Source organism: Engystomops pustulosus, chromosome 3 (genome assembly GCF_040894005.1).
Source record: "Engystomops pustulosus chromosome 3, aEngPut4.maternal, whole genome shotgun sequence".
NCBI lineage: Eukaryota > Metazoa > Chordata > Amphibia > Anura > Leptodactylidae > Engystomops > Engystomops pustulosus.
The window spans coordinates 198,951,614-199,023,702 of NC_092413.1; the positions used below are offsets into that span (position 1 = coordinate 198,951,614).

Here is a 72,089-nt window from a genome sequence, read left to right on the forward strand (position 1 = left end):
AGACAGGTTGGAATTATATCTGAAATGCTGCATTTTTTGTTAATAACAGTGAATTCGAGAATGTGTTATTTTGAGGTGCTGAATACATATAAGAAAACTTGTAGCAAGGTAGCAGCTACCAAATCAATGAAACCATCAGCTCATCCCATAAAAATGACCAGTCTATTTAGACCCAGATTTGCCCAGAACTTTAAATGATGTAACATGTACTTGGGCAGAACCTCTATTGGCTCTATTATCCTGCGCTATACCAATATATACCTGGATATTACATGGCACTATGCAAGGGGGCAGTGTATATATTTTTATTCCCTTGTCATATAGCCCATTCGCAGCAATGTACGATTCCTCTAGCACTCCACGCTGGTGCTTTGCATCAACACCGTCTGTGGTTTTGTAACTTATTGTGCACTAATCCAGTTTTTACTACTGTCTAATCCAGACTTGTTCAGTTTGCCTAGCTGGCCCACAACTAATATGCATCTGTATTGTTTTCATAATTGTGTGCAGTCAACAAGTCCCCCCCCCCATATTTGCATTACTTTTTTCCAAAACAAAGTTAATACTAGAGAGGCCTGGATAGGGTTTATAAGACATCACAATTTGATGTAAAACCAAAATAGAGGTACAGACTACCGGCACCACCCTATTCACACATAACCTCAAAGGGGTCTCCAGGTCCGGGAGCCGGGGTTGTAGACTGGATTACAAGTGAGGCATCCCAACCGCGGTGCTCGCCAGATATGGCAATCAACAAATGTTCAACAGGCAAAGAAGAAGAAAAGGATGCGGCACTCACCGGTATCGGGGACAATGTTCACTTTATCGTGGGGAAATATTCATGGCAGGGGAGATGCACGCCACGCCAAGGTGCGCTCAGGCCAGGCTTTGAGAAAGCGCACAGTGCGCGAAACGGACAATTTGATGTAAATATACACTCACCGGCCACTTTATTAGGTACACCATGCTAGTAACGGGTTGGACCCCCTTTTGCCTTCAGAACTGCCTCAATTCTTCGTGGCATAGATTCAACAAGGTGCTGGAAGCATTCCTCAGAGATTTTGGTCCATATTGACATGATGGCATCACACAGTTGCCGCAGATTTGTCGGCTGCACATCCATGATGCGAATCTCCCGTTCCACCACATCCCAAAGATGCTCTATTGGATTGAGATCTGGTGACTGTGGAGGCCATTTGTGTCCAGTGACCTCATTGTCATGTTCAAGAAACCAGTCTGAGATGATTCCAGCTTTATGACATGGCGCATTATCCTGCTGAAAGTAGCCATCAGATGTTACAGGGTACATTGTGCTCATAAAGGGATGGACATGGTCAGCAACAATCCACCACCAGCCTGAACCGTTGATACAAGGCAGGATGGATCCATGCTTTCATGTTGTTGACGACAAATTCTGACCCTACCATCCAAATGTTGCAGCAGAAATCGAGACTCATCAGACCAGGCAACGTTTTTCCAATCTTCTACTGTCCAATTTCGATGAGCTCGTGCAAATTGTAGCCTCAGTTTCCTGTTCTTAGCTGAAAGGAGTGGCACCCGGTGTGGTCTTCTGCTGCTGTAGCCCATCTGCCTCAAAGTTTGACGTACTGTGCGTTCAGAGATGCTCTTCTGCCTACCTTGGTTGTAACGGGTGGCGATTTGAGTCACTGTTGCCTTTCTATCAGCTCAAACCAGTCTGCCCATTCTCCTCTGACCTCTGGCATCAACAAGGCATTTCCGCCCACAGAACTGCCACTCACTGGATGTTTTTTCTTTTTTGGACCATTCTCTGTAAACCCTAGAGATGGTTGTGCGTGAAAATCCCAGTAGATCAGCAGTTTCTGAAATACTCAGACCATCCCTTCTGGCACCAACAACCATGCCACGTTCAAAGGCCTCAAATCACCTTTCTTCCCCATACTGATGCTCGGTTTGAACTGCAGGAGATTGTCTTGACCATGTCTACATGCCTAAATGCACTGAGTTGCCGCCATGTGATTAGAAATTAAGTGTTAACGAGCAGTTGGACAGGTGTACCTAATAAAGTGGCCGTTGAGTGTATATTTTGACATCAGTGGGTAGTCCAGGTACTAAGCCATGCGTGATGGCTGCATATCCCATCCCAATATTTGTCTGGCTGCACTGAAATCATTGCTTTAGAAAGATTTGTGTCCTGTAAGCTTCAGCCAGATTGCATGTCAATAGTATCCACTGTATGCAAAGGAGCTTGAGGGGCTCCAGGCTCCATAGGTGTTAATGGAGCCTGGAGCCCCTCAGTCTCATTTGCACAAGTCCATCATCCTGGAGTTGTGGATAGGGGATAATATGCACACTTGTTATAACCCCTTTAGGTACGAGACAGTAGACCTATGATCACAGGATCATATAGATCACCATCCTGGGCCATGGATAGCACAGGAAAAAAAACAAAAAACTGTACAATGCAGCCATATAGATCTCCGTACATGCCAAGAGAACACCAAGACAACAATAGGAGTGTAATGAAGGTTTATTGGAGTAGGCAGGTTTGTCAACTTAACAGCAGCAAAAGTAAAACAAAAATATATATGACTAATTTGGACGCAAGTTCCACAATCTTTGCCTACAGCCTCTGATGCTTTAGGCCTTGATCACACAGTGAAGTTTTTTCAATGCATTTTAATTTACAGTCAAAACAAAGATTTTTATTATCGAAAAATGCACTTCCATGAAACCTTACAGTGTGGACAAGGCCTTAGTCAGATGTTTTCTGGGAAGAAACGAAAGATATACCCAACCAGCGGCAACTCAAATGGGCTTAAGAAAAGGGGAAGGTGTAATCTATAAACTATTTATGGACCAAAATACCACCCAAAAATGTGAAAGCTTTTCAGAACACTTGGCTGCAGCAGTAAACTTTGTTTCTCTCTTTGTACATCATAATACACAAGAGTCAGTCGCAGAAAACGGGTGGTTCCAATTTTTGTCTTTTTTTTATTATTTAAATATTAGAAAGGTTTCGAGTCCTTACCATAAGTGTCTGGTAGTTACGTGCATTTCCACATTTTTTTTCAATATTTTTTTATTTCATTTCTTTTTTTTTACATGAAGTGAAACCGTTAATACTTCTCTACAGCAGTAACCGCACACCAAAAAAAACGAAAAAAAAAAACTTGTTAAAAAAAAAAAAAAAAGGAATGGAGTTCTTCAGAAGCTGCAGTGTGAAGAGACTATAAACTTTATTTCCGTTACACATGGATGGACTTTCTTTGCTATAAGGAAATCCACGTGGAGGGATTAGGAATGGAGACGTGTAAAAAGGGTTTGGATTGGGGACAGTTAGTTGTTTTCTCCTGCTGGTTCTACAGCCTCGTTGTCCTCTCCAGCAGCATCAGACGTCCATAACTAGGAGGAAGAGATATTATATGTCACATTTGTATCCAAAAGTAATCACTTGTCAGATTGTGCAGTTATAAGGTTGCGTTCACACATGGAGTTTGTTGCATTTAATTGTTTTATTATTATTTAGATGCATTTTCACACGTTGCAAATGCATGCGGTTTGATTTAAAACGCACCCCATTTCATAATATGCTAAAATGCATGCATGCGTTTCAAAACTGCAATAAAAATGCCATGTGCGAATAAGACCTAAAGTGACGGAACACAAACTTTACCTGGCCTATGGGGGAACACATGTTTTTGGAACAAATCCACTCAGAATGGACCTGAATGCCCATGTTCTGTGAACAACTGACACCACATCAGAGGCCTCTGAAGTGAAAGCTGCTCTCAGGAGCGCCGCCAATGCTTCCAGCATGTGATCAGTGCCAGAGATTTCGAAAAATCCCAAAAATGTACACAAAACATTTTAAAAATTGTCAATATTGGCCACTAACCAGATCTAGCAGTAGTTTTGCCAATACAAAGCTGCAGGCAGTGTTGGGCAAGATCTGTGTAACCTTTGTGTGCGTTAGTAGCAGCAGGAATGTTAAAAAATAAATTTATATTCCAGGATTGTAGCTGGACTAGAGTGGGCATCTTTACACTACTTTGTTTTGTTTTATATTAAAATTGTTCCAGTCCTTTCCATCTACTGTAATAAGAAGCCCACTGTAGCTCTCAGAGCATAGGTGGAAGTGCACCCAAGTAAAAACTGACTAAAGGTTATGCAGGCAAAACACACGTCTGGCATAAACATTTACCCTACCCTAAGCACAATGGGTTTTTATGAGCTCCATTTAGTTGTAGGAGCTGAACAGATAAATAATGGTCATAATAGACCACTAAACAAGATCACTGAAGCCCCCGCACTCTTGCCTCACTGGAGATGAGGCAGAACAATGACACTTCGAGGTCGCACTAGCTTTTACCTTCTGTCCATATTTTAAACACTGACACTTACTGTTAGGTTATCTCTAAGCAACTGCATGATAAGTGTGCTGTCTTTGTAAGAGTCTTCATTAAGGGTGTCGAGTTCTGCGATTGCTTCATCGAATGCCTGAAAGGGAAAAGAAACAAATAAATGAATGGAAAAATCTAAAAAGTATAAGTGATCAATCTGCTGTCGTTTTAAGAGCAGGGAGTTAGGCTGGAGGGATACAACCCATCTTGTACGTAACAAGGACTGCCTGCAAATTGCTTGTGATAAGTATATCTGCCATAATGTGAGGCCTTTGAGGGGAACCCTGCGCCAGCATAAAACCACCAATACTCACTGTCTTGGCCAGCTGGCAGGCCTTCTCTGGACTATTAAGAATTTCATAGAAGAATACGGAGAAGTTCAGGGCCAAGCCCAAGCGGATGGGGTGTGTTGGTTGCATTTTCTCTTTGCTGATGTCAAATGCTTGTTGATAAGCTTCTTCTGAGTCTTGTATTGTACCTGCAAAACAGACAGAGCAACCATTACATTACAAGACATCTCCCGCTGCATTGTAATGAAGAAGATATGGCAAAGGTCTGCTCAAAATGGTCTAAAATGTCCTTCTGGGCATCCAAATTTTCTACAGTGGGACTATCTGTGGATGCAAGTTAAGCAATGAAGATATATTCCTGCAATTTTAGGTTTTCCTGCGGTCTGTGCTGCTTAAGGCTACATTCAGACGGCCGTTGCCCACTGTACCGTAGCACGGCGGCACACAGGGAGAGGAGGAGGAGGTGAGGGCCGCTCACCCCTGCCCCTCTCCATAGGAATATATAGCGCTGTATTCCGAAAGATAAGACATGTCCCATCTTTCTATGAGGTACGGTGCCGCACCGTACCGCTCCTGTCGGGCGCTGTGCGCACATTGCCGTCTATGGGGGACATATATCGGCTGTATAAACGTCCCCCAAACATTTGTCTGAATGTAGCCTAATACTGTAGTATTCTATCATTACAAGAACAGGCTGGCAAAAGATGTATCCAACAAGGACACTTACTGTTTCGTTCGTCTCCGGTGGCCACCTCTGCCAGGTATCGGTAGTAGTCTCCCTTCATCTTCAGGTAGAAGACCTTGCTCTCTGCCTGGGTGGATTTACTGATTAAGTATTTATCAAGCAGAGTCTAAAAGAAAAAAGTTAGACACATCAGGTAATATACCTTACTATACAAGTACATTTTAAAGGCATTGTACACCTCTAAATTTATATTATTTGTATAACGAAAAGTTAAACAGCTTTTCAATATACTTTCTGTATCGATTCCTAATGGTTTTCTAGATCTTTCCTTGCTGAACTTTGATAGAAGGTACAACATCCCCCACCGGGGCCTAGCCTTTTCTTGGGGCCTAGAGACAGCCGGGGCCCGGAATACCGGTATGGCTGGTGGTTGCGGCCTAGACACGCTGTGGTCACGGTGCTTGGTATGGGGACTGGAGGGCTGTCCCACAGCCTGGCAGGTCTCCAGCAGGTGGTGTACGCAAGAAATGATGCAGAGGGAGAGGCTGTGGTGCGGGTTCTCCCTGGGGCAGCCCTTGAAGTCTTTAGTATGTGTCCCTGGTAGATGGTGCGCCCTTGGTGGTGATACAGTAGGGACCAGACAGAGGCAATGTTGTGCATAAAAGTAACTTACAGTTCTTTATTCAACCAACGGTAACAACACGCCAAACCATTCGGTACAAGTGCAGTACTGGAGTGATCTTGGAGAGGGAACCTCAGGAGTTGTGTCACCAGCCTGGATGCAGGGGCAGGCTGGGATGTAGCTGTGTCCAATCCTGGAAGCTGCAGCTTTGTCCTGTGTCACTATCTGTACTAGCTGAGGCCTAGGAGCTCCTCATGTGGTGAGAGCTGGGCCTGAGAGATCTGCTCTCTAGCAAAGCTGTGTCTCAAGAGCGCTAACTCCTCCCATGACTAAGGGTTTAGTTACTCCCTAGTCAGGTGGTCTCCTCCTCCAATCACACTCCAGTTACAATAGTGGAACATCATTGGATGACAACATTAACATGCTTAACCATTGCCTATGCAGGCAGAGTCCACCGCTGCTCAACTACCTCTATATGTACTGAGTAGTAAAAGGGCTTATTCGCAACTACTCCTCTGCCATACGCACTGGCAGGGATGTTGCAAAAGCATCTATTTACTTCCAGTGGAAAGTATCTGTTCATGCTGATGTGATTGACATGAGCTGTATTTCAGAAGTGTCCGATGGGGTCCAAAGTACCAAGGCACCTTGGACCCCCCATCTGACTCCCCCGTTCTCACAATCTGTGGGAGTCTCATCACTGAGGACCCCTCCAAAATCAGCAAGTTAGGCCGTATGCTGTGGCTAAAGACTAAAGAATATGGTTTATATGTAGTGTCCTTAAAGGGATTTTTCCACAAAACAAGTATACCTGTCACAGGGAACATAATTTATTGCTGGTGACAGGTTCCAATAGCCTAGGACATGCAGATTTTAAAAATACCTGCCCATCTCCTGTACAGATCTTCACAGAAACTGAAGTAGTACATCTAAGCATTAGTACATGCACAATAAAGCCGGGGGTGCACTTCCCTGGCTGTAGTGAAACAATTAAATTATGAGCTTTTAGTCAGTACTATTAAAGGGGTATTGCCACGGAGACAAGTTTCTTATATGTACTCTGGAATTCGTTATGTCTGTGAAATGCTGCATTTTTGTTAATCAGTCCAACCGGTCTCTATCAGTCCTGCTGTACAATTTCAGTTGCTCCTAGACATGACCCTGGAACTTCTCTTAGGGTCGGAGTTTGTCTCTGCTATGTGGCTGTAGCCACGTGCCCTGCATGGAGCCCAGACTGAGCAGAGAGGCTGCTAACTACAAGGAGATAAGTGATCTGGGGGAAGGGGAATGTAGGCACATGTCTGTGAGATGCAGCAGAGCTCAGTGTAAATGTGTAATGGTCTATCAGCCTCTGCGTCATCTCATCCATCTCTGATCGGTCTCATCTCTTTCTATGTGTCAGTACAAGATGAAAGTAGTAGATGAACAATGAAGTAGTATGTGTCAGTAGCCAGATGAAAGTGCATATACACTCTGTACCCTGATAACGTAACCACATTGCCACCCCACAGAACTAGATGGACAGTAATGTGTCTGCTTAGAGGGCGCCTCCCACACCCTGGGATTTTGCACTGAGCAGCCAGAAGAGTCATAGGAGCCAAAACCGCAATAAATCTAAGTAAAATAAGGGATTGAAATGTGAGAATTTTCTTTTATGGGAAAACCCCTTTATTTTTTACAGCATTGATATATTTATAAATATGTTTCCAATATATGGTTCTAATATATTTAATGAAACATGTTGGAGCAGACTTCTGAAAAAAAAAAATTAGATTAGACAGTGCAGAGTTGCATAAAACAGTCTGATGCTGGATGATAAATCTGTCGTAGTTAAAGGGAACCCGTCATTGGGGTGATCATTTTCACATGAGGACAGGTTCTAATAGCCTCTGGCATGTTAGTTTTAAATGCCTTTTTGGTGCATCTTAATTCTGGTGATTAATAATTTCCTTTAAATAGGCTACAGCGTGTGGCGAGTCCAATAGGGAGGGGGGTTGGAGCTTCTTAATATCTGCTCCTCACTCATTGTCCTCCCCTGCTTTATCCTACACTAAAGTTAGCACCACAAGCAATTTTTATTTGAAAATTCAAGGATCCGAGAGCTCAAAAAAAAAAAAAAAAAAAAAAAAAAAAAATTATTAGAGATAGATAGAGATATATATATATATATATATATATATATATATATAGCGCGCAGGTCCTATTCCTGCCCTGTGCAAGTGCAAATCTCACACAGATAACACATGGTCCATAAACAAGTGATGTCTGGCCTGGTTGGTGGCACACGCATTTCATATGCCTCTTGCACACAATCGCCATTTTCAGGCTGCATTTTGACAAGGTAGAAACTACACTAGTTATAGTGTTATCTGCAGATGCTAAAATTAATTGACGGTCCCATCCCGCAAGGCATGGAGTACTGCTGCGAGTGACCCGCTTATAACCAGCTTGTCAGATTCCCAACCTCAAGTGTTCTGACCCATTTCGCTCCTCGACTGCATTCTGCGCCGCCTCCCATTGGCACAGAGGAGAGCAGGAACTAAAGGAGAAACTTCAGAACTTCTACATTTTAGACTTCTGAGGTAAAACTGTTGTAGTTGCCCATGGCAACCAATCAGAGGTCAGCTTTCATTTTATAAACAGCTGTGGGAAAAATGAAAGCTGAGCTCCGATTGGTTCTCATGGGCAACTAGAACAGTTCTGCTCTCATTTCTGATAATTCTCCCCCTATGCATTAAAAAAATTACTGGGGAAAGGCCATCCGGTACATTGGTTACCAATTCTGTGTGTAATTCGTATACTCTATTTTAGCAACTTTTTTGCTAAAGAAGCCGATTTCCATACACTACTCATAAAATTACACAATGTTAAGTCTTTTAATAGCTGTCAACATGTGTAACTTAATAGGGAGAGGGAAGAAAGCTACAAATACTATACTGACCTGTGCCGTGTACAGCCATTCCTAAGAATTCTGTATTATTGCCATCCCTCTATTATTCCTCTCTGAAATGTGTAACCCAGCTGCGCTTTTAGGTTAATATGTACAAGGGATAACCGTAGTTTACACCTTGTCTGTTCTGGAGATAGTTTAGTAATGTATTATCCAAAAGAGCTCAGCTACTTGTACAGTACACACGAGAAAATTTGACATTTTATAGAGTATTACAATGCAATTGTATCAGTATGGACGGTAGGGAGTGCACTTCCTGCATGGCTTCACCCTAGTCCTACTGATATATCTAGGGGGAGAAGAAAGACCTGCTCTAGGATCCATTTCTGACGAGTGTATACATGATCACAGACTTTCTTATAATGTAGAAGATTCGCCTCCCCCCAATGTGCCATTACCTGTAGATTTATACAAAATAGGGAGTTAAAGGTGAGACTTAACCACTTCATATCCAGATGTCCGCATTGCATACTTGGAGCCATTGCGTTCATACTGATGAAACAGCTTGCTCAAGGCCCGAGCAGAAGTTTTTCATGGACAATCAGCCATTTCTTGTACATAACCTTCACCATCAATTCAACATTTAATGTCAATCAATGGTGAACAGCGCCGTACTACACACATCACTTGTGTTACTCGTTCCCAATTTCAGCTTGGAGCTGTATTCACAATACGGCTGGCTTCAGAGCTTCAATCCTCCTGTGCATTTGTTTCTAGTTACTGCAGACATTGCACTGCAATGTTAAGAATCACCCCATGTAATGTACACCTAAGGCTGATCATAAGAGGCATTTACCAGCAATTTGAGATCAATGAGGTAAAATGATTGACACCACTGCCAGTCAGTCACATGACCACTACATGCAATGTCCGCAGGGTTTTACATATTTGTCCCATTTACTTTAATGGGAAACCAATGCAGCATTTAGTACATTGGATACTATGCATTGGTACCGTCTATACGAGGCCACATAACTAGAATTACTTATAGAACTGGTCTCCTCATACAGGGAAGACATCCCTTATGCACTGGGTGCACCCTTCTAAGTAATTGTGGCTTAATTTGACGTTAAGGGGTTAACATCCATCCCCACCTAAGTGGGGGGACTGCTTCTATTAGATTTCAACTTTAGGGAGAAACTTTTATTCTGATATACAAGCATCAATATCCACTGCTTTGGCTAGTCCTAGCCATCAGACCATGTAACGTATACTGTGCCCATTCTGCACAGTTAGGAAGGCCATACAAGAACTTGACCCTGCTCTGAACTGGGTTAAGGTCTTAGGTCATCAGATCTGAAGCAACGTCAAAGAAAAAGAATAAAAAATTTGCTTCAAAATATCATTGATTTAACATAGAAGTAACCAAAACTGGCTAAAATAGGAGTCAGATGTGTCAAGGAGTGAGGCACAACGTTGGTACAGGTCCTTTCCAAAAATATTTCCATCTAAAACCTACTGGGGGGGGGGGGGGGTCAAATAAAGCCACTATTCAGATTAAACTATAAGTAGCTTGTACGATAAATGGTTAACTAAAGAGCTGCATTACCCCCCAACGTGAGCTTATGAGCCGCAGCCAATACTGTGCCGTCTGGGTAATGTCTGCTGACACCATCCGCAGCATGCTTGTTACTGCAATGCTACAGACAGAAGGATTTACACAGCTCCAATGATTATTGATCCAGCAGAGCCGGATGGCGCCGTTCCTGCATTGTTAGACGTGCAGGTGGATACACAATGCAGCAAAGCAAAGTCACAGAACTGAAAGCATGAGGCCGCTCCTTCACACACCTCAAGACAGCAGGGATCCTACACCCCACTACTACGGGCAGCCATAAAGGAAGCTGCTTAATGTGCAGATCCAGTAAAGCCCGATGACTGACAATGTCTGGATACACCCATACTCAGAGGTGAATTCTTAAAGGGACCAGTCATTTCAATGGCTCTAAAACAGATCTGGTAAAGGAGAGCAAAGCTGAGATATTTTTTATATAGGTCAATGAAACGTCTGGAAACGCCCGTTCTCATGTCAGATAAGTGATCTGTATGTAATTACTTAAATAGGGAAACCTACCACCACAGATCTAACTGGTAGGTGCATCTAACATATGTAGGGATGCCCTTGGAGTCCTGTCAGGATATGCTTTCCAGCTCCACATTGTATATACCTATATATAAGATGGTTCAGCTTTGTTCCTCTGTTTTGGAGCCACAAAAATGACTGGCCCCACTTAAACGAAACCTACCAGCACGGATCTACCTATTAAGGTAGATCCGTTGGAAGGTGCATCTTGCGTATGGGGCCAGTAATTTTTGTGGCTAATCCTTTACTCCCTTCTATCTTTTTAAATCTTTAATCGGGGTAATATGCTAATTTTCTTAAGAGGCTACTGGGGCGTGGAGTAGCCAGAGATTAGGAGCTGCATGCACTCAGTGAAGCCAGTTCTGCGCATGCTCAGTAGCTTCGGTGCAGAAATCAAACAGCCGCCAGCCTCGGCTCCGTCTACTCCACGCCCCAGTAGCTTCTTCAGAAAATTTGCATTTCACCCGGATTTAAAAAAATAAAATGATAAAAGGGAGTAAAGGATTAGCCACAAAAATGACTGGCCCCATACGCAAGATGCACCTTCCAACGGATCTACCTCAATAGGTAGATCCGTGCTGGTAGGTTTCCTTTAAGTGGGGCCAGTCATTTTTGTGGCTCCAAAACAGATGTGGTAAAGAGGAACAAAGCTGAGACATCTTATATATATAGGTATATACAATGTGGAGCTGAAGAGCATATCCTGACAAGACTCTAAGGAGATATGGAATGAGCCCTGCTTATAGCTCACCTAGTATCAGCATGTACATAGTCAGCCATCATTGTAAGTTGATGCAATACTCAGGACTGCTACTGTCCATTTGAGTCCGGTCAAGATTTAGTAACCCGACTTGCATCAAAGATTACTCAATTTAAGGAAAACCAGGTTGAGGAAATATCGATTTTATAGTCTTATTTTACCAATTCTGCCCATTTGATGTCAAACATTACTCAGCATTTGTGCTCTTAATCATATTAACCCATATTCTACAGTACTGCTTCTCTCCATGTATCAATGAAAAGGCATTCATATAGTTTCTGAATGAGAAGTAGCACACGCGTTTACACTTATATTATTCCATTATCCAAAACTACCAAATCCAGTCTGAGGAGACAAGTGCAGTCCTTTGCCTCTTCTGTGCTAAGTGTAATGGCTTAAAGGACAAGAGTTGCAATAGACTTTATAAACCCTTGGTATATAAACATTTGCCAGCAGGATGAAGGATTGTAAACCAAGTACATAATGTAACTAAGAACCTCAAGTTCGTTATATAAAGTAGCCTAGCGGCAGTAGATCATTGTGTGATGTGTGGATGTGCGGTCCCATTCTTTTTCTCTCCTCATGTTGGTTTGTAAACCAAGTACACTTCATTAATGGTAAGTGCACCCTCTAACAGAATCTGCCCTACGTTTATCTCCTTATGCCCTTGTTTTTACAAAATAAGTTTTACAATTACAATTATGCAAATGAGCCGGAGCTCTGGGCTCCATAGGAGTTAATGGAGTACCTCAGTTGCATTTGCATAATTTTTAAAGCTTTTTATGTAAAAACAAGGGCGTAAGAAACTAAAAGAGCGGATCCCGCCAGAGGGGGCACACACACAATAGTATGTCAGTGAGCTTAGTTTACAAACCTTCATCCTTGTGGTAGATGTAAAGACATATGGGCTGAACATCTGTACCTTAAAACAAGGTTCAAGTAGAATCCTTCCAGATATTTAACACTTGAGTTGCATCCAATTTACAAGTCTGTGTCAAGTATAGCAACTTCTTTCTTTAAACCTCGTAACTCATTGAGACCAATGAGTAGAGATGAGCTGACCCGACCTTTTGCATTCGGCTTCAAGACTCAGAGATAATGCCGGGTCAGCCCCTTCCAATCATAGCCATGGCGCATCAATTTACCAAGTTGGCTGTTCGGTAACCAATCAAGCAATATGTCTGGGACCGCTCATTTAGCAAGTGAAATGGAAAAAAAAAAAAAAAATATGATACTAGTCAATTTATGGTTCCCATAGATCATTTCAATAATCTCAGTTGCAAAGTGACGAGGACCCCAGAGTTGTGCATACAAAGTAGACATACTGTACATAACAGCAAATTATCAGAACCATCACTTACAGGCCAGTGGGAACCATTGAAAGATGGCCATGCCGTGGAATATGGGAGCAAATTGAGGAAGGTTTCTATAGGTTTTTATTTTATGCCTTCCAAAAAAAAAAAAACCTGGGCTGATCCCTTTAAAACAAAGAACTTCCTTCTAGATAAAAGTATACATCCAGTTCCATAATTGTCAGCTCTGCAATTCAACTTACCAACACAGTTTCGCATATAGATTTAAGTTCCCCCTCCACCTTTTCCTTGTACTCCTTGACCATGGCCAGCTTCTTTTCCTCGCCCTCCGCCTTCTGCTCAATGCTGGAAATAACCCTCCACGATGATCTCCGTGCGCCAACCACGTTCTTGTAAGCAACAGAAAGAAGGTTCCTCTCTTCGTTGGACAGCTCCTGCCCGCATTCTGTCACACACTTCATGTTAGCTGCCATGTCGTCGTAGCGCTCTGCCTGTTCTGCCAGCTTGGCCTTCTGGATCAACTCGGTTTTGTCTGCCATGGCTTAAGTGTGTTTTGGTACAAAGATGACGAGGCAAATCAACCCGTAGGAAAGGAAAAAGTCGAGAAAGGTGGGGAAGGTTAAGTGAGGAGTTCTAGGTAGACCAGAAGCTGGATATGGCAGCCAAACCTAGAAAAAGAAACAAGGGAAAAGTTTAACTTTTGTATTGTAAAAAGGTATAAGGATTGTAACGCAGCCACAGAAATGATCATCATTGGTGGCAAGAGAAAGCACACATCAGGCCACAGCATCCTCTAGCAAAATCAGCTGATCATTGTTGCGAATATCTAAGAGGATACCACTGCTTCCTAAAAGGGTTACAAGAATATCCCTACAGCTGTGATGTCACATCCCTGAGGTACTTCCCATGTAAAGTGCTTTTCTCGCAAATTACCCTTTCCCATATTCAGTATAGAGGACAAGTATGATAAGGTGGTATTGCCCGTGGGACCCCAGAAATGACAAATAAGAACGAGAGGTAAAGTGCGATTTAGATTTGTGGAAACAAGTTGTGTCTTGACAAGATTCTCTACGGGCGCTTTGGGGATATACCTGACAGAACAGTGGATCGCTGAACTCATATTTTGCTCAGTCCAGCCATTTTTGGTGCAGTCCGATAAATACCACAAGCACACAGAATGAGTTAGTCAGACCACACGAAAAACTGTTGTGCAGGACATGACTTAATATATAGTATATAGGCAGCTCATGTATAGGAAAGGTTATATGGGACCATCATTCCAATTTAAATAGGGCAGCGTTCACCTATGCACACAGGGGATTGGGAAAAACGTGGGAGGGGTGGGGTTCAGCAAATGGGCACAGGTTTGTCAAGCACTGCCATGTACTTGTCATTCATAGATGATGTAGGAAATTCCAGCTTATACATCCAATACCAGGACAAAGCACACACCCAGCACTGCAGAAGGCAGGGCAAATATAAAGTGGCGGCAAACAAAAGATTAAAAAAAAAAAACCCTAAATATCTGCAAGGGAACGCTTCCCTGCAAAACGAGTTAACACATGAGTCAGTAACAGGAGGCGCTCATGGATGGAAATCAAGCTAGGGGAGGAGAAGGAATGAAGCTGCCTGCCCTGCCTTTTGTCTCCAGGCTCTATGGATCATCCCCGCCCTGAATGCCTCTCCCTCCATTCCTCCCACCCCTCAGGGGTAGCCAGGCTTCCCAGCCCAGAAATATACTACCACCAGTCCTGCACAACAGGAAAGCCTTCAAGCAGATTGAGCGCGTTTGACACTGTGGGCTGCTATCCGGTGTCTTACAATAGGAAGCAGATAAAATACTCAAAACGCGCCAGTCCTACACCAGCGTTTCATGTGCTCGATGTATCCGCACATGGGAGGCAATGTACAATGCTTCCAGTATTTCTACACTGTGCTGTGCATAGCGGTGTATTGATGTATTGTATCAATTGTAGCAGACAATACTAATATATTTATAACTGAGCTTAGCATCAAACCGCAAGGATTAAACACAAGATTACACAGATGACGGGCACTCGTGTTCTCAGCATCTACCGGACGTGACATCCTGTGTCCCATAATGAAGCCATCTAATAAAAATCCATAGACATACTAGACACCAGGAGAGGAAAAATGACAAAAGACTGGAATATTCTGAGAAATTAATATGCAAAGGAGGCTGGGAATCTCCCTCCTCCCACCACCGCTGGAGCGGAGATCCCCACACGTTTCATACATCTGTATCCGCAATACAGACATCTACATGTAGAAGGGCGAGAGAGGCTGCCAGCAGGGGAGATGCCCAATATCATGACATGTGTGTGAATGAGGAGGCACGAGGAGTAAAATATATGTACAAAGCATGCATAGAAATATATACTGTATGTAGGGGGCATATACAGGATATGAAGGAAGGGTTAGACGAGGTCTGTGGGGAGCACATATTCTGTATTTGAAGGTTGAATAATCCAGATTGAGATGTGCAGCAATATAGACTTACAGTATATAGATATATTACACAAGATGATGACTGGATAACCATGATGCCAGTATATTGTACATGATGTTATTAGATAGCTGTATATTAATCTATAAGTATGTATTGGCAGTGCATACATCTGATTATATTTGATAAGTGGATGCTTGAAATGTACTATATTAGGGAGTATAACATGATATACATTAGCTACATATACATATATGTAGTAGTATCAGTAGTGATGTGTACAGCATCTATATACATACCCGTTAGCTGTATAGTAACCAGAGGCCGTATACATTATACATTATACATTAAAGCTCGACTGCAGATTATATAAGGGCAGCGGTCACACACACGATATATCGTCATTGTACGTTGCTATCGCGACATCCGCGCTGACACCAGTCCCTGACTAATGACACATCACATACAAGTGGGCAGACAATGGCGCTAGCAGTGTGGAGGGATCGTCTGTGCGCGGAGAGCGGCCAGTGCCGTGACATTGCAGGCTGCGCTGGGATGACAGGATAATGGCGGGAGCTGGAGCGGGCGGGTGGGCAGAGCCCCCGTCACACCCCGCACGCGGTTGTACGGAGAGACACTCACCTGGCGCTCCTCAGCGTGTGAGCCGCTGGCCGGCGGAGAGAGGAGAGGGAGGACAAGAAAACCCAAAGACTGAGTGCAGCCTACAAGAAACCCCTCTAGGCTCAACCTAACCCAATTACCAGGCGTTGGCAAAGAGGGCGTGGTAAGGAGAAGCTAACCAATCCCAACGCTGGTCTAAAACCGCCAATTCCGCGTTCACTTAAGCCTGGTAGCCAATCAGAAGCTAGCGCGGGAGCTAAAGGCGGGGTTAGGGACAGGACAGGAGGATGGGTTCGGTTGAACGACAGGCTGCGGCTTGGTTCCACGGGGTTTCCGCCAATGAGATGCAGGGGGAAAATGACGTCATTGTTGCTGTGGCGACCGAATTGCAGCTTTCCCTCTTGACTCTCTCTCGCCTCATGCTGTGCAGCCTGGGCGTGGTGGCGGCTCCCTGCAGTATATACTAGAGGTGCTGCAGTCAGCCAGGAGGGCCAACCATGAGTATACACTGCACCACAGCCAGGAGGGCCAACCATAACTACACACTGCACCACAGCCAGGAGGGCCAACCAAAAGTATACACTGCACCGCAGCCAGGAGGGCCAACCATAGCTACATACCCTGCACCACAGACAGGAGGGCCAACCATAACTAGACACTGCACCGCAGCCAGGAGGGCCAACCATAAGTACACACTGCACCAAAGACAGGAGGGCCAACCATAAGTGTACACTGCACCGCAGCCAAGAGGGCCAACCATAGCTACACACCATGCACCGCAGCCGGGAAGGCCAACCATAGCTACACAGCACCAAAGACAGGAGGGCCAACCATAGCTACACACTGCACCAAAGACAGGAGGGCCAACCATAACTACACACCGCACCTAAGACAGGAGGGCCAACCATAACTACACACTGAACCACAGCCAGGAAGGCCAACCATAACTACACACCATGCACCAAAGACTGGAGGGCCAATCATAACTACACGCTGCACAGCAGCCAGGAGGGCAAACTCTAAGTACACACTACACCTCAGCAAGGAGGGCCAACCATAGCTACACACCCTGCACCACAACCAGGAGGACCAACTATAGCTACACACGTTGCACCACAACCAGGAGGGCCAACCATAACTACATGCTACAACACAACCAGGAGGGCCAACCAGATCTACACGCTGCACATCCTGCAGCACTTGCATATGTCACATGTATTTACAATCTATCCAGCTCCTCCTTCTCTATGCTGCTTGCAGATAGGACACTATGTACAATTCACCCAGCTCCTCCTGCTCTATAACATGTTGCCTGCAGATAGGACACTATATACAATCTGCTCAGCTACTCCTGCTCTATAACATGTTGCCTGCAGATAGGACACTATATACTATCTGCTCAGCTCCTCCTGCTCTATAACATGCTGCCTGCAGATAGGACACTATATACAATCTGCTCAGCTACTCCTGCTCTATAACATGTTGCCTGCAGATAGGACACTATATACTATCTGCTCAGCTCCTTCCGCTCTATAACATGCTGCCTGCAGATAGGACACTACATACAATCTGCTCAGCTCCTCCTGCTCTATAATATGCTATCTGCAGATAGGACACTACATACAATCTGCTCAGCTCCTCCTGCTCTATAATATGCTATCTGCACACAGGTTCAATATGTACAATCTGTTCTGTTCCTGCTTAGTTAGCTGCCTTCTTTATAAACTGACTGGTTCCCTTTAACAACTTAATCTATTTTTTTTTTCTTTCCTTTTTTTTTTGCAGCACTGGATAGCAAGTTCTGCAGTAATATTGGAACTGCAGAGGCAGAATTGCCATGCAAGGGTTTTTTTTAGGAGAGCTTGGTGAAAAAAAGGACAATTCTTTCTAACACTTACATCAGTGTCTGTTCATTGTGATAGCGCAGAGTTAGCTGAATATATTGCATCCAGCATTGTGAATAGGCTCTTTGTGATCAGCTCCTGGGCCTCAATGCAAAATCTGAAACCGGGCCCCCATTACTAAGCGCCATTATAATATTGGTGTCATATTGTGTAGCATAGGTCAAAGGTCTATGGATCCCCTCAGTTTTCATGGCCCGGTTGTGACTGCCACCTTTGCACCATCGCTATTACTAAATCATCTGAGATTTCATGGGCAGTTCAGGGGTGCCTCAGGCATGTTAATCTGATGATCTTACGATGAAAAAAAGTCTTTTTTTATCAATATGTACACAGATGATCTAATGGGTAACTCTCAGGATTCATATCTCACCATCCACTACGGCTTTGAACGTGAGACAGCATCATCAATGTGGGTCTCTCAGTCAAAAATATTGTCAAACTCCATTCTGTATGCACCATGAATATGAAATGAAGTTCATCCATCCATGCATCCCAAAGCCTAGAGGTGGACGTCCACACAAAATATTGGAGTCCATAATTAGGTTAATCAGTTCAGTACTGGCGCGACACTGCAGTGGAGGCGTCTTGTAAGCTTCATAATGGTGAGATCACAGATGTCCATACAAGGACATTGCAACACATATTACACAGGTCTGGAATGATGGCCCGAATAAAGGTCAAGTAGCCTTGTCGTGGGATGTGTTGGCTCCAGCTTAAAAAAAAGTCAATAAACTGGGTTCTAGTAGGTGCAAATGGGTCCCAAACTAAATTGACTTTGTGAATGAGGGTTTACTATTATTATGCCACACTATGCCATAGACAGTCCCTCCGTGAACACCTTAAGGACAGAGGCTTTTCTACAAATCTGACATGCATCACTTTATGTGGTAATAACTTTTGAATGCTGGATGAAGCATTACAATTTCATCACTACAATCGATAGCCATCAGAAAGCTACTGCAAGAATATTGGAAAATTCTCAAAAATGATCCTTACTTGAACAAGACACTCCCAGATGCCCCCATAATAACATTTAGGAAAGCCCAGACTTAAAAACATTATTGCACCGAGTAAACTAAGAAAAATAAAGAACAAAACAACAATTGTGATTGATCTTCTAAAAGGAGCCTTTAACCTCTCCTCACGTACCCTTTCAGATAGTGAGATGTGCCTATTGAGCAAGGGCTTGTCATCTTCCCAGCTGAATGTTCGAATAGATTTGAATTGGTGAAAGAACTTAATCTTTTTGTACAAAATGCTTAAGTGGCACAAATTTCACAAATGTAAAGACTTGAAAGAGAGTCGGGATTTGGGCATTCCCCTTGATCTTCTTTTGCGATTTATAGCATCGGTAATGAGCCTTCCACCAGTGGTCACGGGAAAGGCCTATTTACGAATCTCAAATTTAAAAACAATAGCTTACCGCCATTGTGGGATGCATCACCCATTTGGTCACTGAAGAATTAAGGAACCTCAGAGTCAGCAATAGGATTGAAATCATTTCCAGTGGTGAACAGCTTGCTTTAAGGGCCCTTGAAAGCGAACCCCTAATTACGGTGAAACCCTCCGACATGGGGGATACCAGTCAGTCTAAACACGTGTGAACAACTCGTTAGGAACAATGATACATGTAGGATACTGACAGGTAATCCTACACAGGAATTCCTTTCAAAACTTACACGACTATTAAATGATGCTTTAGCACTAGGACTTATCACCAAATCCGAATACCATTTTCTTTGCCCAAAAACACCTATGGTGGCAACATTCTGCTCATTCCCTAAGGTACACAAGGGCATATACTCTTTGAAAGGGAGACCCAAAGTATCAGGGTGGGTAATCTCATTCAAAATGCCGGAGTGTACCTGGACACTATCTGAATACACTGGATGGAGTCACAATGGAGAAACATTGGTTACTGGCGAGTATTGACATTGAGGCTCTGTATTCCTCAATACCACATGATGAAGGTATCAGGGCAGTGACTCACTTCCTTATGTCAAGAGGCCGCCAGTACCGGGCCCACAGTAAATTGATAATCAGCCTTTTGCACTTGGCCTGACACGCAATTTTTTCCTCTTTTGTGGAAAGTACTACCACCAGCTCAGGGGCATGGCAATGGGTTGGTTTTGTGCCCCCACATATTCTAATTTGCTCCTGGGCTGGTAGGAGAAGACAGTTGAGTTTGGTGATACACCATGTGCAGGTTCTGATGAGATCGCTATGTGGGCCCGGTACATTGATGATATCTTTATCATCAATGGCAGAGCAGTTACCCCATGCCCCTTAGGGGTGGCATCCTTAACGGACAGGACCTGTCTTTATTCAAGGCTCAGGCGAATGACTTACGGGTGCGCTTTAGAAAAAAAGGGTACCCTGACCATATCCTGCGCTCAGCCTATCAGTATGCTTTGAACCAATAACGTAGACAATTACTTAGCCCACAAGCTAAAGAGGAGCCAACCCATGAACCTCCTAGGGCCATTATGACATTAAGTATAGGTGCTGAGCAAGTTCGTAGAATTTTTAAGGAACATTTGCGCATTCTACAGATGGACCCTGACATTCAAGAGGTAATTGACTCTACTCCACTGATCACATATAGGAAAGGCTAATCGCTGAAAGATAGACTTGTACATAGTAATTTCATTACTTACGCTTCTCCTACATGGCTGACAAGTGATTTTAAGGACTGTTACAGAAGTAATGGCTGTGTAGCCTGCCCAGTCCTGACGCTAGGGAAGACATTTACTTCCAACAGATATGGCAGGACTTATCGGATTAAACATTTCATCAATTGTAAATCAGAGGGGGTCATCTACAGGACAGTATTTGAATGTAGCCTCGACTATGTGGGGCAAACCCGACTTGAATTTCGCAGGCGAGTTGGGGAACATTTGAGCAATATTAGACACAACAAGGATACCCCTCTGTCTAGACACATAAATGCCATACACGGCGGTCGGAAAAATGCTGTCAGGTTCAAGGGGACTGACCTAGTGGTCCCACATCAAAGAGGAGGTGACTGGGACAGGGTGATCCTTAAGAGAGAGGCAAAGTGGATTTTTGACCTTGACACTAGGGGTCTAAATGATGCAATTTTCTATATTTGATTTATAAAGTTCTCATTCTCGCCAGAATTATACCATATGCTTTAATTCTGATCCTGTAAACGCCTTTAAATGTCGCCACAAAAAATGTCTGTGCTGTACAGTAATCACTGATGAAGGTACCCACTTCTCTTTACACTGTACAAAGGAAATCTTCCCGATCAGGCAGATAATGACTTGTGATTCATCCTTTTGTAATATATGTAATCAATTGTGTGTGTGGACTACAATATGTGGGCCCAACCACACAATCCTTAAGAACGAGATTTAATGGTCACATATGCAACATCCCCCACCGGGGCCTAGCCTTTTCTTGAGGCCTGGAGACAGCCGGGGCCCGGACTACCGGAGTTGCTGGCGGTTGCGGCCTAGGCACGCTAGTGTCACGGTGCTTGGTATGGGGACCGAAGGGCTGTGCTACAGCCCGGCAGGTCTCCAGCAGGTGGTGTGTGCAAGAAATGATATAAAGGGAGAGGCTGTGGTGCTGGTTCTCCCTGGGGCAGCCCTTAGAGTCTGTAGTATATGTCCCTGAAGGTGGACTGACACCCTGTAGCTCTGTAGTAAGAGCAGGTGCTCCAAGAGATGATGCTCCTCTGTCATAAGCTGGGTCCTGAGAGAGTTAACTCCTCCCCTAACTAAGGGTTTAGTTCCTCCCTAGTCAGGTGGTCTCCTCCTCCAATCACACTCCAGTTACAATAGTGGAACATCATTGGGTAATAACATTAACATTCTTAACCCTTGCCTGTCCAGGCAGAATCTACCGCTGCTCAATTACCTCTATATGTACTGGGTAGTGAAAGGGCTTATTCGCAACTACTCCTCTGCCATGCGCATTGGCAGGGATGTTGCACATACATAAAGCCAAAATTGGATTTTTACAGCAAAGTTTGTCAAAACACCTCCTTATAGTGCACGATCAAGACTTTAACTGCATTAAGATTACCCCCATAGAACAGATTCCCCTTAACATCTCAGATCGTGTCTCAGCTTTAAATAAGAAAGAATCTGATTGGTTCTATAGATTGCGTACTCTTGCCCCAGAGGGACTTAATGAAGCCATAGAGACTGTAGAAAATTAAAAGGAACAAATATGTGGGATGTATATAGGACCTAAATAAATGCAAATATCTGAGATGGATATGAATAAATACAAGCACAAACTATAACAATTACGGAGGCATCTAATATATAATATAAGAAAATATCATCCGACTTTCTAAATGCTTCCGGACAACTTTATTAAAAATCTGTAAAGTCACCATAATAAACAACTAATTGCACTGTAGAATATTACTCCTGATGGGTAATAGAGGATAGGTATGAGTGTACATACATATGGACTTGCTGGCTCATTTTTACCAAGAAATGTCACCTCGTATAGATCGAGACATATAAAATGTCTGGTTTCCGTAGCTCTGTGGTCCTGTTGAGATCGTGGAGTCAGATAGCAACAGGGTTAGTGATCGTGGTTAGTCCTGCATTGCGGATGATGCTTTTTTACATATGATACGTCCTTTTGTCTGAGGTATCTGCTGACTGTGAATATGAATTCAAGGTATATATTTTTGGCTTTTGATCCTTCACGGCAGCTTCATGTTTAGCAATTATTTTTATATATATTTTTATTTTTATATATATCGCTAGAAGTCTGTCTTTTAGGAACTTTATTTAATATATATTTTGTTTCAGTCGCTCAGTATCCAATACGTTCCAATATTCTATATTACCAATATTAGTATAGATCAAGAACTAAAGCTGGGGAAAATAGACAGGTGGATCATCTTATAATGGGATGGTATCATTCCGTGGGACATGCTGATGTACTTCCGTGATCCAAAATGAGGTTCCGTGTAGTTACCGTATTTTTCGGACTATAAGACGCTTCTTACTATAGCACGCACCCCAGATTAAGGCTTCCAAAAAAAGGAAAAATATATTTTACACCAATTAAAATATCCCTGTTGGTCGCACTAAAGCACAGCACACACAGACATACATTTACACACTCAGCTCTGCATCATCCATCCACATACACACTCAGCTCTGCATCATCCATCCACATACACACTCATCACTGCATCATCCATCCACATACACACTCAGCTCTGCATCATCTATCCACATACACACTCAGCACTGCATCATCCATCCACATACACACTCATCTCTGCATCATCCATCCACATACACACTCAGCTTTGCATCATCCATCCACATACACACTCATCCCTGCATCATCCATCCACATGCACACTCAGCCCTGCATCATCCATCCACATACACACTCAGCTCTGCATCATCTATCCACATACACACTCAGTACTGCATCATCCATCCACATACACACTCATCTCTGCATCATCCATCCACATACACAATCAGCCCTGCATCATCCATCCACATACACACTCAGCTCAGCTATACACACAGAACCCCCCCCCCACATACACACACACATACACACACACACATATATATACACACACATATATACACACACGCACACACACACACACACACACTTCCCCCATTCCTCTTTTTCTAACCCTGTCCCAGGGCAGCATGGCAGTATGAGATCTGTGGTGATGTAAGAAGCATGTGATCAGTCACATGATTCTGACATCACCGCAGGTCCTGTACCTTTAGGACATGGGGAGAGCAGGTGCAGGAGCAGGAGAGCAGGTGCAGAGATCAGGTGCAGCTCTGTATCAGGGCATCACCCGATCTCCATTACAGTGGTCAGGAGGGTCTGACAGTGCTGGATCCTCCTGACCTCCGGTCTATAAGACGCAGGGACTTTTTAGCAAGATTTTTTCTTGCTAAAAAGTGCGTTTTATAGTCCAGAAAATACGGTATATAAAGTGAACACATAATGAACTCTATTATTCAGTGTTTTTATTATTTATTATACATATAGTCCTAACCTGACGAAGCCACTGTTACAGTGCCGAAACACATAGTTTTTTTATTATCATAGAAATAAGGACGGGCAAATTATTTGCCTTTGTGGATTTTCTCAACTTGCTTATATCCTACAACCTTCAACCTAGGGGATTCGTTCTTGGACGCTGACACCCGAGGCTTCTTTGGTCCACTGCATGCTGCTCTTCCGAATGCAACATATATTAAACACCTACAAATCAAGAAACCAAGGCGAGCAATTTACCTTTTCATATATTTGTGGTCTTAATATCTACACTTTGGTTTTTGCGCTCTGTCCTCCTGAGACAACTGTCCATATCGATTACTTTAACCGCATGATGATGTAGATTGTCCGAATGCCACAAGAGCTGGCTAATCATGACAACTTATCTCGTCTTCTGTCTTCAAGTGTGGACACTCCCTTAGACGTTTACTTATACGTTTAATTACCAAAACTTCCAAATAGCGAATTGTATTTTTTTTTTACAACTGTTTGATGAGAAACATCATTACTCTCTTTTACAATCAGACATTACACAATGTAATTTCTGGATTTTAGTTCTTCTGATCTTGGCAATAAAACAGTTCACTGGACTGGGTGTTATAGGATAGACAACTTTATGTGATTCCTGTTTTGTTTGGAAGCAATGGCTATTCTTTGAAGGTTTGGATATAACAGCTTCAGGTGATGAGGCAGGCAGGTTTTTCATGACTATTTATAAGAAATGCAGCGTGCCCACCAGGGCCTAAATGGAGTTAATAGTACAGGAGGCGATTGGCTGGATGACTAAGGCCTAGATCAGTGATGGATAACCTTTTAGAGCCTGAGTGCCCAAACTTCAACCAAAAGCCACTTATTTATTGCAAAGTGCCAGCAGTAATTTATTTCTCCTTGTTCTTTGACAACTTTCAAGCATTCAGCCTCCTAAGGACACAAACCCAGTTGAAAGGAGGAGGGAAAATTTGTCTATCATTGTAGGAAGATTCTTTGAGTCCTCTTGATGTATCCCGCTGTGAATATGCAGCGACAGGGCTATCATACGCTGGCCCATAAGCTCCATCCCTCAGATGGGTTTTAAACAGGGAAGCTGGAATAGCCTGCAGGACTGACAAGAATGCAGATCAAGACCCAGTTCCTGACTATTTTTATACTTCTTGTATGTCCAGTTCTGTAGCTCACAGAACCACAGATCTGGAATATGAGATTCTTATCTTTAATATGACCCATTATCATTAGGCGGATACTTGAGAACAGTTCTATGTCTATTTTTGGAGCTCCACTGGCCATTAGATTCAAGTGGCTCATAAGAACCATAAATGTTTTTGTTCCAAAAAGTCCCAAATTTTTCAAAATTCATGAAAAGTCCCAGCACAGGAGGCTGGAGGAACCATGAGACTTTTTGCATAAGTCCTAAGTCATGAATCTGGCTTTGCACGACTAGGAGTAGTTCTATGTTTACGCCAGTATAATGAAAGGCCTAAATAGCCCTGTGAGACTTTTTAGCAGTAAATAGTCCAAAAAAATAACAACTTAATGCTACTCTTTTTGAGACAATCTAGCAGAGACTGCTTGTAGTTTAGCGGGGTAAAACCTGGTGACATTTTAGAAATGTACTATCTTTGTAGCTTGTGATATTCTCTCTTTGAAGATCACATACCTCGTCATTTCTAGCAATTTTTATGTCCCGCCTGTTACCGAGCAGGAAACCCACTTTATAAGCAATGATTGTACATGACGCACAAGCAATAACACTCTCAGAATTTATGGATACATCAGAAATGACAGGAATCCCCTGAGCATCTGCCTCCACTGCAAGGTTCTACTTAGAGCACAGTAGTCGAGTCTCTCCACACTATACACAGCACTGATATGTCACTTTTCTGAGCACATTCTGAAATGTCCTGGCTTGTACAATATATCAGATGCATTGCCTGTGGCAAACCTGACTTTCCAGTGGGTAAAAAAAAGGAAAAAACTTTGAGTCGCCATGTCAAATATGAGAAAAAAAAATCTGTTTCCCGGAGGCTGAATAAAAACTAATTGTTGTAATTACAACTGTTCTAGAACTGAGAAGAGAATCCCAGCCCTTTACAATATTAAACAACATTATGAAATGTTGGGACAATTGTTCAATATCGATTTTCTGTCGCTTCCCCGCTGAAGTCCGCCGGAGTTCACCTTCTTCTTCCCGGTGCTTCTAAGTGCATGTCTTGCGACACAAGTTGAATTTTAAATCCCACATGTAGTCCGAATATGTTGGGTTGTCCGGCGGCCACGCCCCTCGATTTGCGTCGCATGAAATCCAATCGAGTGCACCAAAAACCCTGTTAAATGAGGTGCACATCGGAAATAGGACCCTTAGTAGATGAGCCCCAATGGGTCCATGACTATGGTAACACCCAGTCGTCAGTTTATTGATCAATTTTTAAAAACAACCCAAAAGCAGCAAAATGCAGAGTTCTAAGAAAAGATGTTCAAGAGTTGACATTTCATGGGGAATACAAGTATTTACTGTGCTATAATAGACATGTCAGGAGAGGTGACTTGGGTTTCTCTGTTATACAATCTGGAATTCTATTTGGAATGCCCTTCTGCATTTGTTATCTGAAGATTATGATTTCAACCGCACCAAAGAAACAATTGTAGTTTCCGGAACGGGGAGACTTGGTTGGTTCAAGAGCTGATATTTATAGACTACTAAAGCAAACACGGTCGGGGAGGTTAACTGCATCGGTTGTATTCCTTGTAAAATAGCTTGTGTCTTATGTCATAGGTATGTGTAAAATCTCAACTTACCAGAAGAGCTGTTTATCCAGAAGTGCCTGTAACATATTTGTAGTCCATGTAATGGGTCATTATGCGAGTTCATGGCGAGTTTAAGTTGAGTCTGCTTTCTAACCACAGCTATTTATACCAAGTGGGGCACTGCCAAGACAGATAACGCAAGTATATTCCCAAAGTATAAGTAACTTTCTTGGCTTTCAGTTTCAGAAATCTGTTGCAGCCATCTGTCGGCTGTATGGGTGTAAAAGTATGGGCTACATCATTATGTACATATCAGTATAGTAATGGGGGATAGTAATAGGATAAATGGACACATTGGGGCACATTTACTTACCCATCCCGTTGCGATCCCCGCTGTGCGTTCTCCAACGAGGATTCGGGTCTGCCGTGATTCACTAAGATCGTGCGTCCAATTTCCTGCATGTGTCGCTTGCCCCGCTGAGGTCCACCGGAGTTCACTTTCTTCTTCCCGGTGCATTTCGTTTTTATATTCCGTGGTTTGTCCGAATCAGTCGGGTTGTCTGACATCCACGCCCCCCGATTTGAGTCGCATGCAAGCCATCGCCGATGCACCACAATCTGATTGCGTGCGGCAAAAACCCGGGGCAATTTAGGTCAAAACGGTAAAAAGTCTGGAAACCCGACGAAAATGTGGCGTTTGGACCCTTAGTAAATGCGCCCCATAGGGGAGATTCAGCAGAAGTGTACAAGAGCAAAACTGTTGAAGTTGTTCATGGCAACCAATCAGAGTTCAGCTTTCATTTTAAAAAACTACTGTAGGAAAATAAAAGCTGATCAGTTTTTCTCTCAGACACCTCTGATAAATCTCCCCGAAAGATTGTATTGATATAAATGGGTGAGATTTATCAGAGGTGTCAGAGAGCAAACTTGTTTTTGTTGCTCATGAAAACCATTCAGAGCTCAGATCTCATTTTTCCACAGCAGTTTATAAAATGAAAGCTGAGCTCTGATTGGTTGCCACGAGCAACTGGAACAGTTTTGCTTTTAGACACTTCTGACACTTCTGATAAATCTCCCCCAATCGGAATTTTCAATTTTTCTGCGCCATGTCAGTGAAATAATAGCAAATGCTAGCACTTTCTTTCCCCCCTTCCGCCACCTTCACGCCAGTGGAGCGCGGAGAGGTGTGAAGGGTGGGCGCGGCCAGGCCCTGCGCATAAATAAACGCAGCCAATGAATTTTTATATATGAAAATTCATTGGCTTCAGCGAATGCGCAGGCAAATCTGCAGGCAAGCGGGCAAATTTTCACATGCCAAAATTCATTGGCTGCATTTATTTATACGTAGGGTTAGGTGTAGAGATATACGCTGCGCATGACCCTGTCGGATACCTCTTGAAGTATCCGCATGCGCCAGAGCATTGGCGGGCTATGATACAGCGGCACACAAGCGCCGCCTTATGAGATATAACCACCATTGTATCTATAAATTCCTGCCACTTCTGCCAATCAGCTTTTTCTTGACTACGTTTGAGACCCGGACTACACATTTAGAGGAGCCATAAACACAGACCTGTTCCCAGTGTAATGGCTAATTCAGCCACTAGGGAACAGAGCAATCTCTGTGGTAGGTCTGGCATCGGAGACTGCAGCAAACAGCTGATGAGTGCATTGACTATTGACCACTGGCGTAACTCAGAGAGACAGAGCCTCCTAGCAGGCTACTGCATGGGGCCCCCCTTCCCACTTATCAGTACATATTAGTATACTCACGCATGCGAGTTACAATCACATATAAATCCACTCATGTGCATATACACACACATACAGTGCCATATGCAACATGCTCACATACAGTGTATACAGACACCGTATATACATCACAGATACTGCATATATACATCACAGTATATGTTATATACATATTATGCTGGACAATGTGCAGTGCAATATAGATATAATGGTGCACATCCTCCATTCTTTATTGTGTCAGGTTGGATGACGGGGCCCCCTCACACTGCGGGGCCCCATAGCGGCTGCTATGGCTGCTACCGCTGTAGTTACGCCCCTGCTATTGACCTTTAATATTACATATCCATTGTCATATTACATATCACATGGCCCATTATGAAATGTGTGTTAGTGGAGCCCTATGTATAATGATAGTGTCCAGTAATCACATCTCTCTGTAACGAGAACTGGGCCCTGTTAATGGTGACTTGCTTGTACTTTTCTTGCTATTTATGTGTGCCAGCACCATAATGACAAAATGATGACTGGTGATATTGCATGTATAAAATTTTTTTATTAATTTTGGTATTGAGTAAGTACCTATAGCACGTCACACTGTTTGGTTGTACATAGTATGGCTAAATGATGATGCAACAACAAAAAAAAAGAAACAGAGCGCTCTAGTGCAGTATTGCTTGATATGGTGTGAACAGTGACTGAAAACGGTTCGCCTCGTTGGGTTGTGCAGTGACCACCACTCTCCGAATTAGCTTTTTAAGTGACAGTAGATCATTCGGCAGCCAGTTTCGATCCCAACATCAAATGGATAGTCGGATCAGTATGAATATGAAGAGGATAGACCACAATAGACGGTATGAGGCGCTCAGGGAATTCTTGACAATTGGATGAAGCGACTTTAGACAATCATTGTTTATTTCATAGTCCACAGATACAGTATAAGGTTACCTTTCAAAAATAAGAGTTGCATGTCCCCTCCGGATACTTCCTCAGGTTCAGGTTCCCTGGTGAATTGGGTCTGTAAAATAAACTTGTTTTTCCTCTGATGTCACATCCTGGTCTACAAAAGTTTGGGAACTACCAGCTACCATGGGGCAGTGTCCATGTCACAATGACCTTTGGGTCATGTTGAGCTAAAACTCTTCCAAAAACTATTTCTTGCTCCATCATATATTCTCCGATATAACTTTTCCTTATGTTTTATGTGTATTATATAAAGTAGATGTCTTTTTTCCTTCTATGGATATGTTCTTTCTACCATTTGTAATACCATGGCCAAAACATCTCATAGATAACATATGTCTCATTAGACCTCCTGTTGAGATCACTTTTAAACGCCAAACACTAAATCATATTCAGCTTTCAATATCCGACAGCCATGTATTTACAGAAAGTTGTGATTACCAAAAACTTAAAGGGGTATTCCAGATATTGTAATTCATCTTATTCTTAGTACAATAATCAATATCAGGAAGGTGGGTGTCCAACATCCGGATCTTTCACCAATTTGCTGTTTCAAGAGACCACAGTGTTCTACGGAGAGCTGCAACTTCTTAACAGTACAACGCCATACATTGTACAGTGGTTGTACTTGGTATTGCAGCTCAAAGCCATTCACTTGACAGGTCATGTGTCCAATTATTGTGATGTCATTGGTCTGTGAAGAGGAAGCGTTAGGGACGAGGTGCCAGGTTACTATAATGACCACATATCTATATAGCCTTATGTATAGACCACAAGTGTAAAATCCCAGAAGATCCTTTTAAGCCCTATATACATGTTAGATCTGTACCAGACAATCCAATCCTCTGGCCATCTAATGTGTATAAAGGGGGAGCTCTAAACTCCTTATTGATGCAAATGTTTGGGCGGCAATAGATCAGGCAGATGGATTTCTTCTCCCCAATCCACAAATCTGAGCCTTTGTAAAAGGAAGTCTAGCGAGATAGTGATCTTATGTGTATGGGTAGTATGGTAAGCGCAAATAATAATAATACAAGAAAAGTCAAATTTTCTTGCCAGGATTTTTATTTGAATCATATGATATCAACCGTTGTGCAGAAACATTTTTACAATTTTCTATAAATATTCTCAATAGTCCTAAAGCTGCGTCTCATCTGAAAACTCTAAATTACTGTATTACTTTGGTATTTTGAGTGGTTTATGCCAACTTTATGAATGTCATTGAAAACTGGATTAAAAGAGTATTTATTAATTTTCTTTAATATATTTTATGTGCATTTAATATGTTCTGCAAAAGCAGCTAAAAATAAAACACACATGGGATAAATCAAACATTGATTCTAGCTGTCCTAGTCAAACGTGGACAAAACAACATCAGAATCCATCATGATAAATCAGGGACACTTACTCATGGATCCAGGTACTGGGACTGTGGTAATCTTCTTATAGTTTTTACCCATGGCCTCCTTCCTTCTAAAATCAACATTAGAAATTATGCTAATGAGCCAGAAGGATTGTGGGGGCGTTATCAGAGCCCCTCCGTGCTGAAACTTTATAGGTAGTTACACTGTCTCCCCCTCCTCTTGCTCACTCAGCACTTCCCCTTTTGCCTGATGTAATAGCATGGCGGCAACAGGGAGTTTTAGCACACAGTGGAAGGGGGAAGTGCTTCTGCATGCTGTAACTGCCTGTGAAGCTTAAGCACAGAGAGGCTCTGGTAACACTTCTCAGAGTTTAGCATAATTTTAAAAGATGATTTTAGAAGCAAGGAGGTTATCACAGTCACGGTGCATGGATCTATGAATCATGCTTAATAATGATGGTGGATGATGGTGGATGGTGAAGCTTTATGACATGGCGCATTATCCTGCTGAAAGTAGCCATCAGATGTTACAGGGTACATTGTGGTCATAAAGGGATGGACATGGTCAGCAACAATACTCAGGTAGGCTGTGGCGTTGCAACGATGCTCAATTGGTTCCAAGGGGCCCAAAGAGTGCCAAGAAAATATTCCCCACACCATGACACCACCACCAACAGCCTGAACCGTTGATACAAGGCAGGATGGATCCAAATTCTGACCCTACCATCCGAATGTCGCAGCAGAAATCGAGACCAACATTTTTCCAATCTTCTACTGTCCAATTTCGATGAGCTTGAGCAAATTGTAGCCTCAGTTTCCTGTTCTTAGCTGAAAGGAGTGGCACCCGGTGTGGTCTTCTGCTGCTGTAGCCAATCTGCCTCAAAGTTCGACGTACTGTGCGTTTAGAGATGCTCTTCTGCCTACCTTGGTTGTAACGGGTGGCAATTTGAGTCACTGTTGCCTTTCTATCAGCTCGAACCAGTCTGCCCATTCTCCTCTGACCTCTGGCATCAACAAGGCATTTCCGCCCACAGAACTGCCGCTCACTGGATGTTTTTTCTTTTTCGGACCATTCTCTGTAAACCCTAGAGATGGTTGTGCATGAAAATCCCAGTAGATCAGCAGTTTCTGAAATACTCAGACCAGCCCTTCTGGCACCAACAACCATGCCACGTTCAAAGGCCTCAAATCACCTTTCTTCCCCATACTGATGCTCGGTTTGAACTGCAGGAGATTGTCTTGACCATGTCTACATGCCTAAATGCACCGAGTTGCCGCCATGTGATTGGCTGATTAGAAATTAAGTGTTAACGAGCAGTTGGACAGGTGTACCTAATAAAGTGGCCGGTGAGTGTACAAATACTATTGCCACCAGCCTATTGGCTAAATCATCTATTTCCTGTTTAATTAAATGGGTTGGGCCAAGTGAATAAGTTATCATCTATCTACAGTATAGGCCATAACTTGCTAATCAGGAAACTTATTTTCATATTTTCCCAGAATCCCCTAGTTGAGCGTCAATGGCTATAAGTCTCCACATTAATTGACAGTCTCCATAAGGATAACTCTTACTTCCCAACCCTAATCAGGTCCAATAGGACCACCCACTGATCATAAGAACAAGGGAGGAGTGTTTTCTATTTCACATATTAAGTTGGCCTAGCCCTTTTTTTTTGGTTTAACTATATTTTTATTATTTTCCACATAGTTACATAAATGTTACAAACATTTGTGAAACATGAACCATTTACAATAACTTTGTAATTCTTATATATTGTATTCTTTATAAAGAATGTCTAGACTATTATACAAACTTTTACACCTTTGGTGTCACCCCTCATCCTCATTGTTCCAATATAACTGTTTGTACTTTATAATGTAATATAATATTTGTATATGTCCCCTATGATTTGAAAAGTGCTACAGAATATGATGGCGCCATATAAATAAAGATGATTATTATAATGGTTTTTACTTTAACAGGACCAACAAATACTGATCCTATTGTGATGTAGTGTTTTATACTGCAATCACAAGGTTAACTTTTATTTGAATGTTTACCAAAAAAAAAATTACAAGTAACACCTGGTTTTCTTTCCTTGTTTAATCATAAATAATTGACTAATATATATGAGTCATGGGGTAATCCTGCCTGGCTTTAGATACGTGTCACACCGTGCAGTGCCAGCCTTATAAATCTTATTTCCTGGTAATGTTAGGCTTATCTGCAGGATCCAGGTAACAGACATATGAAACCACACGTCTGTTACCAAATATATTTGTAATGCTACATCCTCTCCATCCACAGCACAATGGACCATTCTTTTCTATGCAGCATAAAAGACAGACAATTATAGTACAAATGAGCCCATTAAACATGTGTAAGGCCAATGAAGCGTATGGATATGCTCTATATTGCAGAAATTGCAGCTGTCCAGAAGCATAACATGAATTGTAGATACTGTAACATGACCCCCACTTACCAGGTGCCATTTACAATACTTAGGTGGCAGAGAAAACTGAATGCAAAAGCATCTTCTCTACCGCGTAATGGGACATATCCTCCCAAGCCACAAGCACACAGGTGATATATAGTTCCAGTGATATTTTTTTCTTTTTAGAGCCTTCACTAATCATGATATGATTTTATACTGTATTCTTATACCATATATTCTTCTCTACTTACTGTGATACTGACTGTTGCATGAACCTTTTGACTATTCTACTGCCTTACGATTTTATACCCCGCCATCATCTAGGTTTTTGACCCCATTTACCTGACCTTTGCTGTTTTGTCTTGTCCTTCTTGTTTGTCTGTCTTACTGTTTTGTGCACTTATCCAGGATAAGGACCTCCATATAGTTGTCAATTACGGTTAAGCACAGGGCCAGCAAGTAAGCAGGGACAGAGGTTGTGGGAACCGCAAGGCAAAGCAAAAACAGAACGTTTTGTGGTTCAACAAGATCCAGTAAATGGTTCTAAATCCTAGCCACAGGCCAGGGTTCTAAATCCTACCCCTGGGAGTCAGGGGTAGCAAATACATCTGGGTCTGCCCTGAAAAGGTGTCCCGAAACCCCAAATAAAAATATGCTGTGCTGGGGCAAAGAGCTTAAGACTAGTGATCAAAAGGTCTTACTGTCCTCAAAATGGTAGCGATGAAAACATCAGCTTAACTCACAAAAATAAAGCCTATCACAGCTCCATACCCCAAAAGTCTGAAAAAGTTATTAGCATCAGAAGAAGACACACTGGCCCACATTTACTAAACCGCTTGCGCCAGTTTTCTATCTGACTTTGCAATGAAAACAACGTGCAAGCAGTTTTGTGTAGCGGCTGCTCTGTGTCCGACAAGACACTGCTTAGTCGGAGTTTGTGTCAACACCACAATTCTGCAGCATGATTTTAAAAAATGGTGGACACTTGCAGAGCAGTGCGGGTTGGGAGGGGCAGAGTTTTGATGAATCTGGCGCCCCCTGCAAACTCCACAGGCAAACTGCACAGACTGCACTAGTTTTGATAATTGCATTTTTGTAAAAAATGTATTAAAACACTATAAAACCTAGAGAAATTTGGAATCATAGTAATCGTACCAAGACAAAGAATAAAGTAGACGTATCAAGTCTTAAGGTACACCTGTCTACGCCAATCTGAAGCCAGGAGCTGGAAGAGGAGCCATTGGGATTGGAGTATAGTTAAGGGCTTTGCTGGTGTACAAAATGAAATAATTGAATTTCTATATTTTCCTATCTGGTGGTAAAACTGTAGATTCAGGCAGCGGAAATAAGTAAGGAAGAAACAGTATAAGACCAATCAAAATGTAAAATTAAAGAACAACTGTAAAGTATAAAAACTTTTGAACTCTGCACTAAGCTGAAATAAGTAATTTTCTAATTTACACTCCTTAGCGAACTGCAGCCATTTGCCTGTTAGCAGGGCTTTTACCTTGTCCCCCTGGCTGCCTTTGTTCGGTTAGTTGCCATGGGAGTCCGTATCTAGATGCTGGAGAAGGGAGGAGAGTGGGAGGGGCACTAGCAGAGGTGCACGCTCCTGGGCTGTATCTGCTAGGTGCAGAAGAATATCAGTCCTGATAATTGCTGGCAACTCCAGACTTCAGACTCCAGAACCCAGAGTGATGTCACAAGCATATGACTGATCACATGCTTCAGGTCATCCAAGTAGAAGGAGGAAGTCTTTGTACATTACCACTTGAATGGTATGTAACAGAGCTGGGTGTGTTTGAAAATTTCAATGTAGCAGAAATGTGTATGTATGAAAGTTTGAATGCACAAATAAAGATAGAACCACAGGGGTGGTCTGCAGATAGAGGGCAGCTTCCTAGAGTATAATGGCCAAAAAAAGTAAAAAAAAAAATCAGTGATTGAATATAAAACCAGTCTTTTAGGGAGAGGTCCTCTCAGAGAGGTGATCTTTTGGAGAGGTTTCACTGTGATGATGCCATGTGTTCATCTTTTTATGTGGGCATTTTATGGTGTAGGTGGACATGTTTTTTTCTTATCATTTTATTGTAGTGTAGTAGATTATTGTATGATGCAGAGCTCCAGTGCTCTATGTCTTCCCTGCCTTGCTGTGCACTTGATATTTGCACAAGCAGGAACACTGATTCTGTGTCCTTATTGGCTGGGCTTTTTGTGCACGTTCACGTGAATGCCCGCAGTGCTCTGGCCTCTCTGTCCTTAGCTGTTGTCACAACCAGGAAATCCCGCCCACTTCAGGAAAAGCTGAGAGGATTTTACAGACAGCCTAATATAGCTATTAGCCCTATATCTCAGGATAGGAAGAAGCTAGAAGCACGATACAGGTAACGTTGGATATTGTTGTCAAAAACTGTTTCTTTAAAAAAAAAATTCAAGTAACTTTACAGTTATGCTAAAAAATGAAAATGGGAAAATGAATATGTACAAGATTTAACTAGATGTTATAGTAAGCTAAAAAGATACAAGAATACATTGTACTTAAAAAACTGAAGTGTTTGCCTGCTTAGAATTTTAAGGTGTAATGGGAGGTGGATGGAATGCAACACAACTTATTCCCCTCATGTTGACCAATCTCAGTTATACTGGGACATTGTTAAAATCTTCCTCAGAGGTCGTATTACAGGCTATACAATAATGATGAAAAAGGCAGTGCCCAGAAAAGTCAGGGAATGCAGTGAGACATTTCATAGTGCTTCTACTACTTACCAACTTTCCCCTATTATTACCTCTAAACTGTTTTGTCAGTTAGGCCTGTTCCACACTTGCAACGCAAGCTGCCGGGAACGCACGGCCCGAACGCTGCACACCGGGAGTGAACTGACATGCTGAGTTCACTCCCGCGGTGCAGTGTTCGGGCCGTGCGTTCCCGGCAGCTTGCGTTGCGAGTGTGATGCGAGTTCATCGCATCACACTCGCAAGTGTGGAACGGGCCTAAGATAAAAGTAATTATGACCATTGGTTACAGTGTAAATAATCCTTCTAATACACACAAATGGAAGCTACACTGCAGAGTTATGGAGACAAAGAACTTCTTGCTCATTTCGCGAAGGGGAAGCAACCTTCCTCAACGATATTTACCCTCAGAGATGATGAGGGGATTCTGAAACATCTCCCTTGTTATCTAGCCCACCCCCCTAGTTACACTCACTGAAATTACCCTCTTTGACTGACAAAGAGAGACAACTGCTAATCTCACCCATTATGCCAAAGGAGATTGCTTCTGTCATAAGAGACTTGCCACCTCCAAGTATCCTGGCTGCAATGGATTTCCTGCAAATACTGAAAAGTCCTTTGGGACCAGGCTTCTCTGCTAATGATGTGTGTTTTTAATACTTACCTTTCTAGGGCCCCTCTTCCTCCTTATTTGAACACAGCTTACATTAGTGGCCTCCTAAAGACCAATATCTCTACTTAATGTGGACTTTAAATACTAGCAAAAATAATGGCCAACAGGTGAGCAAAGATCTTACCCCGTTTGGTTCACCCCTTTCAAGTGGGATTTTTGAAAGGGCATGCAGAGGTCACAAATATTCAAAAAGTAATAATGGTCCAAGATGCCATAAAAGATCTGCCTGGAGCTTGGACTTGCAGTTGCGACTTGGACACGCAGGAAACTTTTAGGTTTCCCTTTCCTGGCAAGTAAACATCTAACTTTGTTGGACCACTTAGAGTTCAATCAAGGACGAGACAATACCCTTTTAGGCAGTGGCGAGCAAAGGCATTAGCACAGTGGGTAACCTCCTACACCCTGACGAGCCTAGATTTCTCACATTCCAGGAACAGGCTTCCAAGTTTGGGTTATCTTCTGGACATTTATTGGCATATGGCCAGGTTAAGAGTTTCCTGCTGGACATGCAGAGAAAAACGAGGGTCTGTCGCTCCAGGGTGTAACTACTACTCGGTGAAGTCTTGTGCAGCCTCACTGACATCAGCTGGATGTGCAAATTGTAATCACAAATGTTTTGTTTATTTTCTCCTGTTTCCTATATGAAAAATTTATAAAAATGAGTTGACCAAAAAATGGACAGTGCTCTGGAAACTTGGTGTGATAGTGTTCTATGGGTTTGTATTGAAGTTACTAAGATTTTTGTATTGCTAAATCTGCAGGGATATATCGGGACTGGAAGAAGCTGACATGGTAACCAGATAGTAGAAGAATAAAAAGAGAAATCATCTAATCAAATCATCATCTATCACCAATCTATGTTGTAAAATTGGTTCTGGCACTGTATCTATGTGGTAAGAATGGATTTGTTTAGTTATGTTACAGTTACTGTGTGGCAAGTTTTGTTATATTACTGTTTTATGCATTTGAGGCAAAAAGAGGGCACTTTCTAAGAAATGGGGGATTAAACATAATCATAGATTGATGCTACTATAAAGGGGTCAGTCACCCTAAAATATGGCATATAACCTACATTAGGACACAACCTAAGGCCTCATGCACACAAAGGCTCTTTAGTGCTGTGAGCCATTTTTTTAGCTAGCCACATTACTTTTTATGGGCTCATGCACATAGCCATGGATTCCACGGTCCAATGCATGAACTGACTGCTTGAGCCATAAAAGTAGAGCAGGTCCTAACTTGCTGATGACAGACAGGCTGGAAAAAATGGGCATCCTCTGTCTTTTATAACAAGTAGCACTATAAAACACTGAAATGGGGAGAGAGGTGAGTAGGATTCAATGCCCAGAGGCCCAGAGGACTCTAGTTATGCCACGGATGCCCCCTGTCTATGGTGATGGTAGAACTACCTCTTCTTTAGGTGTAGAGGATGCCCCCAGTCTATGATGATGGTAGAATCGCCTCTCCTCTAGGTGTAATAGATGCCCCCTTTCTATGGTGATGGTGGAATTGCCTCTCCTCTAGGTGTACAGGATGTCCCCTGTCTATGGTAATGGTAGAACTGCTTCCTCTCTAGGTGTAGAGGATGCCCCCTGTCTATGGTGATGGTAGAACCTCCTTTCCTATAGGTGTAGAGGATGCCCCCTGTCTATGCTGATGGTAGGATTGCCACTCCTCTAGGTATAGATGATGCCCCCTGTCTATGTTGATGGTAAAATCGCCTCTCCTCTAGGTGTAGAGGATGCCCCCTGTCTATGGTGATGGTAGAATCGCCTCTCCTCTGGGTGTAGAGGATGCCCCCGGTCTATGCTGATGGTAGAACCTCCTCTCCTCTAGGTGTAGAGGATGCCCCCTGTCTATGGTGATGGTAGAACTACCTCTCCTCTAGGTGTAGAGGACGCCCCTGTATTTGGTGATGGTAGAACCACCTTTCCTCTAGGTGTAGAGGACGCCCCTGTATTTGGTGATGGTAGAACCTCCTCTCCTCTAGGTGTAGAGGATGCCCCCTGTCTATGGTGATGGTAGAACCTCTTCTCCTCTAGGTGTAGAGGATGCCCCCTGTCTATGGTGATGGTAGAACTGCCCTTCCCTCTAGTCATAGAGGATGCCTCCTGTCCATGGTGATGGTAGAACTACCTCTCCTCTAGGTGTAGAGGACGCCCATGTATTTGGTGATGGTAGAACCACCTCTCCTCTAGGTGTAGAGGATGCCCCTGTATTTGGTGATGGTAGAACCACCACAGCTCAAGGCATAGAAGATGCCCCCTGTCTATGGTGATGATAGAATTTCCTCTACTTAAGGTGTAGTGGATGCCCCCTGTCTATGGTGACGTTACAATCACCCCTCCTCTAGACATAGAGGAAGCCCCCTGTCCATGGTGATGGAAGAACCACCACAGCTCTAGGCATAGAGGATGTCCCCTGTCTATGGTGACGGTACAATCGCTCCTCCTCTAGGCGCTGCCTCTCTATAGTGATGGCAAAACCGACACGGCACAGTATGTGATTAAAAGAACGACTTTGGCCATCGGTTTGGCCAGCGGTTCAGGTGTATCTCAATATTGATTTCAGCTGAAGAATAAACCTCAAACTGCAGACATTCAGCCATGGCTTTTGATACCTGCGATGAGCCACCTCTTGCTATCAATGACTTCATATGGGGAGGCTGTGATAGCGTGAGTCAGCCACACTGAGAAGCAGAGCTCATGTTCATATCACAGGGCGTTTCTCGGGAATGAGGGAGACATTTCCCAGCCATGCCCAGAGAAGGTCCTACAGGCCGCTACAGATCCAGACAGCTGTTGACATAGGTGTGTTATGGCACGCCCCATTTTTTACATTCTTACTGGCTTTGTATCACACTTTAAGGGCTGAAAATCATTCCTAGCTTTCATGCCTGAAGGCACCGGGGGAATCTGACTGGTGTGTCAGATTACTGGGTCCAGGTAATCTGGACCTTTTTCACGTCAGTAAAAGTTCCCGAAATCCACAGTATTTGGATCATAGATAAGTGCACGTATCCTAAATCTATATGTTTTTTTTAATCAATTTTTTGGTTCCTGAACACCTGGTCTTTATGGTTCCTGAAGCAGTACCATGGCCTTTACCACAACGGGTATTCCCATCTATGGTATGTATGCGTATCCACAGCAAAGGTCCTGATAGGTACAGATCCTACCTCTAGGACTATCAATATCACAAACGGATAAGGTTATGGTCCAAGACATAGGAGGAATTTCTAGTTGAGAGCATGACACACAAATTATTGTACCGCATTTCTGATGCAAATTGTGTTCATTAAAAAGCAATTTCCATTGTAATTTCCAAAGCTACTGTGCCACCTCACTTCAGACAATGTAAGTACTGCAGCGGCTGACCCATTTTACATGGCATTGCTGTGTGCTAGTGAGATTGCAGAAAAGAGACAGATAAGCCAGGAAGTATAACAAAGTCTGTCAGACGGCTGAGTCACTTGAAGGGTGTGAGTCGTCAAGTTTTCTGGCTGCAGGCCACTTCTAGAAACTGCATAAAGTGGCGACCCATCGTTTTATTGGATAGGTGTTCACACTGCGCTACAGAGAGGGCGTCTTCTTCAATAAACAAGGCAAAAAGAATCAAAAAATTAGTAGGAGTTGTGTTCTTTTTAGGATACCACTGTCATCATGCATATTCAAACTAGTTTAGTCGATGACAATAAAGTTTCTAAAGTAAGGGGATGGGGAGTTTTAAAAACATATGGGTGGGAATTCCAAACCTCGACCGCTCCCCCCCCCCCTGCCGATGTTCTGCAGGTCAGATATAGTAAGAAGCTCCGGCTTCTTAGTACAGTATATACATCAGATCTCCACCAGGTCAGACCATGTTAGACCAGTTCTGAGTGGTGGAGATTTTAGCTATAGTCTCTGCATCTTTTCCGGTGGAGACTATAGTAAATATGGAAGTGAAGTGAAGCGATGGGACATTGAGGGATATAGTCTGGTCTAGGACGGATATAGTCTGGCCTAGGAAGGATATAGTCTGGCCTAGGAAGGATATAGTCTGGCCTAGGAGGGATATAGTCTGGCCTAGGAGGGATATAGTGTGGCCTAGGAAGAATATAGTCTGGCCTAGGAAGGATATAGTCTGGCCTAGGAAGGATATAGTCTGGCCTAGGAGGGATATAGTCTGGCCTAGGAAGGAAACTGTCTGGCCTAGGAAAGATATAGTCTGGCCTAGGACGGATACACTCTGGCCTAGGAAAGATATAGTCTGGCCTAGGACGGATACAGTCTGGCCTAGGATGGATACAGTCTGGCCTAGGACGGATACAGTCTGGCATAGGATATTTTACACCCCCTGGTATAGAGTTTACTCTCCGGGATATACTGTGGCCTGGGCCATTCTATACCAGCCATGAGCCATGTTAGAGCGGTATATTCTGGACTGGGGGTAAAGTTTTACCTAGGCTATTTTATACCCTGGTAATCTTATATTCCCAATTAAACAACTTTACAGTATCTTCTGTGGGGCACATTTACTAATGGTCCGAACATCATTTTCGTGGGGTTTCGCAATTCTTTTGCGGTTTGCCCTGAATTGCCTCGGGTGCCATCGGCAGCGGCTTGCATGCGACACAAATCAGGGGGGGGGGGGCGTGGATGTCGGACAACCCGACTGATTCGGACAAACCACGGAATTTAAAAACAAATTGTGTCGCAAGATCACGCACTCACATGCACCGGGAAGAAGAAGGTGAACTCCGGCGGACCTCAGCGGGGGAAGCGACGGATGCAGGAAATTGGACGCGCGATCTTAGTGAATCGCGGCAGACCCGAATCCTTGTCGGACAATTTGAGTTACTTTAGTTACTTTATACTGGGATTTGGCACTTTGTGAAAAATATGTGGCTTTTGCGTGTAGTTTCGGCACTCAGTCCCTAAAAGGTTCGCCATCGCTGCCCTGATACCGTCCAATCAGTGCTCAACATGTTGGAGTGGTCAATATATTCATAATTGTTTTAGGAGAAATAAAAGCTAGAAAAGCAGAATGTAGATGCTCTAACATGGTTATTTTATAGTAAAATACAAGTATTTACTAGAATCAGACGGGCAATGGGTTCTCTGTGAATAGACTTGTCCATCTTTCAGATGCCATAAAGATGGCATTTTCCATGCACTAGATTTTTATACTTTAGATGAAGTAACATGATGTCACCTATACTTTTCCTATTGAGTTTCTTTTCAGATATGATGAACGCATGGTCTTTAGGAGGAAGTAGGAAATAATGTCCCTTCTCATTGGGGGTCATTTACTAAGGGCCTGATTCGCGTTTTCCCGACGTGTTACCCGAATATTTCCGATTTGAGCAGATTTTCCCTGTATTGCCCCGGGATTTTGGCGCATCGGCGCTGGCATGCACGTGACGGAAATCGGGGGGCGTGGCCGAACGAAAACCTGATGGATTCGGAAAAACCGCCGCATTTAAAAGACAAAAAGTGTCGCGGAGCTTGCACTTACCTTCACTCAGCCCGGCTCGGTGTACTTGAGTGCGTTCCGATGCTCTTCAGCGCAGCAGCGCCACCTGGTGGAATCCTGGCCGGACCCGAATCCACAATTTTTTTAAATTCCGGGGTTTTTCCGAATCCGTCGGGTTTTCCGACAGCCACACCCCTGATTTCTGTCTCATGAAAGCCGGCGCTGATGCGTTACAATCCGATCGCGTGCGGCAAAATCCCGGGGCAATTTGGTGCAAATCGGAAATATTCGGGAAACCCGACGAAAATGTGCGATTCTGACCTTTAGTAAATGAGCCCCATAATGTTTAATCTCTTCCAATTCACCTGCAGATAGGACACTGTGTACAATCTGTTCAGTTTATCCTGCTGTATAAGATGCTACCTGCAGATAGGACACTATGTACAATCTACTCAGTTCCTCCTGCTCTATAACATGCAGCCTGTAGATAGGACACTATGTACAATCTGCTCAGCTCCTCCTGGTCTATAACCTGCTGCCTGCAGATAGGACACGATGTACAATCTGTTCAGCTCCTCCTCCTCTATAACATGTTGCCTGCAGATAGGACACTATGTACAATCTCCTCCTGCTCTATAACATGCAGCTTGCAGATAGTACACTATGTACAATCTGTTCAGCTCCTCCTCCTCTATAAAATTCTGCATGCAGATAGGACACTATATACACTTTGCTAAGCTCCTCCTGCTCTATAACATGCAGCTTGCAGATAGTACACTGTACAATCTGCTCAGCCCCTCCTGCTCTATAACATGCAGCCTACACATAGGACACTATGTACAATCTGTTCAGCTCTTTCTGCTCTATAACATGCTACCGGCAGATAGGACAGTATGTACAATCTATTCAGCTCTTTCTGCTCTATAACATGCAGCCTGTAGATAGGACACTATGTACAATCTGCTCAGCTCCTCCTGGTCTATAACCTGCTGCCTGCAGATAGGACACGATGTACAATCTGTTCAGTTCCTCCTGCTCTATAAAATTCTGCATGCAGATAGGACACTATATACACTTTGCTAAGCTCCTCCTGCTCTATAACATGCTGCTTGCAGATAGGACACTATGTACAATCTGCTCAGTTCCTCCTGCTCTATAACATGCTTCCTGCAGATAGGACACTATGTACAATCTGCTCAGCTCTTTCTGCTCTATAACATGCTGACCACACATCAGATAGAATTTTTTTTTCTGTGACAAATTCCCTTCGAGAAACTATTCCCCCCCCCCCCATCGTTTATATTTAAAAAGGAATGGAAATATATGCTAAAACAGATATGTCAGAGGTGACAGGTCATCCATAAAACTCTTCAGGGATTAAGATAAAAATCTTATTGTCTGCTAGAAACAGGCCAGGTCTTTGCCACAGGAAAATTAGTGCAGACACAGGATCAATGACAAGGAGCCAGGTTGGCTGCTGTAATACATCCAAAAGGCAAATACATCGGCCACAAGGATCGGTCAAAGCATCACTGAACCCAGTTGTTATTTTGTTAAAATAATAGTTCAGCTCTCCTGATATTTCCATATTTCATAAAGTAAAGAGGAAGTGTCATGGAGCTGTTAATTCCAATGATATTTATACAGTATATTACGTGAACGTTTGTGCATTATGTTCCGTCCAGGTAGAACAATAGCAGTTCGTAGGAAACATTTTGTAAAACAAGATTTATAGTGTTCTGTGCGTATTCCTGGGCCTGCTGCTACATGTCGTAGAGGAAGCGCATGCTAGGACCATGGTGCTGAGGTCGTGACTAACCTGGCAGGAAATCTTGTCTACGGCAGATGTGGAAAGGGAGGCGAAGTCTGAAAAAGTTACTGAATAGGCATTGGGGCTTAAAGGAATTGTCCACTCACATCAAGTGTCATATTAAGTGCTTTATCCTGTGGACCCTTGCTGATCAATGGGGACCCGACTGGTGGGACCCCCACATATCATGAGAATGGAGGGCCATTGTACACCCAAATGAAGAGAGCTGCTGTCTGCATGTGCGCCTGCTACTCTGTTAATCTCTATGGCACTGTTGGAGATAGCCTAGCCCAGCTACTTCCTCCAGTGCCAATGTCCAACCTACTCCATTCATTTTGGGTACAACAATTCTCATGATCTATGGGGGTCCCACCAAGTTATGTGGAGTACCAGAGATGCCCAAGCAACTCACTTCACTCTCAATGGCAGGACGAGCATCCCATTAGTGACAACCCCCCCCCCCCCTGTTCCCGTGGTCGGGGGGGGGGGAGGGAGGGGCTCCCAGCAGTTGGACCCTTATAGATCAGATTATTATTATCATATCCTGTGAATAGGACATAACTTGCTTACTTAACCCAACCTTATTCTGTATTCGGAGGCATTTACTAATCCTAGTTCTCTGCTCATTGAGGTGGTGGAGTACTGCTATACTCTATACCAGTAGTGGTGAACCTATGGCACGGGTGCCAGAGGTGGCACTCAGAGCCCTTTCTGTGGGCACCCAGGTTTTCACACCAACACATAGTTTGCCAGCTAATACTCAAGACTTCCTCCTGCAGTCCAAGACAGCCAAGGACAAGCCATGCTCAGCGCTATTTTAAAGCAACATCCTTGGCTGCCAGGACTACAGGAGGAGCAGGAAGGTGTGGATAGAGATGGATTGTCATTGGAGCTCCTGCTCTGGGTCTCCTGATTCTTCCTCTTCAGGGCATCCTGGAGGGAAGCTACAATCCGAATTTCTCCTTCATCTTTCTATTGTATTGATGAACTCAGGCCACCAATACGATTAAAAGCTGTGATACAGCAGGGATCAATAAGTTACTGCTGAAATTGTCATGATGGCACTTTGCGACATACAAGTGGGTTTTGGTTGTAGCTTGGGCACTCTGTCTCCATAAGGTTTGCCATCACTGCTCTATACTGCTATATAGTGCTGCGCCCCCTATCATCCCAAGCGTTACATCGTATCTTGATGGAAACACCCCTTTAACCTCTTTGATTGATGCACTTTACTGTTCTATATAAATGAGTATATTAATCCCTTTCCTCCCTTGAAATATTATGTGCAAGGAATGTGACCTCTGAACAGGGAGAGATCTGGGATAATGGTTAAGGGATTAACAAGCTGTTAATCACCAGGACTAATTGATTTCCTATATCTAGTGTATTTTCTCAGCAGTCCATGTTTCCTTGCCTTTATGTGACTATACCAACCTTATATACTATGATTTTATGGTGAAGTTGTATTGCATCTATCTTTAACCTTGCTCATTGGCCTTCACATATAATACATATTTAATGCAGCACAGAATATTACATGAAATGAAGGAATCAGAGCGTGAGCTGGAGAAAACAGATGTAACAATGTAGGGTGGGTAGGGGGTTTAAGTATCTATAACCTTTGAGTCTTTATATAATCAATCCCACTATGTGAAGTCACCGTTTATTGCATCAATAGACAAATGAGGATGCCAGGTGAAGACCGTATGACGCTGGAGGTGAAGATGTTGCAAAACACAAAAATGGTAATATCTATGGCCAGGCCTGGTTAAACTCTGGTGGTGTAAGAAAATTCGAAAAGAGATTGGGGCACATTTACTTACCCATCCGCCTTCCCCGAGGTGCATTGTCCGACGAGAATGCACATCTGCTGTGATTCACTTACATCGTGCGCCCGATATCCTGCATGTGTCGCTCCCCGCTCAGGTCTGCCGGAGTTCTCCTTCATCTTCCCGGTGCATGTAAGTGCATTGTCTTGCAACACAATTTAAATGTTAAATCCAGCGCTTTATCCGAATCAGTCGGATCGTCCGACGGCCTGCCCCTGATTTGTGTCGCATGAAAGCTGCCGCCGATGCGCTAAAATCCTATAGCTTGTGCCAAAATCCCCTGCTAAATGTGGCGCAAATTGGAAATAGTTGGAATATCCGACGATAGTGCGGTCCGCGGACCCTTAGTAAATGAGCCCCATTGACTCTTAAAATAGCACTCTCCAATCTATGCTCAATTAGTTTGGTCACCCACAAGCAAGTTTGGTCCGAGAACAATGCCCCAAGTGCTGGAGGGATTTCCAGGACCAAATCTCTCCTTTCACTGGACTGAACTCAGCGTGTCAATTCAAGTTCAGTCCAGAAACATGAGGCTAGAAATCCCTCCAGCGAAGCATTTTTAAACTCACTGGCAGGCAATTAGTCTCTCTGTAAAGCCTTACATGTTTGATGTTTATTCATCCAAAAATCTATCTATCACATCTACCTTATGCACATGAATGATCGAGTTCGGCCATAAATGTTTGAGCAAAAGATTAACAGTTGATTCAGTTTCCTGATCCTTATCACCCCCAAATGACTACCCAGGAAGGGATAGTCAGGGAGCCTTATACATGCGAGATGGTTAAAGGGGTTTTGATTGATAGGGGTCTCAGTGATGGGACCACCACAGATCAGTAGAACGGGGTTCCATTGGCAATCACCGCCAATCTCATAGAGATGAACAGGAGCGTCTGACCATGCGTGATGGCTGCTTGGGGAGTCACCCGGGGTCCAACTGGGTTATATCAGACCCCATCGGACCACTCTTCTTGTGATCTGTGGGGGTCCCTTCACTGAACCCCCCCCCAATCAGCAAGTCAGGCCCTGTCCTGTGGATAATGCCTAGTGTGTATTGGGTGAAAACCCATTTAATTGAAACCAACAATATTGGCAGCATAAGCTATCTCATTTTGTGTATAATTTTTAACCAATAATTATAAAAGTTATATTTTACTGCCATCTTGTTCCTTCTACTATCCCCCCTTTAATTCAACAATATTGGCAGTTTCTCCCAATCTTCATCTAACGGCGAATTTACACGAATGTATAGCCATAGAACAGCGGGCACATACCACACGGGAAAGGAGGGAGTGAGCGCTGCTCTCCCCTGCCCCTCTCTATAGACATATATGGCACACTGCGCCGTAATACAGGGAAAGATAGGACATGTCCTATGTTTTCCCGCATACAGAAGGGTACGGTACTGCATGTGTGCAGTACCGTACCGCGACGTATATATACGTCTGTTCTCACTAACTGAAGGAGCGGCAGGTCCAGCATAAATACTTGAATTTAATTCAATATGGAATTGTTGATCACAATGCTCCACTATCCGCAGGACACCCATGCCCTCTCTATGCGAACCAGAGATAGCTGAGCGCTGCAATTTCTAACACTCCCATAGTATTGAATGGAGTGGCAATATGTGTTCTTCACCTGCCGCTCTTACTTTTAGTGAGAACGCCATCCCCATTGTCATGAATGTGGTGGTCCACGCAGTCGGACCTCCACCAGTTAGATTCTTATCCCTTATCCTGTGAATAGGGGATAACATCCTGCCTTAGAACCTTTACAAGTTGTGTACAAGGGTGAAAAAGTTGTAAAATTGTCTACGATTTTTAAAAAATATTTTTAACTCCCATGGTTTTCTTTACTTCGAGGCGTGACTCGAAATATTTTTTCAAAGAATAACAAGATTAAAAAGATTTATCAGCCAGCACCCAGATTGTATTTAAAAAAAATGACTATATGATGGGACCGGTGCCAATATCTGAGTCATCACTATTCATATTACCTGGTCTTATAATCTTCTAGACGTGTCAATTTTAGCTACGAGTCTAGAAAGTGACCCTACATGATATGTGCATGTGGCATGATGAATGGGCATGACATGCAGAAGGTATGTACTGTATGAAGGTCACTCCGTTGTGTACGGTAGGGCTGTCACATTACCTGCTATAGTAGTGCCACTTATAATAGTGCCACCCAGGGAATCGTGGGAAATAATAATAGAGCCAGTTTAGGTGCTGCCTAGGTATAGTTATGGCAGTGCTGAAAGTAACTATAATAAAGGCAGGAATATAATAGCATAATGTAGATAATATACTACCCTGTAGACAAGTATTGTGTGTAGAAGCGTAGTAGCACGTAGTAGTAGCGTCTATGGCTTGCAGCAAACTTTGAGGAATGCAGTAAGATGACACCTTGTAACTTCAGTTTTAGGACTGTCTGATCTGATCTGTCAGACCTGTCTGTGGGAATTTTTGTAAAATATGTACTTTTTACTTATATTCTTTTCAATTTTTTAAAAAATGTTCTATAAACCTGCACGATCTGTGTACCAGTATTTTTTATGTAATTGACACTTGTGGGGATTTTCATGTAGCTCTGTGACAATGTTGGGTTTTTCCTCTGTACCTTCCATCAGGGCCGGCTCCAGGTTTTAGTAGGCCCCTGGGCAACAGAGCCTTAGTGGGCCCCTCCGTGGGCCGCCCTCCAGTGGCCACACTTCCCCCCCTCCCCACACACTGACCACCCCCCCTCCCCTGCGGACACACTGACCACCCCCCCTCCCCTGCGGACACACTGACATCCCCCCCTTCCACCTGGGAACACACTGACACCCCCCCTTCCACCTGCGGACACACTGACCCCCCTCAACCTCCCCCTGCGGACAAACTGACCCCCTCAACCCCCCCCTGCGGACACACTGAACCCCCCCTCCCCCCGCAGACACACTGACCCCCCCCCCCTGCTGACACAAGGACCCCCCTGCTGACACACTGACCCCCCTTCTCCCCCTGTATACACAGTGACCCCATCCCTCCCCCCGCGGACACACTGACCCCCCCTCTCCCCCTGTATACACACTGACCCCATCCCTCCCCCTCTATACACACTGACCCCCCCTCTCCCCCTGTATACACACTGACCCCATCCCTCCCCCCTCCCCCTGCGGACACACTGAAACTCCCCCTCCGGGAAAGAAGTATTTTACCTGTCCTGGTTCCCCCGGCGCAGCACCTGCAGCTGTCTTCGGCCTGGGCCTCCCGTACGCGCCGGCTCTGAAGCCGGCACACGTGACCCGATGACGTCATCATGTGCGCCGGCTTCAGAGCAGTCGCATACCCTGCGGAGCGCTGCATCGTGGGAACCGGGACAGGTGAGTTTTAGATTCTGCCTCTATGCTGCACTCCCGACCAGCGCAGCATAGAGGCAGAAAAATGATCGATCCGGATGGTGATCAATTGTACCAGTGTCTCATAGAGACACTGGTACAATTGATCCGGGGGCCCGAATGGGCCCCTCCAGTACCCCGGGGCCCCGGCACTTGCCCGGGTTGGCCGGGTGCTGGCGCCGGGCCTGCCTTCCATAGACAAGTGTAAAAATCTCACCCTGAGATCATTAGTATTTTGTGAAACTTTAAGGAATTGCAATAGTAAGCAGGACCCTAGAAGCACCAACTACCATAGTATAGCACAAACTTCGGAGTAAATACAGTAGTACAGCACTAAATATAACCCCAGAATCCAAATACAGGCGGTCCCCTACTTAAGAACACTCGATTTACATACGACCATTAGTCACAAACGGACCTCTGGATATTGGTAATTTACTGTACTTTAGTTCCAGGATACAATGATCGCTATAACAGTTATCACAGGTGTCTGTAATGAAGATTTCGGGGGACATTAATCATAGTGGGTCTCAGGTTCGCCTGTTTTTGCGCCTGGTTTGCTCTTCTTTTTGGCTCCTGATCTATGATGGATCTAGTTCTGCCTTAGTAAATGCATTTTGGAATTGTCTCATGTCCGATTCATTTGCGCCTAAATTTGCGCCAAATTTGGCGCAAATTGTTAGATCTCATTTGTGATAAATAATGAAAGGAGACTGAGAAAAGATGACAGTACGTTCGAGGGCTTCATCTCTGCACCAAAAACTATCATTGTGATGTAACTGCAGGGACTAAAAGATGTAAAAAAAAAGAGATGTAAAAAAAATAAATAAAAAATCTTGCTGAAATGAGTCTTTTCCTTTTTTATTATAATGTCCAGGAAATGGAGACTGATAATATTCTCAGATCTGTACAATAAGACAATAATCACTCACAGAGATGATCCCATAGACAATGATGAAGTCGTTACTGGAGAAATGTTACATTTTAAAACTGCTCCGAAGTATTTTCCATGTTGCATAGAGGGAATTTTTCATTTGGGAACCTAAAATGTATGTTTTTAGTAATGAAAAGCGAAGTTTTTTGGAAGTGCACCTGCTCAGAGTAGGTGCATTTTTGCCCCTTTTTGGCGCAAATGTGTGATAGATCCCGTGCAAACATCTGTATAGGACGTACTCACTATGTCAGATAAGGCGCAGGGACTCAAAATCACTAAGTGCCGAACTTTGCCGTGGGTGCATAAATGCGCCAGATTTTTGCGCTAAAAGATGCTCAAAACAGTCTAACAGACTATGATTAATGTCCCCCTTCATGTTAATCCTGGTTCTTATGACAACCCAACATTTTTAAAATCCAATTGTCACAGAGACCAAAAAAGTTCTGTGTGGGATTACAATGATAAAGTATACAGTTCTGACTTACATACAAATTCAACTTAAGAACAAACCTACAGACCCTATCTTATATGTAACCCGGGGACTGCCTGTACTGAATTCAGATGGTAACTAAATAATGGTAAATAATGAGCCAGGACCAGGCAATAAATAATGCATAAGACATATATATATATATATATATATATATATATATATATATATATAATGGTAAGCAAGACCACATGGGAAATAATTAGAGCTGAGAGCTGAGAAATAAAAATTGCGACTCCCAAAACATATCATAATAATGGAGACTTCAAAACAGACAATAATAGTATGAGACTACGGAGCAGGCAAAAAATAATGGAGACCCTAGAACAGGTAATAATAATGGAGAAAGCCCAGTGCAGATAATAATTACAATGGGGAGACCCCAGAGCGGACAATAATAATGGAGAGACCCCAGTGCAGATAATAATAATGGAGACCCCACAGCAGATAATAATGATAATAATGGAGGTCCCAGAGCAGAAGATAATAATGGAGAGACTCCAGAGCAGGTGAAAAATAATGGAGACCCCAGAACACATATCAATAATGGTAAAAGGCCAGTGCAGATAATAATTACAATAGGGAGACCCCAGAGCAGACAATAATAATGGAGAGACTACAGTGAAGATAATAATAATAATGGAGACCCCAGAGCAGATAATAATGGAGACCCCAGAGTAGAAGATAATAATGGAGAGACTCCAGAGATTATAATAATAATAATGGAGACCCTGCGCAGACAAAAACTAAAAAATATTCTACTTTTATCATTCCTCCTCCCCTCCCTGTGCCACATTTGACCTTCTTCTTCTGGCTGTTGTTCTGCTCTGGCTCCTGAAGCAAGACACTTGTGCTGGTTTCAGGCCCCAAAAGAAAGTGGTGCCTTGAGTAAGAGAGGATTTTGGAGCAGTGGGTACAGTGCATCTGAGAAGTAATCACCACTTCCCGGTCCTCTCTTGTTTGAGGTGCCAAACTTTCCTAGGTCCTGTTGCTGGCACATAATTCCTGCATCAGGAGCCAGTGAAGAGCAGCAGAAGAGGACAGTTCCAGATAGACTATGATGAAAAGTGGCGTAACTAGAAGCTGATGGGCCCCAGTGCAAAGTGTGTGCCAGGCCCCCGACTATAATGTATGGTTTATAGTAATAGTCTTCTCATATGGGAAAGTGACACCTTATGGGCCCCCTAAACCTCTTGTGCGACCGCAACCTCTGCACCCCCTCAAGTTACGCCCCTGATGATGAATATAGTCAATGTCATTTTGAAGCTAAAAATATCAATGCACTAATGTTGCTGCACTGCTAGAAATTCTCCTCCTAAACAGACCGCAAGAGAAAGTCAATGTGGCTCTCGAGAAAGTGCAACTGTATATTTCAGAGGTTGTCTGAGGCTGGGAACATGGGTTCATATGCACATGTAGAACAATGAGAATTATTGCTACAGTAACTGCGGAATTGCGTTGCCCTATGGCTGCCTCCTGCCTATGAAGCAAAGCTTCCTTTGGCACTACTAGTATCACGTTGTGGTCCACCTGAGGAGGATGTATCTCTGGTCCTCCATATGGCATCCCTTTTTAGAAGAACAAGATTACACTATACATACTCCTTTATCTTACACTGTAGATTAAGATGTATAAGTAAAAAACTGAAGACCCGCCATTTTTCATGAAAAGAAGCCAGAGATAATAGGGTTTGTTTACTAAGGGTCCCGCGGCAGCATTTCCATCTAGTTTTCCGACGCACCGCTGGGACAGGTATTTAGTAGGCGATCCGACGTATTCGGACAAACCGCTGGATTTAACTTAAAAATTGTGTCGCAAGACATGCACATACATATACCGTGAAGAAGAAGGTGAACTCCGGCAGACCTGATCGGGGAAGCGACACATGCAGGATATCGGGCGTACAATCTTCTTGAATCGAGGCACAGGGCATTGTCATCGGACAATGCACTTTCGGGATCTCCTCCGAACCAGTAAGTAAATGTGCTCCAATGATTGTATAATTCGTGTCCACATTTGGAGACAGATGTTCTCTCCGGTTGGAAAAGAATCTTGAAGTAGTTTTCCAGCTGAGAAAAATGTAATGCAAAGAAGTCTACTGTAGGCCAATAAAATGCTGAAAGTTTACCCCCCCCACAGTCTAGAAGTGCTGCTTCTGGTCCCTGTCTTACTGCACTTAGAGGGAATCTCATGACTCCAGAGGAAACTCTAGTAGAGGCTCCTCAGCCAATCAGTGGTTAAGGTAGGTCACTGATACAGCCTATAATTGAATAAGCGGCCTTCCCTTGTAATTGCTGTAATGTTGGGAGACACAAAAGAAGTGGAGAGAAATAAGGACCTGGTGGGGCACTCGCTCTGCAATTTCCGTCAGCTCCATTGAGGATGTATGGAGCAGTTTGGTCTTGCGCGGCCGTCTGCTCCATTACTCTCCGGGAGCAACAAGGGGTCCGACTGAGGTAACTGGGACCCCATCAGAACCCTTGTTTTCGTGATCTGTGGGGGCATCATTACTGAGACCCCCACCGATCAGCAAGTTAGGTCCTATCCTGTGGATAAGGCCTAACTTTGATTCGTGGGAAAATCCGTTTAAGTTTTTCACACAACATAATATTACACTACTGAGATGCAATGTGGATGGGTGCTGCTAATAAAACAAATTGGCATAGTTTGAACTTAATGTGAGGGATAGATTCGGGCTTATCCCTTAGTAAGCAGAAAGTACGATAGTACAGGATAATACATCCCATTGCCTGTTGTAGTACCTGCCTTATCCTATTCCAAAACCAAGCTACAATCGGGTAGGACCACCAAATGAAAGTTGGAACCCTCCTCATCACAACCGCGAAAGCTGACCGGGCCTAGGGACCATATAGGTTTTATCTAGTATTTTAAGAGGTGTTTCCATAAGAGAAAGTTACCAACTGTCGCTACTTAACAGTTCACACAATCCCTCCATCTATCAATCAGCACGACCACCTGTAAATCCTCCTCCCATTTTAACATTAAGGCTACATTCACACGAACGTATGGAGGACGTATATACGGCCGACGTATATACGGCCGATATACGCCCCCCATACACTTCTATGGGCGAGCGGTACGGTGCCGCACACGTGCGGCACCGTACCGTTCCGTACCCGGGAAAAAGATAGGACCTGTCCTATCTTTTCCCGTAATACGGGGCCGTGCGCAATGTATCGCTATGGAGAGGGGCGGAGGTGAGCTGCGTTCACCTCCTCCTCCTCTCCCCGTACACTGCCGTTGCCCGCTACGGTACGGTACGGGCGGGCAACGGCAGTGTGAATGTAGCCTAAGGGTAGCTTCACCTCCTTTCCAGGGTTACATATCGATCCATACAACAGAAAAAGGGTAGCAAGTCTAGAGTAGGAATATAACGCTATCGACTCCACTGCAGTGTATGATAATTCTGTACCCATAGGAATTAGTGACTTTCAAAAACCACCTGTCGAATTCTGAAAGATTTAGATGGCGGTGGCTGAAACTTGGCCTAAAAACTAGTCAAAGTCATTAATCACTTCCCCGCCAAGAAATCGTGTACCCGTTGAAGCTTGTTGTCTATCCATCATTTCAAGGAAGTCCCAAAAGTCCCAAGGTGAAAATTGGACTGGCCCATATAGGTAGGGTCGGGGGGAAAGGGGATTGGAATCTATACCTGGATCGTACCGCTCACTAAAGCTGCAATGCGTAGAATGTGAATTGTGCACATTAAGGGATCCGAGCAATGACAGGGACACTCGGACCACATCAGCGATTTTAGTGAGTAAGGCACAACCAGAGCCGAATCCAGTGCAACCCATAGTGGCTGGTCAGAGAAGACATGTATGTTTAGATTTATTTGGAGGGCAAAAAGGCTGAGAATAGCTAAGAATACTGGGGCACATTTACTTACCCGGTCCCTCGCAGTTCCCGAAAGTGCATTGTCTGTCCGGAATGCATTGTGCCGCAATTCACATAGATCGTGCGTCCGATTTCCTGCATCTGTCACTTCCCTGCTCAGGTCCGACACAGTTCACCATCTTCCTCCCGGTGCATGTAAGTGCTTGTCTTGCGACACAATTTTGAAGTTAAATTCCGCAGTTTGTCCAGATCCGTCAGATCGTCTGATGGCCTGCCCCCAGATTTCTGTTGCATGAAATCCAGCGCAATTGCGCCAAAATCCGATTGCCTGCACCAAAGACCCCTTTTAAATCCCTGTCCCGGAGGCGCAAAATGGAAATCGTCGCGATGTACGATGAAAGTGCGGTCCAGGGGGGCTCTTAGTAAATGAGCCCCACTATGTATATACACAAGTCCGAAGGCAGCACTATTATGTTCCCTCCTAATAAAATTATTTTTGTGTTGCATAAAACACACCTCTTCCTTGACTCCTAGGATACTTATAGGGCAGGCAGTTAATTGATTTATTGCTAATTAACTTTGTTATTGTGTTCTTCTGTCCTAATTAGTACCCTTGACTCTTTTCCCATCAGTGCTGCCTTTGGACTTTGAGGAAAAGAAATTTTCAGGTAAGCGAAATTTAGTTCTTTTTCATAAGAGACATTAAAATAGTGGCTTTAAATTATTTTTTTTGAAATTTGATTTAGGTCCGGTGTTCATATTGCTAATCATCCATCCCTTTCATTTTGATTATCTAGATAATGTTTGTATGGAAGGGACTGACTTAACCCATAAAGTGACTGGTGCTAGCTAGGGACCAAGGGTGAAACTTGCTGCCAGAGTTGCCATCAGGGGGGCTGTGACTGTGTTCAGGGGCCCCCGAGTCACCGAAAACCCCTTCCCTTCTTAGGTGCAGGTAACTTACTGTGCACATAGGGCCGGATAATCATTCTGTGGGAGGGCCCACAAAATTTGCCAGTGAGGGGCCCCAAACTTCCTAGTGGCAGCCCCGCTTGCTGCACCAACTTGGCTTCCAAAAACAAAGCCTACACCATGGTTCAAGGAGTGGACAAAGAACATCATGAAGGCAGAGATACTTATTCCCCTACAAGTATCTTATTGTATTAGTATGAGTAGAAGGACTTACTTTACACAGTACAATGCATTGTGACTGCTTAATCAAAGTACACCACATGTAATTGTAGTTTGTTATCAGACTACACCTGGTTTGTTTGTAGTCTGTTACCATAGAAAGAACCACAGATACACTTTTATTAAATGGCCACCTACAAAAGCTATTTAGCACTCATTCAGAAGCATTTCCAAAATTACAACAAGCTTCCCCCCCCCCCACATTAGACATATGAGAAATTCAGTTTTTTGTTATCGGTCTACCACCTCTCCATCCCACTCAGATGATCGCGCCATTCCCTGGTGTTGTTAAATAAACATTATCTTGCCTCTCGTTGCCCTATATTTGCAGATCTACTAGTTACTCGTCTAATGGGAAGAAGTGCTCGGTCTCCCTGCAGTAAGGTCACTCATGCAATGGCAAATGTGAGCACTGCAGAAATGTTTCACATGAAATATTCATGACTGATGTGAAATGCCACCTGTCTCCGACGTTTTACCCATTACATCCAACGATGTTCTGCTTCCTCTCTGCCTCTGTGTGTGACTTTACATAATGGCACAGTGTAGTGCCTGCTCCGGCACAATACTTGGCAGAGTTCAGAGAATCCATTCTTCACCGTGGGACTCAAGCTTTACTCAGCAGGAGACCGAAATATCTTTATGGTCCCACACATAAAATATAGAATTTGGATACAATCGTTCGGGAAATCTTCTAGATCTAGATGAAGCGATTTTCATTTGAATCCAATGGAGAGTGTTTGAGATTATCTTCGCAAGACTACACTTTACAGGGTGTTTTCCTCATATACTCAGCATATAGGCCAGGAAAGCCCCTAGCACAAACCCTGAGAGTATCCATAGACATATAGGGGCACATTTACGTACCCAGTCCAGTCGCGATCCAGCAGCGCGTTTTCTGACAAAGATTTGGGTCTGCCGGGATTCACTAAGGTCTGTGCGCCCGATATCCAGCAGGTGTCGCTGCTGCGCCGAGGTCCGCCGGAGTTCACCTTCTTCATTTCGGTGCATGTAAGTGCTGATCTTGCGATACAAATTCTTTTTTAAATTCCGCGGTTTTTCCCGAATCCGTCAGGTTGTCCGACGGCGACGCCCCCTGATTTCTGTCGCATGAAAGCCGGCGCTCAGGGAGTATATGTCCATATAAGGACAGTTACATCACTGGAGGAAATACTCTGAACACCCTGCTTTCAGGAGGATGTATCCCACTCTATGTGCATACAGTGGGATACTTCCTAGCCCTCCATTGTAAGGATCTGCCCGGAATCCTCCTGATGTATCCCTACAATAGAGGGTGAAAAATTCTATGTGAACCTCACCTAATAACAATTTTTTTTAAAATCAATAATAGGATGAGATCCAGAAGATAGAGTACTGTTCACACATGGATTAATGCCTCATATACTGTTGTGACTGACAATAGGGGACTTCAATGACATCCTTGTTATTTGTGCTAAAGGGGTTGTCCAGTTCTGACCACTCTGATATTTGGAGGTTGTACTCTGTAACAATATGAGTGAGCTTAAAGGATTTAAAAAATCTGCATAAGTTGATACTACAATAATATAAGTAGGCTGCATGTGAATTTCCAGGCTCCTCTGCTCGCCCCACTACCCGTCTGTGTTGTCACCATAACCCGGAGGCCACAGGCCCGCTGTCTTATGGACTCCTTAAAAACATTTCTAGAATCCACCCATTTCTTACATTTGAAACCTCTAAAACACTAATTGTCGCTCTGATTCACTCTCGTCTAGACTACTGTAACTCCCTACTAATCGGTCTTCCACTTATTAAACTCTCTTCTATGCATTCTATTCTTAACACAGCAGCCAGGATCGTCTTTCAGACCAAATGCTACATGGATGCCTCCAGTCTGTGCCAGTCACTGCACTGGCTGCCAGTCTCCTTCCGAATACAGTTTACGCCTGATGGGCAAAATAAGATCTATTGCTTTGGCAGAAATCATTTGCAATTGGATTGAGAACTGGCTGAGTGATGGTATCCAGAGAGTTGTGGTCAATAATTCCTACTCAGAATGGTCACTAGTTATGAGTGGTGTACCCCAAGGTTCTGTGCTTTTATATTTATTAATGATATAGGGCAGTGATGGCAAACCTTTTAGAGGCCGAGTGCCCAAACTACAACAAAGACCCGCTTATTTATCACAAAGTGCCAACACAGAAATTTAGCACTCTGAGGACACCAATAAAGCAGGTCCCTGGTAGAGCTGTCACTTTAAAATAGCTGTGTGCACAGCAAGTCCTGGGCTGTCTGGGACTGCAGGAAGATACCTGGAGTAATCTCTGGTGATGGCCTGAGTGCCCACAGATAGGGCTCTGAGTGCCACCTCTGGCACCAGTGCCATAGGTTAGCCATCACTGATATAGGGGATAGGGTTAATAGCACTGTATCTATTTTTGCAGATGACACCAAGCTATGTAGTGTAATACAGTCTATGGAGGATGAGGGGAGTAGTACCAGCTGTGTAGTGTAATACAGTCTATGGAGGATGAGGGGAGTAGTACCAGCTGTGTAGTGTAATACAGTCTATGGAGGATGGGAGTAGTACAAGCTGTGTAGTGTAATACAGTCTATGGAGGATGAGGGGAGTAGTACCATGTGTGTGGTGTAATACAGTCTAAGGAGGATGTTCATAGGCTGCAGGGTGACTTGGACATACTGGGGCAGATTTACTTACCCGGTCCTGTCGCGATCCCACGGTTGTCCGAGTTGCTGCATCTGTCGCTTCTGCCCCGAGGTCCGCCAGAGTACACCTGCTTCTTCCCGGTGTACGTGCAAGCCGGCGCCAATGCGACAAAATCGGATCGCGTGCAAAAAGGAAAAAAATCGCGAAACCCGACGAAAATGCGATCCGTGGACCCTTAGTAAATGAGCCCCACTGAGTGTTTGGTCGTCCACTTGGTAAATGTGGTTCAATGTGAATAAATGTAAGGTTATGCACCTGGGGGCTAATAATCCAAAGGCAAAATATGTCCTCGGGGCAGTAAATCAGCTGCCTCTAAAGCCAGTAGGATCTTGTCATGTATTAAAAGTGGTATGGACTCTCGGGATAGGGATGTAATATTACCACTATTTAAGGCATTGGATCGGCCTCACCTGGAATATGCCGTCCAGTTCTGGGCACCGGTCCATAAAAAGGAGGCCCTGGAGCTGGAGAGGGTTCAACGTAGAGCCACAAAAATGATAAGGGGTATGGAGGGTCTCAGTTATGAGGAAAGATTGAAACAACTAGATTTATTTAGTATGGATAAGAGAAGACTATGAGGGACATGATTAATTTATATAAATATATTAATGGTCCATACAAAAAATATGGTGGTAAGTTGTTTCAGCTTAAATCAAATCAAAAGACGAGGGGGCACTGTCTCCGTCTGGAGAAAAAAAAGGTTTAATCACTAGAAGTGACAGGGCTTTTTTACTATGGGAACTGTCAATCTGTGGAATAGCCTGCCTCAGGCGCTGGTCACAGCAGGGACAGCAGAGAGCTTCAAGAAGGACCTAGATGTCTTTTTACACCTAAATAACATTGATGGTTATATTATATAGAATTGTTTCCCCTCATGCAATTCCTTCCCTTCCTTGGTTGAACTTGATGGACAAGGGTCTTTTTGTCAACCTTATAAACTATGAATTTATCTCCCTCATCCACAAAGCTGTTCATAATTGTGCATCTCCCTACCTCTCCTCTCTTATGTCAGTCTATCGCCTGTGCTTTTTGATCCACCAGTGATCCTAGATTATTCTCTTCCTTAATTCAAACCTCTTAATCACATCCCCATGACTTCTCCAGAGCTGCACCAATTCTCTGGAATGCCCTACCCTAGCTTATCAGACTAATACCCAACCTCCAAAGCTTCAAACGTGCTACTAAAACACATTTATTTAACTCTCTCTTTATTAATCAATTCTGGGTACTTCCCCCATCTGTTATTCAGAAAACGCCATGTACCAAGCTACAGGTTCTTTGCAGTTCCATTGACTTTGTCCCATTGTAAGCTGGCAGCTGATGGCTGGTTCGAGCAGCAGCATTTTTATATATTAAATAATTTGTATTCCATTCTCTTATAAAGAATGGCTGGACCATTATACAAGCTCTTAAATCTCTTGTATCACCCCTCATCCTCATAGACTGTAAGCTCTCGTGTCACCCCCTCATCCTCATAGACTGTAAGCTCTTGTGTCACCCCCTCATCCTCATAGTCTGTAAGCTATTGTGTCACCCCCTCATCCTCATAGTCTGTAAGCTCTTGTGTCACCCCCTCATCCTCATAGACTGTAAGCTCTCGTGTCACCCCCTCATCCTCATAGACTGTAAGCTCTTGTGTCACCCCCTCATCCTCATAGTCTGTAAGCTATTGTGTCACCCCCTCATCCTCATAGTCTGTAAGCTCTTGTGTCACCCCCTCATCCTCATAGACTGTAAGCTCTTGTGTCACTGCTCATCCTCATAGACTGTAAGCTCTTGTGTCACTGCTCATCCTCATAGACTGTAAGCTCTTGTGTCACCCCCTCATCCTCATAAACTTTAAGCTCTTGTGTCACCCCCTCATCCTCATAGACTGTAAGCTCTTGTGTCACCCCCTCATCCTCATAGACTGTAAGCTATTGTGTCACCCCCTTTATCCTCATAGTCTGTAAGCTCTTGTGTCACCCCCTCATCCTCATAGACTGTAAGCTCTTGTGTCACTGCTCATCCTCATAGACTGTAAGCTCTTGTGTCACCCCCTCATCCTCATAAACTTTAAGCTGTTGTGTCACCCCCTCATCCTCATAGACTGTAAGACCTTGTGTCACCCCTTCTTCCTCATAGACTGTAAGCTCTTGTGTCAACACCTCATCCTCATAGACTGTAAGCTCTTGTGTCACCCCCTCATCCTCATAGACTGTAAGCTCTTGTGTCACCCCCTCATCCTCATAGTCTGTAAGCTATTGTGTCACCCCCTCATCCTCATAGTCTGTAAGCTCTTGTGTCACCCCCTCATCCTCATAGACTGTAAGCTCTTGTGTCACTGCTCATCCTCATAGACTGTAAGCTCTTGTGTCACCCCCTCATCCTCATAAACTTTAAGCTCTTGTGTCACCCTCTCATCCTCATAGACTGTAAGCTCTTGTGTCACCCCCTCATCCTCATAGACTGTAAGCTATTGTGTCACCCCCTTTATCCTCATAGTCTGTAAGCTCTTGTGTCACCCCCTCATCCTCATAGACTGTAAGCTCTTGTGTCACTGCTCATCCTCATAGACTGTAAGCTCTTGTGTCACCCCCTCATCCTCATAGACTGTAAGCTCTTGTGTCACCGCCTCATCCTCATAAACTTTAAGCTGTTGTGTCACCCCCTCATCCTCATTGACTGTAAGATCTTGTGTCACCCCTTCTTCCTCTTAGACTGTAAGCTCTTGTGTCACCCCGTCATCCTCATAGACTGTAAGCTCTTGTGTCACCCCTTCATCCTCATAGACTGTAAGCTCTTGTGTCACCCCCTCATCCTCATAGACTGTAAGCTCTTGTGTCACCCCCTCATCCTCATAGACTGTAAGCTCCTGTGTCACCCTTCTCATCCTCATAGACTGTAAGCTCTTGTGTCACCCCCTCATCCTCATAGACTGTAAGCTCTTGTGTCATCCCCTCATCCTCATAGACTGTAAGCTCTTGTGTCACCCCCTCATCCTCATAGACTGTAAGCTCTTGTGTCACCCCCCTCATCCTCATAGACTGTAAGCTCTTGTGTCATCCCCTCATCCTCATAGACTGTAAGCTCTTGTGTCACCCCCTCATCCTCATAGACTGTAAGCTCCTGTGTCACCCCCTCATCCTCATAGACTGTAAGCTCTTGTGTCACCCCCTCATCCTCATAGACTGTAAGCTCTTGTATCACCCCCTTTATCATCATAGACTGTAAGCTCTTGTGTCACCCCCTCATCCTCATAGACTGTAAGCTCTTGTGTCACCCCCCTCATCCTCATAGACTGTAAGCTCTTGTGTCATCCCCTCATCCTCATAGACTGTAAGCTCTTGTATCACCCCCTCATCCTCATAGACTGTAAGCTCTTGTGTCACTCCCTCATCCTCATAGACTGTAAGCTCTTGTGTCACCCCCTCATCCTCATAGACTGTAAGCTCTTGTATCACCCCCTCATCCTCATAGACTGTAAGCTCTTGTGTCACTCCCTCATCCTCATAGACTGTAAGCTCTTGTGTCACCCCCTCATCCTCATAGACTGTAAGCTCTTGTATCACCCCCTCATCCTCATAGACTGTAATCTCTTGTGTCACCCCCTCATCCTCATAGACTGTAAGCTCTTGTATCACCCCCTCATCCTCATAGACTGTAAGCTCTTGTGTCACTCCCTCATCCTCATAGACTGTAAGCTCTTGTGTCACCCCCTCATCCTCATAGACTGTAAGCTCTTGTATCACCCCCTCATCCTCATAGACTGTAAGCTCTTATTATTATATTAATTAATAACAATAAATATAAAAAGATTATAAATACTGTGATGTTTGTCATCAGAGAAGAACGTCTCCTTCTTCACCTAACTGGCTACTTCCTACTCCCCATACTGACATAAACTCAGAAATATTTACTGAATCCTTCTTCCAAGACTGCAGCTCATTGAAGTCTAAGGAGTAGGGGTGGATACAAGCGAGGAGAGACCAACCAATGTAGCTTTTGGGCAGAACAAATTTAAAAAAACAGCTGACACTGGCAACTTTATTCCAGCTCTTCCAGTTCTGCATTTGACGTGCTGTGTGAGGGCAGGTCAATAACCAGTGACTTCTACCCCCACAGTGATCTACACCTAGTAGAAGGAACTGGAGCATGCATCAGGAGCCTTAGCCGGGAACAAGGGGGTCCAAAGGATAAACCGCAGTTGGACAACTTCCTAAGATTGCTTTTAGCTTTTGAATTGTCTTCCCAGACGTTCTTGTAGCTACTTACCTGTACATCTATAGTATTTTTAGAGAATATCAAAAATATGTGTATGATCTTGGTCCGGCAGATATCACAGGAGCTTCTTCCAGACAGAAAAACATATATTCACTTACCCAAATAAACTATACTGGCTCAATAAACTGGGAGCACTCAGCCGTGTAATTGTCAGACCGACAATTTCCCACAGTTCAATATATGTGTAATAGGTTTTCAATTTGGAGCCTGAATAGCACAGTAAGAAATCACACAGCACAGCCTACAATAAGTGGAGATCTGGATAGACAGTCCTTGAGAAAAAAAAAATCATTCTGCTTGTGTAATACTTGAGAACTCGTACATCTACTTTCAGATATGGAGCACAGATTTATGTCACCTTCAGTTTGTAGACTGCAGGAAAGCTCTGGGTAAGGATGGCCTCTTTCTCTCCTGCACCTGATTTGCTACCTCTTAGGGTAGTGATGGCGAACCTTTTGGAGACAAATTACAACCAAAATCCACTTATTTACTGTGAAGTGCCAAGATCTGTTTTTCCACATCTTTCAATCGTATCGGCCCCCTGTGGCCACCAATACAGTTGAAAGAAGGAGGGCAAATTCACACTCTCGTTGTAGCTTCTCTCCAGGGTCTTTCTGTAGAGGAAGAATGGTGGGTCCAGCAGAAGGTCCTCCAAAGATATTGCAGTTCTGCCAACACCTTCTCACTTTTCCCGCAGTTCCAAACAGACAATGAAGTGTCCCTTTAAGCATCTCTTAAGTTGCCTGGGACGCAGGAAGATTTGGTGGATTTGGTCCTATTTGATGAACTCTGTCCTGGGGTGATGGTCTGAGTGCCCACAGAAATGGCTCTGAGTGCCACCTCTGGCACGCGTGCCATAGATTCGTCACCACTGTCTTAGGGCAACTAACCATGGGTTCAATGCTGATCTCTTACACCGTCATCTAGATCTATCCCTACCCAATGCTTCTAGGTCTAAAAGCCATGTTGGGTTCTTCAATTGTTGGTCCCTATAACAAATGCTATTCTTGATATCATGAAAACACTCGTGAACCCTGTATCCTAACCTCCACCTAAATAGTGATATGACTTAGGACTTAGGCTTTTTTTTCATCAGTCCTGAAGACTAACCAACAGATCCATCTATTCAAACCCAGCCCACATCATATATTTACATTGAGCTTGGCTTCATGGTGTTGTCCCACAAAAATTAGACCTCTTAGCAACTATGGCCCCTAAATATGCTCTAAGATTATAGTTGTTTGCTTAGTTTCCAGGGTTTTCAGAGACTTGGTCATTAATATCAAATCGGTGGAGGTTTGACAACCAGCAACCCCTGATCAGCTACATCCAGCGCTACAACTATGCAGAACGTGGGTCCGGATACAGATAGCTCCACTATATAGCCAAGAACAGCTAATATTAGGAGGGCAGATGACCCTCACCTGATATTAAAGAGATATCCAGTTCATTAATATGAAAGTCCAAGGGAATCCCACTGTGAAAACTTGTTGATGGCGGCCATGACCACAGACCAGAGTCAGGAGGCAACATCCAGGAACTTCTTCAGCTCTGCTTCAGCTTCAGATATGTTCCCCCTAAATCTCTGGACACTTCGTGACACTAAATTGGTGTTATTGTGTGACAGGTGCTTCATTGCATTGCCACCAACTCAGAAATTATACTATTTTTTTAAGGTAAAAGCAGCTATTTTCAGAAAACTCAATACCATAAATAGAATATCTGGTAGTCCGACAGTATTTACAGAAAATGATTTCCTTTGTGTGTTAAGTGTCTGTCAATATGTAGCTTCCCTATGAGGATAAGTGAAGGACAGGTGGGCTGTAGCTGTGCCGCCATCTGCTAACCAAACCAGAAATACAGACAATCGCATATTTCAGAAGTGTAAAGATGCTGCCTGGTGTTCAACAAATTGGCTCTGACTGCAAGACCAGTGAAGCAGAAGACAAAGAGGACAAGTAGTCATAAAAGACGATGACAATATCTTTGATCCAAATAATGGTTTATTGTTTCTTGGGTCAGGCTCTCAAGTCTCTTTTCACCGACCAAATTCAACCATGAAAGTGGGTTCTGCTGCAGATTTACCATAGTTATTATGGCCAGAGTTGAAGAACACATCAAGTTCTCTCCAAAAACTTCAAATGAACATATCCTGTAAGGTCAAAAACTAATATATAGCAACCAATAAATCAAGCTCTGCGTGCTTCCATATTTTTCATGGTGCCATTTAAATAATGCATTATACAGGCAGTCCCCGGGTTGCATACAAGATAGGTTCTGTAGGTTTGTTCTTAAGCTGAGTTTGTATGTAAGTTGGAACCATATACTTTATTATTGTAACCCCAGTCAAAAAATTGTTGGTCTCTATGACAATTGGATTTTAAAAATGTTGGATTGTCATAAGAACCAGGATTAACAATAAACCTTAATTACAGGCACCATTGATAACTGTTATAGCTGTTTATTGTAGCCTAGGGCTAAAGTACAATAAATTACCAACATCCAGAGGTCCGTTTGTAACTAGGGGTCGTATGTAAGTCAGGTGTTCTTAAGTAGGGGACCGCCTGTAATTGGGATAAAATACTGTATGACCTACTCTATTTTTTACTCTAAGCCTACCTTCTGCTATGGCCGGTGTAGGTGGCAGATAGTTGGCTTTCCATGTATAGACCAGTTCATAAACCATTACTACATAACAGCTCTCTTATCTGACTTATAGAGGAGTGGCTAGGCATCCCTTTTTATGGCATTTGTCACAATAAGCCTTGGGACACATCAACTGGTTGCAGCTCTGACCAATACAAGTGCTTAGTCACAAACTGCAATATCAAGGACTGCCACTATGCCGTTTATGGCGCTGTGCTTAGTAAGTAGTAACGAGAGTGGGGCACTTTGCAGTATAATTTGCAGTCTCTTTCGAGAACTGATCATGAGGTTGACAAATGTCATCAATCACATTGGTTCTTGTTACCATTTGGGGTCTCACAACCTTAAGTCCAAATGCTGAGAGTAGGAATTGTCCAAAGTTCCCAGAATCAAGACCTGCAGAAAATATACACCCAAAAATTAGCAAAGAGCCTGCCTATATCTTAAATGGTTCTTCTAGTAGCCCATGGAAGCATGAAACCCAATTGTTAATACATAAAACATAACAAAGAATTAAAAAAAAAGTTGCAATTAAATATATATTTATCCCGCCATAAAGCAGTTTATATAATAAGTTAATAAAAGCTGTCACCCCACCCGTGTTTGACATCGAATATGATTAATGATTATCATTTCGCAGCGCTGTCAATTACATGTTATTCCCAGCAGTAAACCCGAGGAGAAGAATTAACGTCTTATGGAAAATGAAGACAATAAATTTCTCCCGTCCTCTTTATGAATACGCATGAATAAAATGAAAACAAATGATGTAAGAGCTTGATATATTTATTATCAGCTAATAAGGCTATGTTCATATCTCCCCTACGGACGCCATATTAACTCCCTCAATGATGTCCGTAAAACCCTGTTGATAACAATCCGTTGGGCTTCTGTTGGAGTGTCAGTCATTTTTACGGAATCTACAAGGGAACCTCCAATACAGTTGAGTATCAAGCCTTACCTGTATATAATGTTGCATACATATGTATATGTTTAAATATTCTCTACTTGGTCCTACTGGCCCTTGCCCTTAGGGGCCACTCAAAGCCTGCTATGCATATGACTCAGTAGCCGGTTACATAAGCTGAAAGATCATGTCAATTTATTTAAAGGAAACCTACCACTTGAAGTGGCAGGTTTCCGATGGCAATACCGAGCACCAGCTCAGGGTGAGCTGGTGCCGGAGCTTATTTTTGTTAGTGTTTTAAACCACGGTATCGCGGTTTAAAGCACTTTTTAAACTTTATAGCCGGTGCAGGCAGGTACGAGCTCGGCGCTTACCATGCGCGCGGCTCTCATTCACTTCCTATGTAGCCGCGTGCACGGTAAGCGCCGAGTGCGTACCTGCCTGTGCCGGCTATAAAGTTTATTTAACGAAAATAAGCTCCGGCACCAGCTCACCCTGAGCTGGTGCCCGGTATTTCCATCGGAAACCTGCCACTTCAAGTGGTAGGTTTCCTTTAAGCAACTGGAGAAAGTTGATATTTCTTTCAGCAAACGTCCATCTATGCAAGACTCCCCTTCCCATGGCACTAGAGCTTTAAAGCGTAACCATCTGTTGAAATATTTTTTTTATATTGTGTATGGATGGATGCAGTGAACATTTTTCTACTACACTTTTTTAACACATTTTGCTTTGTTTATAAAAAAAAATGTATTCTCCTATAGAGATGCATATTCCAGCCTGTATATTGGGTGTTGATGGAGGCTGCATGAGGTCACATCTAGTCTCCCTGTGATTTACTTTCAGCTAAATATTTAAAAATTATGCTCAAAGCATACTGCAGACAGAGAGAGCAGAAAGGGTTAACACTCACAGCTGGGTAGAAAACAGGAAGGAAGAGAGAGATCAGTCTTCAATTCTGTAGACAGATTTGCCCTAGCAATGCAGAAGTAACATTATAACGAGGGGGCACTTTACAGCTTGTTACTTTATAAACTAAAGAGAATTTGTTAATGAAGTATATTAGAAAAATGTTCACAACTGCCCCCTCCCCAAAAATCATCTGAAATGGTTACTCTTTAAACTTACTTATTTCGCTGTATTTAGATTCCCCATAGAAGCGAATATGAAGAACTGTGCATAAGTGCGTCACCTCTGAATCCATTGCACCCATACCATACATACATTATAATAATAATAATAATCTTTATTTATATAGCGCCATCAAATTCTGTAGCGCTTTACAAATCATAGGGGACATATACAACTATATTATATTACAAAGAACAAACAGTCATATGGAACAATAGGAGTGAGGGCCCTGCTCACAAGAGCTTACAGACTATGAGGATGAAGGGGGGACACAAGAGCTTACAGTCTATGAGGACGAGGGGGTGACACAAGAGCTTACAGTCTATGAGGATTAGGGGGGACACAAGAGCTTACAGTCTATGAGGATGAGGGGGTGACACAAGAGCTTACAGTCTATGAGGATTAGGGGGTGACACAAGAGCTTACAGTCTATGAGGATGAGGGGGTGACACAAGAGCTTACAGTCTATGAGGATGAGGGGGTGACACAAGAGCTTACAGTCTATGAGGATGAGGGGTGACACAAGAGCTTACAGTCTATGAGGATGAGGGGGTGACACAAGAGCTTACAGTCTATGAGGATGAGGGGTGACACAAGAGCTTACAGTCTATGAGGATGAGAGGGTGACACAAGAGGTTGTAGAATGGTCCAGCCATTCTTTATAAGGGAACAATATAAAATAATTTAATAAATAATTTACTAAATAAAGATGTTGCTGCTTGAACCAGCCATCAGCCGCCATCTTATTTACAAGGTGCAAGGTGAGAAACACTGCAGAGAATTGTGGAACTTGTTATATATCTGCTTTTTGCCGGATAACAGATGGGAGATAGGACATAGGTTGGATTAGTAAAGGGAGAGTTGACATTTCAAGCAGTTAGCGAATGTGATAGGCTTGCCTAAAGAGATGGGTTTTAAGAGCACGTTTGAAGCTTTGGAGGGTGGGTATTAGTCTGAGAATGCGGGGAAGGGCATTCCAGAGAATTGGAGCAACTCGGGAGAAGTCCTGGATACGTGCATGGGAGGTTCGAATTAAGGTAGAGATTAATCTAATGTCACTGGCAGATTGAAGAGCACGGGAAGGGCGATAGACTGAGATGAGAGAAGAGAGATAGGGAGGTGCAGCATTATTCAGAGCTTTGTGGATGAGGGTTATTATTTTAAAGTTAATACGGAAGGAGACAGGCAGCAAGTGCAGTGATTGGCACAAACTGGAGGCATCCGTGTAGCGTTTGGCCTGAAAGACGAGCCTGGCTGCTGCATTAAGAATAGATTGAAGCGGAGAGAGTTTAGCGAGTGGAAGACCAATTAGTAGGGAGTTACAGTAGTCTAGCCGAGAGTGAATAAGTGCAACAATTAACATTTTAGAAGTTTCAAATGTCAGAAACAGCCGGATTCTGGAGATGTTTCTGAGATGCATACGGCAAGAGCGAGCAAGAGATTGACTATATGGTGAAAAAGAGAGGTCAGAGTCCAGCACAACCCCAAGACAGCGGGCCTGCTGCCTCGGTGCTATAGTGATCCCACAGACCGAGATGGAGAGGTCAGGGTTGGGTTGGTTAGTAGATGGTGGAAAGACAAGAAGTTCAGTCTTAGAAAGGTTAAGTTTGAAGAAGAGAGAGGACATGATGTTAGAGACAGCAGAGAGACATTCACTAGTCTTCTGGATTAATACATTCAGTACAGGCTGCATGGGGAGGGATGGATCTACATTTATCAAACTCCTGAAAACTAAAATATGGCAAGGCTATTGCTCTCCAGGAACTTCACTACAGCTGAAAAGTTGCCATTTATAGTAGCCCTTATTCTGTGACCTTATGGGGCACATTTACTTACCCGGTCACATGGAGTTCATGAAAGTGCATTGTCCGTGTATAATGCACTGTGCCGAGATTCACTAAGATTGTGCGCCCGATATCCTGCATGTGTGTATGTAAGTGCTTTGTAAGTGCTGATTTCTGTTGCATGAAAGCCAGCGCAGCTGCACCAAAATTCGATCGCATGTGACGCAAACAGTCTGACGAAAGTGCGATCTGCAGCCCTTAATAAATAAGCCCCTATATGTCAAACATCTATAAGAATCTATATAACATCTATAAAAAAAAGCATCCAAATTTTCAGGGGGGGACGTTATCTAAAGTAAATTTACAACAAATTTCATATATCAATAGTACAAGTAAATACAAGAAATTTTATAATATATCTAATCAGAGCAAATTGTTTTCTTCACCACTTACGGTACTTTGGCCTTCATCATCCTTCCTCCATTTTTCCTATTCTGCTTATAACTCAGAAATTGCTGAATTCTGTCTTACTAGCAAGTCACACAGATGCTCACTATGGTGTCAGACTACACAGCAGATCTATGGAGAGGGAGGGGCATGTATGAGTCACAGCAGAGAGGTCTCCATCCAGCAGCACAGACAGGACTGGAAACTCGGTGACAAAGACATGAGAGCTCCAAAAAATTTAAATTACAGGTCATATAATGACCAAAAACAGTGTTACTCCTCATATACAAAAACTGGAATATGAATATTTACAAAGTTTGTTGAACATTTTGGTTGACCTTAAAGGAAATCTACCACCAGGATGAAGGGTTGTAAACCAAGCATACTTACATACTGATGTGTGCCCCTTCTGGAAGGATTTGCTCTTCTTTTAGATATTTAGTGGTTTAAAAATTATGCAAATTAACCTGAGGGGCTTCAGCCTCAATTAATAGATATGGACTGATTTGGCAAGTTCTGTGCAGTGCTGCATAATCTGTGTGCGTTATATAAATAAAGGAATTATTATTATTATAAGCCTGGAACCCTTCGGACTCATTTGCATAATTTTAAAGCCTTTAAAAAAATAATAATAAGGGCATAAGAAGCTAAAAGAAGAACAGATCCTGGCAGAAGGGGCACGCACCAGTATGTCAGTGTGCTTGGTGTACGATCCTTCATCTTGGTGTCCTTAAAACGCACTGACAATTTCCCAACGTTTTCTACTTATAACCTTTCCATCTAGTCCCGGTTTCCAGTAAGTAAAAATGTTGGCAGTCCATAATCTTTGCCAACAGAAAAAGGAGGTCAGCAACATTTATAGGACCATAGACTAAGTTTCTGTGACCGCACCTCTGTCCTTAGGTGATGAGACATGACACATCCAATGCTACCTAATGACCTCATTTAGAAAGTGCTGATGTGCACAGCATGAGCCACTCTCTAATAAAGTTTGGAGAAACAATTAGATCCACAAAGCTCATTATGAGTCGGCATCAATCAATATCACTTCCGCTCACAATGAATCATGATACACTGTGGCCTTTAGCAAAACTTTGCGAAAACACAATAAGGGAAATGGATTCATTAATAATGATTTGTTTTCTAGTGTTTACGTTGCATCAACATTTTTTATAAGGTTGTACAAGAAGATATCACTGACATCAGTCCTTGTCTCATTACACTGGTGGGTAACCCTTTCCTGACTCATTTTCTAAATGTATATCACGGAAGCAGGATGTTTCTACAAAATACCTGCTATTGCAATTATGGCTCTGGCTGTCATGGTCCATACTAGCTTCTGCAGCCTGAGACAAAAAAAATGAAATGGCGCCCCCGTCCCTGAATAAAAATCATTGACTATAAATCTAAGATGCAAACTGTCATGAGATTATTTGCCATTAAGCCTATGTAATAAATTGCATAAAGTACCAGCAGGTAAATAGACTACATATATAAATATCTACATGAAGCTATATAACTATATACCTGCAGTGAATATACCACACACATAACTATATACCTCCAGTGAACAGGGCCGGCGCTATGGGTAGGCAAAGGTGGCAATTGCCCAGGGCCCCCAGGGAGAAAGGGGAGAATCTCTTCTTTCAAATGAATCTTGAATTGTGTTTCTAGGTGCCCTGGATCCAGAGATATTCAGGTTTAAAGTGAGAATATCAGGTGCCATTTTTATATATAAATATCACTTCCGACGGCAGTTTAACAGTTAATATCTCCGTTTTTCTGCATTTTAGAAACACAAATTTAGATTCATATAAAAGAGGAGACTCTCTTCTTTCATAGGAAAAAGAAGTGAGGTTCTATGAGTCACAGAGCCAGAGATACAGCCCCCTGAAGTGTCTCCCCATCTCCAGATTCTTAGCCTTCAGGCTGCAGGGAGAATTAGCTGCACACAGGAGCTGCTGCACCTAACAGATAATGGAAATATTCACTTTATATTTTACTAGTATTACATTTTGAGAAGGGATAATATCAACTAATATTCATGTTTTTAACCCTTCTCTATGCAAATCTAAGAACACACTTTGGGCCACATGTATCAATCGTTTTTTTCTGTTGTTTTTGCGCCTTTTCATTCAGGCGCACCATTTTTTGTGCCATTTTTGCGACTAAATGCAACTAAATGCTAGCTGCGCAGCAAAAAATAACCAGCTTTCCCTCATTTATCCTAGCAATCCAGATGTTTTGATGCACCTAATGATATTCATCACTTGCGACTTTTCATTTAGGCGCAAAAACGGGCGCAAAAACACTCCAGCCCGGAGCTGCCGTTAACTGAGAAGAAAGCACTGAGCCCCTTTGCAGAACAGCTCATTTCTAGCAGAAAAGCTCATCCAGACACTGCAGACACTAGAACAGATCATACAGACATGAGATACTCTGCAGACACTAGTACAGTTAATACAGTCATTAGATACTCTGCAGACAGGAG

At 43.4% G+C, this 72,089-nt stretch overlaps 1 protein-coding gene and 2 long non-coding RNA genes across 4 annotated transcripts; 2 read left to right on the top strand and 1 right to left on the bottom strand.

The window, feature by feature from the left end:
- Positions 1 to 2,493: 2,493 nt before the first annotated feature.
- YWHAQ (tyrosine 3-monooxygenase/tryptophan 5-monooxygenase activation protein theta) lies at positions 2,494 to 16,332 on the bottom strand. 2 transcript variants are annotated; one of them, XM_072143562.1, is made up of 6 exons: positions 16,195 to 16,332; positions 13,328 to 13,753; positions 5,400 to 5,523; positions 4,697 to 4,860; positions 4,384 to 4,479; positions 2,494 to 3,384 (listed from the first exon to the last, which is right to left on the bottom strand). In XM_072143562.1, exons 2-6 carry the CDS (start codon positions 13,622 to 13,624, stop codon positions 3,319 to 3,321), a joined length of 747 nt encoding a protein of 248 aa, XP_071999663.1. In that variant the 5' UTR covers positions 13,625 to 13,753; positions 16,195 to 16,332; the 3' UTR covers positions 2,494 to 3,318. The 2 variants fall into 2 exon arrangements, with proteins under 2 accessions (XP_071999663.1, XP_071999664.1); XM_072143563.1 differs by lacking the exon at positions 16,195 to 16,332 and adding an exon at positions 16,020 to 16,041.
- Positions 16,250 to 37,586, top strand: LOC140122558 (uncharacterized). Its single transcript, XR_011854341.1, has 3 exons — positions 16,250 to 16,336; positions 24,238 to 24,340; positions 37,533 to 37,586. It is a non-coding gene; the product is annotated as an uncharacterized lncRNA (long non-coding RNA).
- A 16,398-nt stretch (positions 37,587 to 53,984) lies between these two features.
- LOC140122559 (uncharacterized) lies at positions 53,985 to 55,665 on the top strand. Its single transcript, XR_011854342.1, has 3 exons — positions 53,985 to 54,305; positions 55,134 to 55,193; positions 55,323 to 55,665. It is a non-coding gene; the product is annotated as an uncharacterized lncRNA (long non-coding RNA).
- Positions 55,666 to 72,089: the final 16,424 nt, after the last annotated feature.

Bases quoted from the DNA above. Each gene is read 5' to 3' on its own strand.
- YWHAQ (XM_072143562.1), bottom strand. From the start codon at position 13,624: ATGGCAGACAAAACCGAGTTGATCCAGAAGGCCAAGCTGGCAGAACAG. The intron at 5,524-13,327 runs GTAAGTTGAATT...TTTTTCTTTTAG, and splicing joins CTATATGCGAAACTGTGTTG to ACTCTGCTTGATAAATACTT. The intron at 4,861-5,399 runs GTAAGTGTCCTT...TCTGTTTTGCAG, and splicing joins CACCGGAGACGAACGAAACA to GTACAATACAAGACTCAGAA.